The sequence below is a fragment of the Cornus florida genome, unplaced genomic scaffold (assembly GCF_030987335.1).
Source record: "Cornus florida cultivar Cherokee Brave unplaced genomic scaffold, ASM3098733v1 CherokeeBrave_3.0.0_Hap2_Chr11, whole genome shotgun sequence".
Taxonomy (NCBI): Eukaryota; Viridiplantae; Streptophyta; class Magnoliopsida; order Cornales; family Cornaceae; genus Cornus; species Cornus florida.
This window is the reverse complement of record NW_026775581.1, coordinates 126,182,948-126,255,036: the sequence shown is the minus strand read 5'-3', so window position 1 is coordinate 126,255,036 and position 72,089 is coordinate 126,182,948. Positions and strand designations below refer to the sequence as shown.

At 31.9% G+C, this 72,089-nt stretch overlaps 4 protein-coding genes and 1 long non-coding RNA gene across 6 annotated transcripts; 2 read left to right on the top strand and 3 right to left on the bottom strand.

The window, feature by feature from the left end:
- The first annotated feature begins 2,738 nt into the window (after positions 1 to 2,738).
- On the top strand, positions 2,739 to 5,740 carry LOC132284698 (lysM domain receptor-like kinase 4). Its single transcript, XM_059786819.1, has one exon. The coding sequence runs from the start codon at positions 3,721 to 3,723 to the stop codon at positions 5,650 to 5,652; it is 1,932 nt and encodes a 643-aa protein (XP_059642802.1). The 5' UTR covers positions 2,739 to 3,720; the 3' UTR covers positions 5,653 to 5,740.
- A 1,158-nt stretch (positions 5,741 to 6,898) lies between these two features.
- LOC132285362 (serine/threonine receptor-like kinase NFP) lies at positions 6,899 to 8,872 on the bottom strand. Its single transcript, XM_059787544.1, has one exon. It carries the CDS (start codon positions 8,809 to 8,811, stop codon positions 6,949 to 6,951), a length of 1,863 nt encoding a protein of 620 aa, XP_059643527.1. The 5' UTR covers positions 8,812 to 8,872; the 3' UTR covers positions 6,899 to 6,948.
- A 2,329-nt stretch (positions 8,873 to 11,201) lies between these two features.
- LOC132282317 (protein DA1-related 1-like) lies at positions 11,202 to 18,459 on the bottom strand. Of its 2 annotated transcripts, none has more exons than XM_059783941.1 (12): positions 17,791 to 18,459; positions 16,731 to 16,883; positions 16,421 to 16,511; positions 15,466 to 15,646; positions 14,072 to 14,195; positions 13,834 to 13,917; positions 12,856 to 12,975; positions 12,464 to 12,676; positions 12,301 to 12,363; positions 12,078 to 12,196; positions 11,934 to 11,992; positions 11,202 to 11,841 (listed from the first exon to the last, which is right to left on the bottom strand). In XM_059783941.1, the coding sequence occupies exons 2-12, from the start codon at positions 16,845 to 16,847 to the stop codon at positions 11,489 to 11,491; spliced, it is 1,524 nt and encodes a 507-aa protein (XP_059639924.1). In that variant the 5' UTR covers positions 16,848 to 16,883; positions 17,791 to 18,459; the 3' UTR covers positions 11,202 to 11,488. The 2 variants fall into 2 exon arrangements, with proteins under 2 accessions (XP_059639924.1, XP_059639926.1); XM_059783943.1 differs by lacking the exon at positions 17,791 to 18,459 and adding an exon at positions 17,371 to 17,784.
- Positions 18,460 to 26,722: 8,263 nt separating this feature from the next.
- On the bottom strand, positions 26,723 to 34,176 carry LOC132283751 (uncharacterized). Its single transcript, XR_009472125.1, has 3 exons — positions 33,892 to 34,176; positions 30,367 to 32,562; positions 26,723 to 27,021 (listed from the first exon to the last, which is right to left on the bottom strand). It is a non-coding gene; the product is annotated as an uncharacterized LOC132283751 (long non-coding RNA).
- A 19,069-nt stretch (positions 34,177 to 53,245) lies between these two features.
- LOC132286284 (BEL1-like homeodomain protein 4) lies at positions 53,246 to 60,039 on the top strand. The gene is made up of 5 exons (XM_059788593.1): positions 53,246 to 53,660; positions 53,905 to 55,293; positions 56,339 to 56,721; positions 57,540 to 57,600; positions 59,192 to 60,039. The coding sequence occupies exons 2-5, from the start codon at positions 53,977 to 53,979 to the stop codon at positions 59,801 to 59,803; spliced, it is 2,373 nt and encodes a 790-aa protein (XP_059644576.1). The 5' UTR covers positions 53,246 to 53,660; positions 53,905 to 53,976; the 3' UTR covers positions 59,804 to 60,039.
- The last annotated feature ends 12,050 nt before the right edge of the window (positions 60,040 to 72,089 follow it).

The window sequence follows — 72,089 nt, the reverse complement described above, 5'->3', positions numbered from 1 at the left end:
TGTTCTCGGTCACTTTAGCATAACTTCATGAAAGCCACCTTACCCTCACTGGACCACAAGCACCGATGATAATAATAATAATAATAATCATGACAATTTTATGGAAAAGGGAGAATTACAATGTATAGAACAATCCTACTAGAGCCTTGGTGATCTTCTCCGCTATATGTAGCAGGGAGCTCCATGATCTTCTCCGCTATATGTACCAGGGGTGGAGCTCCCTGTGGGCTTACTTAGGCTATAATTCGGGTCAAAAAAATAATAATAATAATAATTAGTATTATTATTTTCATTAGTCATAGTCCAGTCCAGTTCAGTCCAGCCCAAGCTACTCAATCCATAATAAAAACATAAATGATAAATAGGTCAACTCAGAAAACAAGCCTACAAATAAATTAGAATTAGAAGATTGAAGAAGACTTCGGGATGTTTGGCATGATATGGTATTATTTTTGGTGTTTTCATCTTCTCTGTTTGAAAATTTTTTTTTTCTCACTAAATTTTTTGCTTGAATTTTTTCTTTAGCCCCCCTTATTTTTAAATCCTGGCTCCGTCCCTAATATATACTATAGTTGAGACAAAAAAAACAAAAAAATTCTAACAGAAAATTTGCATCCTATAACCTGTTCATTTTCTTGATTGGTGATGATAATTATCTACACATATAATTTTAAAGAAAAATTGTTGGGATGAGATATGGTCCACTAGATGGCTACAGGAAGTGTCTTTGTCAATTTTTTTTAACTTAAGGAAATATCATTGTACAAAAAAAGTCAGTTTGTATATGATTGTCAATATTATAAATTTTAAGAGTGCCACCATTGTACTTTACTTTTAAAAAAAAAAATTTTTTGTCTTTCTAATCCATTATGTTCATTGATGTACAACTCATTGTCTCATTATCTACTCTATTATTTTAATATTTTTGAATATTTTGAATGAGGTCAAAAATCAAAGTGAGATAGTGAAATAGTGAGGGACCACACAAAAGTAACAAAATCAACTTTTATCACTCTATTTGGTTCTCTAACTGAGGAGAATGTGTTGGACACCCCCTCGTCTTTTTTCTTTATTTCTTATAATAATTTTAATTTTAACAACATTTTTGTTATTACAATAGTTAAAAAGTTGATGATACTATGTTTTTTTCTTTTTACAAAATTTATCTCAAATTTGTTCAGAATTATTTTTCTTAAAAAATTATGCATATTGGGGCAATCTGAACTCACCCCGTCTCAGATACGAGGCATTCTGAACTGAAATTGAGACGAAAAAAAATATTTTGTAGACTGATTGAAAAAGGAGCATCAAGTCCTGAACTTGCACCGTTAACATCCCTACTGATGATACTATCGAATTCAATCAAAGGGTGAAGGCAACCAGCCCCATTGATGCTTGGAGGGGCATCTATTCTCATGTAGACAATAAATTAGAATTTTAAAATATACAATAAGCATAAATTTTAATTTCTTAAAAAAATTACAAACAAATCCTTAAAAAAAACAATTCTCCAAATTATTAATATACAATGAATTGAGATTTAAACCAAAAAAAAAAATGAAAAAAGTTGAAAGCAAAAGAGTGATTATAATTCAAAATATGTGTGATTATAATTCAAAATATGTATAACATATTCAAAATTAAAAATAAGATTAAGTGCCAAAAACAAAAACAAAAAAAAAAAAAATTGGGATGGGCTCAAGCCCACCCAGCCCACCTTCGAAAGCAATACTTTGATAGACTCTTTTTTGGACAGAAACTAAAACAGAGCAAGAGATGTTGCGATTGAATATAAACTAGAGCAATGCCTGCGATGATGTTGTAGGAGTAGCAACAAAGATGCGGTGGTGGCAATTTTGACGCCGGCGGCGGTGGTTCGCCTAATGGTGGCAGTGAAGAAGGCGGTGATAGAGAGAGGCGTATATACAGGGAGAGATACATACTAATACCGTATAACATACATTAGTCGATTTATTGTTCAATTTTCTAAAAAGTCCTTGTGCAATATTGAATAACAGGCTTGTTGCATATTTTTTTGCATACAACATAGTGTTTTTTTGCACTTCAACTCTTAAAAATATAATTAAAATTGAATTTGGGTGCTAACATTTTAAACAAGTACAACCCTAATTAAGTTTGAATCCAGAATTTTCAATCCCGACCCTAATTGTAAAAAATAGTTTAAAGTAAAAAAAATTGGATTGGGTTTCCCTATTGGCGATAGGAAAGTGATACACATCTTCAGAGGATGCCGAGCGATGGTGATATTCCTCATGAAGCACGAGCAATTATTCTGCAGAGCTCGTTTTTGAGTGAATCCATAGATCCAAGGAAATTATTCTGCAGAGTTCATTATTTTCTATCCAGAACCATGACCGCTTCATTGAACTGGGAGTTGTCAAATAGTATCTCAGGGTATCCAAGTTCCACCGAGAGCTTTTAGTGTAAGCTTTTTTAGTCCCCCATGTCATCCCCTCTTCGTATTTCATGATACAGCATATTAATTATATGTTTTTAACTCTGAATCAGATATTTCATGCTAACAGTTCCTCAGAAAATTACAGTTGCAATATACCAAGTATAGAATTCCTTTTTTCATGTCACCTAAAATGTGCTATATTTGGTTTCTTATAATCGATTTTGGTGTGCAACTGTTTAGCCTGCAGAAAGAGCAAGTGCATGACTAGGGATTTGAAGATTAATAAGTATTTGTGTGTATCTAATCTTTAGAATATGTGCATTTATTTAGACACAAACTAATCTTCATTATTAGGAAGCATTTTAAAATTTTGATAGAAAATAATAATAGAAATAACAAGTTTAAACAACATCTTGTTGAAATTGATGGCAGAGAAGCTGGTTTGATGTAATGGTAAAATTCACAGGCCTAGGTTAGAATTTGAGAACAGTCATTTTGTACAAATCTACTCTACTTTGTTCTTGGCCCTTCTATTTTGTCAACTGCAAAGTTTAACACTGCTGCTACTTTTAACCAAGGAGGAAAAAACTGTCCTCCAAATTTTTATTTTTTATTTTTTTATGTTTAGCATTTTGTTTAGCATATTATATTAGAAAAGCGTTTTTACTTTCTGACATGGAAAAAAAAAAAAAAAATTGATTTGAAAACAATCATGGGCCATTCTTGTTAATAGCATATGAATAGGGACTTTTCATGTACTTTCATTTGCCCTCTTTTAAAATTGAAAATAGTTTTTTGACAAGGCACTAATTTGTCCCGTCTTTTCTCCATTATTCTCAACAACCAAGTAGGAACATTTCTTGCCGTGTTCAGACCAATTCCAGTACATCAAGTATTGACATCATTTCAAAAAAAAAAAAAATTAGTGACAATGTTGACTTTACATCTTCTAATTCTCAGTTGTCCCTTTCCACCTAATATTTGCCTCCAAAAAATTTTCAACACCTTTGAAGGGACGAAGCTTACATAAAGTAAACTATTCTTTTGCTGAGTTCAACTGCAACTATTATATATGCACATGGAGATGGTCAACAAAAAAGATGAGCTTTTATAATGTACATGTCCAACCAATCCATTCCAACTTGTTCCAGGAAATTTCATTTCACAAAGTCACTAAGCATCTTCTTAGGCTTTTCCTTCAAACTTCCAAATACATCCCCCACCACCATCAATTTAATTCCTCAAATCTCAACCAATCTTTTCTTAAACATACAGAAAGTGGTGCTTTCCATTGAACTAAAATGGAATTTTTGCCCTTCTTGTCTGTTTTTTCTCTCTTTCTGGTCACTCACTCTTCTTTGATCCATGCTCAGCAACCATATGCCAGGAAGGCCACCACAGCTTGTAGCAGAGCAGATAATTCAACCTCGGTTCTTGGGTACACCTGCAACGGCGTAAACCCGACATGCCAAGCTTACCTCACCTTCAGATCTCAACCCCCATATAACACTGTCTCTTCCATCTCTGATCTTTTGGATGCTGACCCATCACAGCTCTCTCAGCTTAATTCAGTCCCTGACAACACAACTTTTGAAACTGATAAAATGGTGCTTGTTCCTGTGAACTGCTCTTGCTCAGGTGAGTACTATCAATCAAATGCATCCTATGTTGTTGATCACGGAAATAGTGATTTTTTGATTGCAAACAACACCTTCCAGGGCCTCTCTACCTGTCAAGCTCTGGCGGCTCAAAACAGAAATAATGTAACTAGAAATTTATATTCTGGTACAATAATTAGTGTTCCTCTTAGGTGTGCTTGTCCCACAAAGAACCAAACTGATATGGGTGTAAGGTATCTATTGAGTTATCTTATCACTTGGAGTCAAACTGTCTCTGTTATAAGTGCAATGTTTGGGGTGGATACTGGGAGGACTCTAGAAGCCAATGGCCTATCTGAACAGGACTTTACCATTTATCCATTTACTACCCTTTTAGTTCCTCTCCAAAATCCACCATCAAGTTCTCAGACCGGAGCACCACCACCACCACCACCATCGCCTCCACCACCACCACCAACTCTCCCTTCATCGAATAACAAATCGAATAAAACCTGGGTATATGTTGTTGCTGGAGTTCTTGGAGGGGCTGCTACTATTTTGGCCACTGGGAGCATTGTTTTCTGCATCTTCTTTGGTAAAAATAAGAAAAAAACTGATCCAGTTATCATCTCGGAGAGTTTTAAGGCACGTGATAAACCAAATGAAAAGAAGTTGGAGGAAGAATCCAAGTATTTCTTGGATAGCATTTCTAGCATAGCTCAATCCCTTAAAGTGTATACTTTTGAAGAACTTCAATCTGCAACAGACAATTTCAGCGACAGTAGTTGGATTGAGGGATCTGTTTATCGTGGTACAATCAATGGGGATTTAGCTGCCATTAAGAAGATGGATGGAGATGTATCAAAGGAAATAAATTTACTAAACAAGATCAATCATTTTAATCTTATCCGCCTCTCAGGTGTTTGTTTCAATGATGGGCACTGGTATCTTGTTTATGAATATGCTATGAATGGACCTTTGAGTGACTGGATCTATCACAACAGTGGTGATCAAAGATTTTTGAATTGGACACAAAGAATACAGATTGCACTGGATGTGGCCACAGGGCTTAATTATCTGCATAGCTACACCTCCCCTCCCTGTGTCCACAAGGATGTAAAGAGCAGCAATGTTCTTCTTGACAGCGATTTGAGGGCTAGGATCGCTAACTTCGGTCTAGCAAGGTCAACAGATGTGGAGGGTCAATTTGTCTTGACAAGGCACATTATTGGGACAAAAGGTTACATGGCTCCGGAGTATTTGGAGAATGGTTTCATCTCCCCAAAGCTTGATGTTTACGCATTTGGGGTTCTCATGCTTGAAATACTTACTGGGAAAGAAGTTGCTGTTTTGTATGAAGGGGTAGTTGTGCGCTTACCAGAGATCTTAACTACTGTGCTTCATGAGGAAGATGGAAAGGAGAATTTGAGTAACTTCATGGATCCATCTTTGCAGGGAAATTATCCTGCAGAGCTTGCAATTTTCATAGCCAGACTGGTTGATGGTTGCATAAAGAAAGATCCATCAGCACGCCCAGGCATGGATGAGATTGTGCAGTCTCTATCCAGAACCTTGACCACTTCATTGAATTGGGAGTTGTCAAATAGTATCTCAGGGTATCCAAGTCTCGCCTAGAGCTTTTAGTGTAAGCTTTTTTAGTCCCCCATGTCATCCTCCTCTCCTCTTTTCATGATTTATTACCTGTATTTGACTCTTACAAATATATTTCCTGTTAACAGTTCTTCAGAAAATAACAGTTGAAATATACCAAGTACAGAATTCCTTCTTTCATCTCTTGTACTATAGTTGGTCTCTTATGATCTTTTTATCTAGTTGACTTTTTGTGTCCATAATTGCTTAGCCAGTGGAAAGAGTACATGCATGACTGGGGTTTTAAGACTAATAAAAATGTAGAAGTTATAAGTGTTTGTATGTACCTAATTTTAGGAATATATGCAATTTATTTACATAGTAATTAATCTTAATTAGTAGGAAGAGTTTTTAAAATTTGGCAAGAATAAAACAGTTTAAACCGAATCTTATTGACATTGATGGTAAGGAAGTTGATTGATTATCTGAATAGGTGTGCAACTTCAGAAAGAAACTTGTTGCTATAAAAGGTGCACACATTAGCACTCCCCTTATAATTTGTTGAACTAACAAGACAATATGGTCTGAAGTTCTTGATTTTTCACCCAGTAGCACTGATATAAATTTCTGTTGTTTGGTTCAACAGCTAATGTTAGGAGCGAATATTTGTGGAAATTAAAATTGGGGTTTGAAGATTCCTCTGTTTTAAATTCTAGAAGTTCTTATAAACTTTAGAATGTTGAACTCTTCTAAAGCAACAATTTGGATTTAATGAAGGAGCTTATTTTATTAAGGAATTAGGTATGCCAAATCGGTTGATTTTCGAAGAAAAATAGTTTAATAAGCTCACTTAGTCAACAATGTTGTTTAATAAACACATACATAAGTAAAAGGAAAAATACCTAAAAGACACTGATGTTATTGAGGTAACCAAACTTCTAAACTATGATCACATCTACAAGCTATTAGTACCCTTTTCTAATGTGTAGGTTCTGTAGCATGGTATTAGTGTTAAGACTGGGGAGTGGCATTTTAAGTTTCTATTTGCAAAATTATTCATTTCATATTCAATATTCTACTAATAAGCATGGACAACTAAGGTATGCATGTACCCGTTTAGACATTGATTACTGTTGCTATTTAGAGAATAGAACTAGTATCATCAGAATGCAGGAAAATGTAATCTAGCTATAAATTCAGTTAGCATAGTTTCTTTCAAGAAAATTTACATGAAACATAAACAACAAAAAATCATTTAAATGAAACATAAATAACAAAAAATCAACTTGGACACATTTACATGAAGCATAAACAACAGGAAATGTATATAGTGGGAATAAATCATCGAGCTATGACTGGACTGATGATATGAAAAGTTTCTTCTGTTTCTGGTGCCGACGTCCAAGACTTTTCATACATCTCTGAAGATGAGTGAGTGAGAATGGAGAGGTTGAAAACGATTTCTGCCATTTTTGGTCTTGCTGAAGACTTCTCTGATGTGCAAGCCCCTGCTAGGGTTGCCAAGGTCAGAGCGCCATCAATGGGGTAAAAGTTCTCCAAGTTTGGATCCATCCACCTCCTTAACCTTTCCTCTTTCTTCTCTTCAACTTCTAAGATCCACGCTATTTCCTTCCATAACATCACAATCTCACCATTCTCTTTTATTTCCATGGCTTTCTTTCCTGAAAGCAATTCCAAGAGAATAATACCAAATGAAAAAACATCAACTTTTGATGTTATAGAGCTTGTTGCAGGAACAGCTGTGGATAAATTTGCAATCTTGGCCTTAAACCTCGCGTTGAGAAGTATGTTACTTGTTCTCACATCCCTGTGAACAATGGTCGGTTGAGTATGTTCATGCATGTATTGCAGGCCATTGGCTACATCAAGTGCAACATTTAACCTCTGAGTCCATGTGAGGAATGCGACAGAGCCTGAACAAGATGGAGAAGATGGAGACTTCGGATGCAACCACTTATCCAATGATCCATTTTCAGCATATTCATAAACCAAGTAACAATTCCCATCCTTGTCTGATGAGACCCCCATTAACCTCACCAGATTCGCGTGATTTACTTTTTGTAATATCTTCAATTCTTCTCTGGCTTCTTTCGTCCTCTTGACAGCGAAGACCTGACCATCAATCATGGCCCTGTAAACTGATCCTCCAATCCTGTACCGTTGACTGAGATTCATAGTTGCCTCCATGATCACCTTTATGTCATACATGATGGGTTTGCCTAGATAGCCTGAAACACCAGGAAGTAGCTTATCCTGAATGATCTTAGGCTCAAAATTTTCAACTTTTGAAGCTGGTTTCACTTGTATGAGATCAGCAGTCTCCAATGAAGAACTATTACGATTCAGAGTCTTCTTCTTCCTAGATAAAAGATGAATATAAGCAAGCAAGCTTGCTAAAAGGAAGATTAAAAGAGCTGCACTTGTTGCTAAAATAATGATGAGGATCAACCGATGTTTGGACTTTTTACTCTCAGCATGAGAAGGGGAAGGTTGAGAAAGAATTGGCAACTGTGACACCGGTATCAAAACTGGAAGATACACAGCAGCAGTGAAGTTCCGGTAGTTATTTTCAGTTAAAATATCAGGCACTGATGAGTTAAATGTAGTACTTACAGGCAAGACATCGTCGTGAGGTTGCCATACATAGGTGATGAGATAATTAATGCCCTTCTCCATTTGAGCCTTTGTTGGACACTTACAGAGCAAAGGGAAGACCACTTCTGCATGAACTGTCAAATTGTTCGGAATCAAACCAGGGTTCAAGTCTTCCACTGCAAGATAGTTGGTGAGGTTCTGAAAAGGTTTGATTGAAACATAGTAAAGGCTATCACCTTCCTCAATCTGATAAGTGACGTTGGCGAAATAGTGTGTTCCATTGCAAGTACAGGTGACAGGTACCAGTAAGAGCTGATCCGGGACAAGCTCTGCTTTGTCGGAGACCAGGTTACTTGCACGAGCAATTGTCGAAGGACTGACACCAAACAGATCAGATATATGTCCCAGATCAGAATACTTAGGTCCCCGGGCACGATATGTGACATATGTTCCACAGGAAACAGTCGAGTCTTTGGAGCATGAGAAGTCTGTGTCTGCACTAGCTTGTGATTGAGCAGTGACATGGGAGGCAAAAATGAAAAGAATCAGGAAAAGGAAGGCCTTCGAGGAGAGAAAAAAGTTCGCCATTTTTGTGAGCTCAGATTATTATGCTCTAGGAATTAAGCTATGTCTTATGAGCTAGATAGAAGAAAAAGTTGATAGAAAAGCTGAAGAGCATTGTTGTTGTGATGCTTTCAATCCAAATAAAATATGTATGGTTTGAATAAGTATCTGAGAGGCCTCTGTCTCTAGCTTTGATTTGTATGATTCTCTTGTTTTCTTCTACCTGCAAAGTGCATCATATGATTTTACTTTTTTATATAATTTATATCCACATTGTTTTATGCAATGATTCTAGCATATTTATACCTTCAAGAATATCAAACTGAGACAAAACTAGCATTACTTTCTCATTCTTTGCACTGTAAACTATTTTTCTGAAAAGATCTTCGCTTAGTATCACATTACTTTAATACAAGAACCCAAGTTAAGACGGCAAGTTGTCCGTCCATTCGAATTTTATACACAAAGTTAGCAAGCTGACTAAGTAACTACTAACTAGTAGCTTGATGGCTACATCCAAGGACTATCTGCAGAGTGAGATGACATATATATATATATGTGTGTGTGTGTGTGTGTGTGTGTGTGATTGCTCATATATTGCAGCATTAGATCATGGTGTTTCTTAATGTTGGACTTGGTAGACGGTTCTCATAAAAAAGAATGTGAGATGTGCTGCTACTGATGCCCGTTGGGAATATTCTCTCACATTTTTTAATAATCCTTTGTGTCAATATTAACAGGGACAGAAAATAAAATATTCCCATTTCGGCATCTTTCTACAAGTCCGTAATGAATAGTACAAATAAAAAGTGGGTTAAGTGGCAAAAAATTCCCTTCTACTGTCGATATAGTCCTGTGTGGTATAAAATCTCTCTATATTATCAATTTGGTGCAAATACCTCAGTTCGCATAAAAAGACTATGATACCCTCTTCTCAATGAATTATGTTTATTTTTCTATTAATCAAAGTAGTGAGATACAATAGAATGGGGATCAATTTTTTTTTTTATGAAAAATAAGAGAGCCATATAATAAAAAGTGGGTTAAGTGCAAAAAATTCCCTTCTACTTTCGATATAGTGCAAAAAGATCCCTGTGTGGTATAAAATCCCTCTCTATTATCAATTTGGTGCAAATACCCCAGTTCGCATAAAAAGACTATGATACCCTCTTCTCAATGAATTATGTGTTTTTTTTTCTATTAATCAAAGTAGTGTGATACAATAGAATGGGGATCAATTTTTTTTTTTTTTTTATGAAAAATAAGAGAGCTATATATATATATATTATACTTTGTTTCATCATAGACCCAAAAAAAAAAAAAAAAAAAAAAAAAAAAAGAACACTAAAGAACATATTTGAAAAAGTAAAAGTAAATGATTTTATATGTATAATTGAAAAATTAGAAATTCCTTACCAAAATTTATTAGGAAGAATAAACAAATAATTTGAAAGCATTGTATAAAATATGAAATTATATCTATATAGTATTCATATAATTTCAGTCCTAAAGAAATAAATATTTATATTTAATATAACTAAAAGCAAAATTGTATAGTATTCATATAATATGTGATCTACAAAAATAAATATTTACATCAGCAAAACTATAAAACATTCACATAATCTTTTGAACTAAAGAAATAAATATTTGCTTTTAATAAGATTCATACTAAAAATAAAAAAATAATAGAAAAAAATAAAAAACAAAGTAAAAGAAAACATATTCTTTGACCTTGGTGATAGGAAAAAAGGGCCAATTAAGATTTTTAAATTTACTTTATGTCAATTTTGACCAAAAAATAGTTAGAGGGACTTATTTGCACAATTTTTTTAATTTTATAAGCTGAAATACACCTTTTGAAAAGAGAGAAATACATCGTTGAGGTGAACCCCATCGTGACATCTTCAACTTTTGGAGATATCCAACTCCTACAATGTGAGTGAGGATGGGCCCCACATTATAGGAGTCGGAGCATCTGTGTAAGTTGAACGCCTTATCATTTTAATATTAATAGCTTGATACAACTACAACATACAATCAGGTAATACATAAAAGGAAGAACTAACTTGGTTATTCGAGCATCACAACACTAGTACAAGCATTCAGCCAAACAGTCACAAAATAAAGATAATCACTAGTGACTATCACAACACTAATCAGATATTCCAAACAAACACTTATTTTCTGCAACTTCATAGTGATTATTTCTTTTCATAACCCCTTATCAGTAATCACTTATTGATGATTATGATGAGTTACATCAATGCCAAATCCAACCCCAATTGAAATGAAAGGGGGAATAAAAAGACAATTAAAAACAGGCTTCCTGAATAACTATTCTCAAGTTCTCCTGTTCCGTCTTTCGAATTATATGCTCATCAAGGATTCAACTGTAGACCAACATAATAGAGTTTCTTCTTAACTAAACACTAAATCAAAAGTGTCATATGCATAAAGAAAATGTATATGTTCATTTTTCTTCAAAAACAAAATTCTTCTATATATTAACAAGTATGAAACATAATTATATAATATTTGGTGCCCGTGTGAGAAATGGATTATATCAGCTCTGCATGGAATGGCAGCATTTATTGCTTATTTAGTCTATTGACCTTTTGATTCTTTAAAACTATGGTGATAGGGCAAAGCTATTTTATCTCTGAGGGGGGGAGGAAGACTGAGTAGAGCACCACACAGTTCAGCAAGGAAAGCTGCCGGTTAGCTGAATGTGGTCAAGAGTCCTCTTGAGGCCATATTTGAGCACGGCCTCATTACCTGCTCTGAATCCATCTCCGTAAGCTGTTGAAGTGTCCGATTCTATTTGGTGTTTGAAAAACTCACCAAGTTTCTTTTCGAAGTCAGACCGTTTACCCTTTTTCGAGGATTGGGAACTAGAGGATGGTAAAGAAGAAGAAGAAGAAGAAGAAGATGACGACGAAGAAGTTGAAGCAACATTACTACCAGAGCCAGCGATAATCTCAGAATCTAACCACAAATGAGCTAACACTTGGCAGATACCTTCTTCAACATCTGGACTCAGATTAGGATAACCTGTAAAGCAACACCAATGGTAATTTCCAGTTAAGCATATTAGAGAAGCAAGTGCTATCAAGGAAATTCTGTGTCACGGGTCAGACAAGCACCTTTGAGCCGCAACCATGCATGCATCATCTCGTGAGCCAGGATTGACCCAGTTAATAACCTGAAATTGGAAAAGTTTTTTGATGTGTAAATTAAAATCGAGCATGAATCACAGTTATAGACTGGAGAACTAGATGAAGCATTACCTAGGGAGACCATACAAAATGAGAATAGCTGTCACTTCACACCGACGGATTAGCCTATAAGGCTCTGTAAACATGTCTATGATCCGGTAGCCTGCCCCAATCCTTGGCTTCTTTAAAATCTGTTATTTTTGGTGAAATAAGAATAGAATTAAATTAATAAACACACACTTAGTAAAACCAAGTCATAGTTTAAAGCTAAGACGTCAGTATAAGAAATTCCTACAGTGCTAATGGTTTGTTCTTCCGACAGGCAAAGTCCTCTAGTCTCAGGCAAGTGGTGATGGCCCTGCCCAAAATAACAAAAAAATAGCTCAATATTAAAACTCCACAGAAATATAGATGCACCTTCTTTTGAAGAATGGTAAATTTTAGTGCATTATCCTCACATTTCTTTCTCCTTCCATGGCCTCATTTAGCGCTTGTCTCTCAACCAAGAGTAATGGAACTTGCTGCTCCACTTTCATATTCAAACCTTCATAAAATTCTTGTATTTCAAGGTAAAGTGGTTGGCATTCATGAGTATCCATTATTGAAGAGTCCAGGCACTCCAGACATAGCTTCCGACCATCATCAAGTTGAAGATATCTAGTGTTCTCCGGCTACAGAAATCGGAATGATGCATTAGCAACAATATCAAGAGGAGGGGGGGGTGGAAATTTAGCCATTTCTAAGCACACCAGAATAGGATTTCTAATGTGCAATGTCAATGGCTTTCATTGTCCTCTTCGGATTTTATTTTTCATTTTTACTCAATGGGAAGTATTTTATTTCAACTAACCTCCATTCTTTCACAGCTACAACACCTAGGCGTCCCATCATGCTCGTGTGAAGGGCAGTATTTTTGCATCCAGAAAGGATGTGCCCTATACTCAATAAGACCGGCTGAATTTGTCGGGATCTGTAGAAAATGAAAGAAGAGCGAGATACCCAAAGGCACCATATAGTAAGTGATATACACATAGAAACAAATAAAGCAGGGCATTCCTCGTTCTTCTAAACAGTCTAGTAATATAGTTGAAGAATAAAAATGTATGAAAGAATTGTTGGTTGCTACCCTGACTCCTCAGAAATAACTAGTAAGATTAGTTCAGCAAATCTTTTGAAAAATGAGATTTTATTTGGGATTCAAGGCACATGTGAATATTAATTTACTGCTTAAAAAGAGATTAGCCGGAATAAGAAGTGTTTGTACCCAGTTGTACACACACAACAGCCATGCGTTTTGATGTCAAAATACAGAAGTCAATTGTATACATGATGATACCTAGAGCCCATCCAAAGTGAAATGAACCCTCAAAAATATACAAGACCTGAAGAACTGCAATAGTGGGATAATACCTCCATTGGGTTGTGAGTTCAAAGTTAATCTGAGATGCTTTACATCCAACTTGTAGTGGCCTAGATGTTTCTTTAGTGTTAGTGTGGTTTTTGATCATCAAACAAAGCATAAACCGTTTGGTTCAAAGAAATGGAAAAACATAGGGGAAGCAAGGCCAACATATACCAATCTTTACCGCCGTGCAAGAAGTTATTAAACAAATATTATAATTAATAGAAGACTTCCTTCTTCTTCTTCTTTTTCCTTTGCAAAAGACAAGCATGGAATATTTAGCCAACATACCCTTTTTTGAATAAATAGAAACTAAGAACCGGTAAATCTAGCACATTTACAAGTTCCAATTTTATATTGGACACTTATGATAAAAGTAGCTTTTGCAAAATAAATCCATATTTCAGACTTGACATAGAAACTTACATAGTTACTGCAAACGTCACATCGTGGGTGATGCTGCGCCTTATAGCAGGATTTGTGGTAAGGACGATTCTCAGACATAGAAAACTGTAACAAAAAGGCAAATTAAAAATTTGTAATTGCATATCAGTCAAGTGATGTTAATAAACCACCAACATCAAAGGGGAAACAGCAGAATATATAAATACTTGGCCAGTCAATTCCAAACAAAAACCATACTAGTTTTGAAGTAGAATTGAACCTCATAATCAGAAATGGGTAGATTACAAGAATGGCAACGGAAACATTCAGGATGCCAAACAGCTTCCATGCAACTCAAATATCGTCCATGACCAATTTCAGTGTTACAACCAGCACAGACCCCCCTACACAAAAAATAATCAGGTCAGGTTATCAGGGTGTGTGAAATGCAAAAGGTAAAAATAAATAAATCGCAAGGTGCATTATATTTCAAAATTGCAACTTTGTGCACAAAAGGACGATATGAATATCTTCGACGTTATCTAAAACTATTTTATGCCTCCAACTTTGTTGCATGCTTTGGTGAAATAACACCAAACCGTTCTTAAGTATTCCCTCTCCCTATTACTTAACTCCACATGTTCAATTGTCCAACTATACCACATCAAACGCAAAAATATTATAATTAATTGCTTTAGAAAACATCAATACGTCAAGGCTATTTTATTTTGCATATCCTGGCTAATCTACCAATCATATGCATCATTTTGTTTATAGTTTTCATTCAATTTGTGAAAGACATCCAAACAAGCAACTGCAAATTACACAATTATGCAAGCCCAGCTTATCAACTGCAATAAATAGATGCCTGAGCCTTTCAGATTATGTGCCTTCAAACTTCCTGTTGATGTTGAAGAATTCACTCAAGGATTAAATACAACAGGTTGACACTAAATTCATCTGTTTTTACTCAAATAACTTAGAATTCTATGGTCGTATAACAAGTTTCCCTTACAGCAGTAACATATTGTTTAACATTCAAAATTGCCTCAAATTCCAATTGATTGCCACTTTGAGAGGTCAGAAATTATGTCATATTGTTTCAAACCTAAAAATTCCCTTGTACTCCATTTGATTGCAGAGAGTCATATGCGGGAAGTGTAACTGCCACTCAAACCTTGAGCAGTTCGAAAATCGAAGTCTTCGACTCCTTCCTATCTATTATCAGCAATCGAGTATAGCATTAAGAGATGAATCTACGTGAAAAATGAAGTTTCTGCTTTGGAATTGATTTCAGTGTTATTTGAGACCAAAGTACAATATGAAATTTCAACCTTCATCCAAATTAAAATTTTCTATCTTTTTCACGTTGAAAAGGTGCAATTAGCAGATACCTTGGTGTTGCAAGCATTTTAATGGAAAATAAACGAACAAATGTGATTATGGATTCAACAATGTGAAGGAAAACATAAAGATTTCTAAGTGCTACAGATTCTTTGCTAGTCTATAACCCCTATGGAATATGAAATCATATATGCCTTGAAATGGTTACTGAAGCAGAAATTTCGACTTGGATTTCTTTGGATTGAAAATATTACAACTGAGAGATAGATAGAGATACAGATAGAGAGAGAGAGTTGATAAAAAAATAAAATAATAATAATAATAATTTACCTGTAGCCAGATGGATAGAAGTATGATGGATAAGGAGGAATCAAATTTGGAATAGAATTTCCATAATCATATTTAGGTGGAGATTCCACAGATTCCATGTTCAAACTTTCTTGAAGAGCCTTGGCAAGCTGTTCATCTTCATCCACATGAGGCTCATCTTCATCCACATGAGGTTCATCATCTAAAATCAATAGGATAAACAAAAGTAATTGAGAATCCACGTGAAGATATATATCCGTTCAAATATCAAGCGTCTAATATCATTCTGCCTGTAGTTCAAATCCAATGCATATTCACAGCAGAGAGAAGTGTAAAACACGTCAAGTTAGAAATATCATGTCAAATAAACTTCAATTCAGAAAAGGTCTTTAGAAGGCTCTATATGTCACCAGTGGTTTCGGACATCATCGTAAGCCAAGAACTAACAGCCACAAACATTAGTTTGCACAAATACATCGAGAAACAATTAAATAACACTGAAATACAGGATACTTTTCATCCCAAAACTTCCCAGGTTTTATTGAAAACAGGTTCAGGAGTATATTTGCAGGGCATACATTCTAAACCTAGTAAACCATCTTGCTTCGAAGAGGTTCTCTAATCATTCCTGTTTGTATTACCACTATTACTAGTATGACAACTTACAACAATTGTAGAAGCAATACTGATGTTTTTGCATACCACGCAAAAACCACAAGCTAATTCAAGAATGAAAATAAGAATTTCATTTCGCGCATTAGGTTCAACCAAGACGCCAATAAGACACCGGAACACGTGGTAAGCAATAATAAACAGATACCATGAATCTTGGATTTCTATTTCCTTTTATACTATGGCTAATTACAACAAAATACCTCTGTATTGAGTCATCTTAGAAAGTCCCAAGTATAGTCCCACATCACAATTGGCATGAATGTTCATGGTCACTGCTTAGTGCCTACAGCATATAACTTACCAATTACTTTTTTCCCTTTCTGATCTTCCTCTGAAAGCGAAAGTGCAATCGCATGATCAATATCTTCATCCTCATATTCTGACCATGCATCCTACATTCAAATCCCCCAACAGCATATAATTAGACTCAAAAGCATTTAGAAGAATCGGTAGGACATGATGATATATAAATATCGCCACTCAGAGGACTATTTTTCCTGCCTCATTAATGAAAATTGTGATTTATCCGAGCAGAAAACTACTGTATGAAAATAGACAAGAGAATAATAAGAAATGCATTACTAAACAGCAGCAGGAGTAGTAGTTGTTACCACTGCAGTAGAAGGCCCATCCCAAATTCTTTCATCTTCATATTTCCCATGATATTGCCCTTCTGAGATTTTATGGCTGGAACTGGAACCTTTGAGAAACTTGGTAAACCAACCCATAATGCAAAACTGTTATCTGCTTCTGGGCTGGCAAGCCTGCACACCAAATCATTCATATGTGGGGATAAACGGAAACGCATAATTCAAATGAACAGAAAAAAGCCATACCACACAGGAAACATTGGACTAATTTAAGTAACTCCTTTAATCTTCAAGTTAGATCTAAATTTCATACCGGCACAGATAACATGACAATTGCATTTACACATGCTTACAAACATCAAACCTTGGTGTGTGTGTGTGTGTGTGTGTAAACACACAATTCTAAGACAATCTCAAATTTGTTTATACAAAGGTACAGAAGGAAATTATTGTCGACAGGGTTATGGGAAGGTGAAAAGACATAACATCTAACAATTCAACAGTTACCAGGGAACACTAAAAAAAAAAAAGAAGTAACATAACAAACATTAAAATCGGGACATATACATCAAATTTCATATGAACATGCTGTGTGCAAGAAGATAAGGGAGAGAGAAGTGAAAAGTGAAAAAGGGGAGGAAAGAGGAAGAGAAATTCATACTATAATCAATAGCCACTCAATTCCAGTTAACTGTTGAAGTAGTTCAGAACATCTCATATTCAATCTCCAAAATTCGAAGACCTCAATTCCAATAAAACAGCTCTCAGTTCAATCCAAACATGTGAAAATCATCCTCCTCCTAAAATCTCAAATCTGAATTACCCACTCCACATATAGAATTGGTAAAGCTATTTCGAATGACCAATATCAACAACCATCACAATTCACACCCCAAAACTATAATAACCCTCCCCCAACCCACCAGATAGAAAGAAAAACCACCATGGTTTCACCAACCCATTACTGAAAACAAATTAATTCTTTTGTGTGGTTTGTCAAATTCCAGATTTGATGTGCAGAGAAGTTTTATGAGTGAAGTGAAGAATCAGATATCATCATCATCATGTGTCAGAGACATACCTCAAAACAGTTAAAGAATCTGCAGAGATAGAGGAATCTGATGAAATCCAGATCAGATAAAGTAGCCAATTCACTTGAAAGCATAGTCACCAGCAAGCATTAGATGACACAAAAGGTAATGCTTTTTCCCCACATACCCTTGATTGCTGACAATCAATTGCATACAAGAATAAAGAATGACCAAATCACTATATGATCCTTTCTTTGACAAAATAAAGTCAGATGAACATTTCACTATTTCAGCAAAAGAAAGAGAAAAGAAGGCAAGAAAAAGAACGAAGAAAAGAGTACTTGAAATATACGCAATCACAGGCAAAAGGAGAATAAAAATGACCAAGATTTTTTTTTTTTAATTTTTTTTTTTTTTTGTAATTATTAGAATAAGATGATCTATCTAGTATCTACCTTCCTTGAAGGATAGAAATTGGGGAAATCAAAATAAAGTTGGGTAGGGAATTTCAACACTCTGCTTTTTGGATGTGGGACCTTTGTCCCATTTTCCACCATTAGTCCACAAAATGTCAAAAACCCATAACTGATAAACTGATAACCCTTCCCAACCCATGGACACAGTGTCTATGAGGTGGGTTATATTGGGTCTTCCTTCTATAGTGTTCTATATTCCTCTTCCCAGGTAAGAACTAGATTTTCTTCTCTCCCCCTCTCTCCCTCCCTCTTCTATTACTAATTTTTAAGGTAAAAATGTCCATACCCAAATCCAATAATCAAACTACTGCTTTACGGTTCAGGATATGTGGCAGGCAACTAAAAGCACATTGACCTTCCCCAAAAAAAAAAAAAACTAAAAGCACATTGTCCTCTAAAATTGTGCCAAGTGGAAGAAGAAAGGGTTCTATACAAGTGAAAGAAGAAAGGGTGTTGTTATACATATGGTAAGAACCATACCTATGTCCTACCAAATGGGCATCAACCCATGTGGTAAGAGCTCTAGGTGAGGTTGACCGTTAAGAGGCACATGTTAGTACACTTTTTAAGGCGTGTGTCATTTCAAGGAATACATTATTTGTTAATATGGTGAAACACAGAGAGAGAGAGATTTTTTAAGCAGAATTCCTAAAATTAGTAAAATTAAAACAGAACAGTTGAAATGTAATTTGGTAAGATTGTATAAAGATGACAAATATTATTAACAGATCTAAAAATAATAACATACAGATTTAGCATGATTTATTTAAAAAATTGGGGCTAGAATTACATATTGCAGATATTTTACAAATAAATAAATGACTTATATTCATGCGTTAGGACAACATAATAAGTACAGAATAAATCAAAATGCCTCTGAATTGAATAATATACAGTATTGATCAGCCCCCACCATGCCTATTATACACTTTGGGACAATAGTGTTGTTTAAAATAACTATTTTCATTATTTAGGGTATATCCTATGCGACAAGCTAACATTAAAATGCAAAACAATAAAAACGAGAATTTTCTATACTCTTTTACACAGTTATAATGAGCATTCTAAAATTTATTTTCTTGTAAAATTTTGAGTTCTATTATCAGTACCCAAGAATTTATTGTGCCTTTATGCGGATATGTTCTCGACCAATTTTCATAATTAAGAAACTGTTACTCAAAAATAAAAAATAAAAATTACTCCGTATAATTTTATTTAAATTACAACTCCTACTTAGGTTATGGAGACGTGAATCAGATCCCGTGAGTAGTTAAATTCCTTTCCCTTTGTGATGCATTAAATGTTATATGAAAAGAGCAAGTTTTACTCAATTACCTAAAAAGGAGATTTTGATCCAACACTTCTAAAGCCACATGAATTGATTACACTCTTGAAATCTATGATGAAGAGGAGCTTCATGGCTCACAACTCTTTTAAGTTAATTTTAAAAGGACAACCCACTTGATTCTAGAGAATCAATTAAATAATAATGTACGGTGTACCTCAAACTCTTACAATTATAAAAATGTGATAATATAATTAAAATTAAAATAATTCAATACGCTTGTCTTCTACTACTCCCTAATTATTAGGCCAATAGAAAAAAAAATAAAAACAAATAGTATCAGAGATCAGATGAGGTTGTTACAGTTGCAAGAATACTATTTTATTTATTTTCTTTCTGAAATTTTCCCGGAAAGAAGGGGCAGAAAATTACCTCCACGTTGTACTTTCATTGGCTGGTAATCGGTAGGTAAGTGTCACCCGTGCGATGGAGATTTTTTTTTCCCGGAAAGAAAAAGAAAAAAGAAAATTGGCTTTCCTGGCAGCCGCCGGCCTTGGCTTTTGTTGCTTTCACATAAATTAGTGACGTGGCCCATGGGCCCACGCCTATTGTCTTCGTGCTTCAATCTCTTTCTCTTTTTTTTTTCCTTTTTTTTTTAACTGTATGTTAAATTTTTATAAAATTTAAATCTTAGAATATACACGGGGATGTGGGTAGAGAGCTATTTGAAAAAAACAAAAAACGGACACTTTACTTATTTAATTTAAACATTAAATGAAGAACAATACTTAAGTACCTGTTAATGAGAATTTACAACATATTAATTGAGATGGATCAATAATAAATGAATTTATTCTATTTTAAATATCAAATCATAAATAGTAATCAAATTATTATTTCTGATTTGGTAAGTGAGTATTTACTTATCATTTTTTATTTTGTAATTAAAGATGACATTTCATTTATTATTGGTCTACTTTAATGGTCAGTATGTTGTAAATCCTCACTAGTAAAGAGCTAAATATTGTACTTAAATGAATTGTTACAACTTCTTTTTTTAAAAGTGCTAGAATTAGTTCTTTATGTATAAAATACTTGCATTCTTAAAAATTTATTTCTCATCATTGATGTGGCACACAAATGACATGTATCCATTTTAAATTTTTTTTTTTCTTATATTTTAAATTCAAAATGAATACGTATCATCCTATTACTTATCACATCATAAATGTCTAACAAATAGAAGTTTTTCCGCACCAATGAAGAAGCGAGCATTATTCATTTATGTGTGTGTGTATATATAACATATATATATATATATATATATATATATATATATATATATATAATATTTACTTTGATGTTTGTCCCTCTCATAACTTGAATACTCAACTTTCTATTTTAAAAAATAAAAAATTACCACCATATTTTGTATAATAGAGTATTAGAATATTTAATATAAATTCATATCAAACATATATTCCATTCTCATCTTATATTCATATTATGTCAACGCGACATTGACATGGTCATATAGAGAAAAATAAAAAAAAATTCATGTAACAAAAGTTTTCACTTATCTTGACTGATACCTTTGTTAATTTAGAAATTTCATATCTTCCCAAAAAAAAAAAAACACTTGAATTGATCTATGCCTTTATAAAAATGCATATATATCGCATTAATTATATATACTAAAGAAAGAACATGTATATCTAGAACGTAAATCAATTTTGGAGAAATAAATAGCTCCCTTCAATTGATCAAAATGTTTATGTGTGTAAAAGGTTAAGAGAAATAAATAAGTTTCCACGCTTTGACTATTGTAGTTTGGCATGTTATTTGTTCTGTCGATATGATCTCGATGTTTCGTTTGATGTCTTAAAAATTTACAATTACAGATCGAGGTATTTATATTTAACTATTTATTTATGCATTACAGACATATAAAAATAATAATGTTTTAAAATTTATATTTATTTGTGATTAATATTTAAGTTTACAAGGAATACCTTCATTTATTTATTTCATCAAAGCAAGAACATAGGAGAGGGATACCTTTTGATGCGGCACACTGGCACAATTATGGCTGGAAATTGCTGGCCGTTCACTCCATTGACGAGTCATATCATATATATATATATATATATATTTCACAAAAAGTCATATCATATGAAAGAGTTGGCATTGCCCTATAATTTAAATTGCGTTACACGTAGAGAAACCTATATTAAAATCCTTAATGCTAGTTGGAAATAAGGGTGATCATGGCAGTTTCTTTTCGTTGACCATATTAAGTATTCCAAATTCCCTAATCATATCATCATTACAAAAAAAAAAAATAAGGCTTATCATGGTTAGGTTGAACCCCATGCAGATTGATATGTTTATTCTATTTATTTATTTATTTAAAATTAGTTTTATTCTAAAATTGTGTGTATCTATATGTACACATTCAATTATATTGATTCATATAAAACTAACTATGACAAGTTCTTTCTATCCATAAAGATTTTATTGTACTAAATTATGAATTTTTCTAAATATTTTACTACCTTATTGTCCAAATGAATTTTTTTATTGGCTTAAAATCTTTAATCAAACACCTTTTGAAATTTTTATAGCAAAATCTGATTTTGCACATCTGTGTGTGTGTGTGTGTGTTTGGGGGGCGGTTTTGGGTCACTTTTTTTTTTTTTTTAATTTCGTTGACCTTATATAATTTCATCACCATAATCACTTCTTTTTTAACAAAATAAATGTGAGAAACAGGGAAGTGCCTTCTCCCTCCTCCTCCTTTCCTCCACTTCTCTGAAAGGGAAGGAATTGATAGGTTAGGAGGAACGACCCCATCTTTTCTTTTCCTCTTTCTTATCAAAATTATGACAAGTTTATACAAATCCTTTATGCTTTTCGTCTCCTCACACAATTGAACAAAATAAAGAAAGGAAAATACAATTGATGTTTGGTGCATGCAGTTTTGTATTGAGGGAATTTGATGGAACAACCAATGTGAAGACCAAGTGGGTCCCATCTCTTTCTCCAAACTGCCAATAGTAGTATATAATGAGAGAATTAATTTTGACTAAATTTAAAATAAATCATTTAACCACCAAATACTAGCTTAATTAATATCTCAAATCTTAATTATGACTTGAAGAGTTAGTCATATATGTTGGTAATATTTAATTTAGTTATTTCCTTTTAATTATATATGCACATTATTTATTCAATCACACATTTTCTGATCATCCAATCAAAACTTGCTTTGATGATACTTAAATGAGTGCTCGCTCAAGTGATGCATTTGTTTTGCCTACCATGTTTGTCTTTTCATTGATGTGGTGTGCTCTTGTCCACATCCCCCCATCCCACCCTACACTAAACTCCAGTGTTGTAGCACCTTTTTTTTTTTTGGTTGCACCACCCACCTTTATTAATTAATTCCAAATATATTACTTTTCTCCAATCAAAGCCAAGCAAACTCTATACAAAAACTCCTCATATGCCTAAGTTAGCCAATCATATCAACAATTTCAATAGCTTCATTATGAGAATCAAATATTTCAATTAAAAAAAAAAAATCAATATCTTCTAACATGATGATGTTGATTTTCAACATTTTTAAATGGTTTGAAATTTTTAGTTATATTTGGAAGAACTGAATACGCGATTTTTAATTAATTTTTTTCAATTTTAAGTCCAAAATTCCAATTAGATACTACTAAACGTAACATGAAATTAATTCATTAAATTATTTGATCAATATATTTTTATCTTGGGAGTGGTTGTGACATGTTTGGTTTGGAAAAATCAATTTTACTAGGTGAAAATTAATGATGAAGCATTGTCTTTCCAACAACTTTCAAAACATTAAACAAACCTATCACTTCTCCCAAATTGGAGATCAAATGATGAATGTGCGTCTTCCATTCTGTCATAGCTTACCAAATATAGATTAATTAAGACTCAAAGACCATGCAACTTATCTCATGGCTCTCCATGCTAGAATATCTCTTGCCAATACAACTGCAAAATGTGTTTATACCGTAGAACACTTAAATATTGGTGTCATTGATAAGAGTTCAAGTTTCAGTTTGTGAAATAGCAAATATTAGCAGCATTATCTAGTGGCCGGTTTAGATGGTAAAGCACCCAGCTCTCGTGTTAGAGTTCTCTTTCCTTAGTTTGGCTGATAAAAATTAAAAATAAAATATCAAATATTATAAAATAAGAATAAATACTTTAAAAAAAAATATATATATATATATATATATCACCGGAAAGCTAATGGTAATGGTGAGAGCACCCCCATGATAAAAGTAATCTTACTCTCAAATTCAAATGAGCACAACATTTAGGTTGTATTGCAATAAATAAATAAATAGCCAAAATGAATACAAAGAAGGGCTGAAAAAAATATATTTATATAGGGATGAATGTGCTATATGACCATATAATTCATAACTGTGTGAGTCACACGATTTATCTAAATAAAAAATAAAAAATTCAGGACTTATTAAGTTGAGATTTAATTCAAGTAACATGCACCGATTATGATAAATTATTATATAAAATTGAAATTATTAGTCTCAAGTCAATCACAACACTTAAATAAATTTGTAAAAAAAAAAAACAAAGTGTAAATTTTATTAATTTTTTTTATATAAATATCAAATGATGATTGGCTCCGACCATTTGATAATTTCTCTCCCAACTAGAAGTTACTAAGGATTGCAAGCAATACAAATATAGCCATCTGAAAAGGACTTTTGTCACGCCAAAATAGTTATAGACAATTTCAATTATTAGCTTCTATCAATTGAAAAATGAAAATATTTCAGATCTTTATTCTTTGACTAGATTCCTATTTCAGTAATATGATATTACAATCCCAAAGTTCTGGCCCATGCTCATCTAGACAGATAACAGTCCAACTCATGACAGGCCTGGCCCTTAATAAGGCAGCTCAATTATTTACTAGGCCTGCCTACAGTGTCCAGAAGCGTTTTGACTTGGACTTGAAATTCGTTCAAGTCCATTCTATTTTTAGATCATGGGCTATAAAATCAGGGCCATTGTGAGGCTTCACTGTGGGAGAGGCTATGCAGCACAAAAAGAACAAAAAAGGTGAATTGTAATTTCTTCAAGAGTTTTTAAGGTCTATTGGGTCCTTGATTGGGCTTGGTTGCTTTTTAGGTATGATCCATGTATATTTTTGTGAAAAGATTGCAATCATATTTTAAGATATAGAAGGCCACAAGTCTAGCAAGCAAAATATTTAGATTATAGAAATTATTGTAAATATAAGAATAAATATATTCATACACAAAAAAAAAAAAAAAAAATAACAAAGAGCGACATTTTAGAATGAGAGAGAAATAAACTTCTTTCTTATTCTCGTTCAAGTGTGTACTCAGCGATACAATATGATCCTATATTTATAGCATGAGAAAGAACGTCTTCTTCTGTAACTTGCCAATTTTCACAAGTGGATAGATAGATACCATACTGCTTTTAGAACCTAATTATACAAGTTTTTTTTTTTTGTTTTGCGTGCCATCACACAATTTGCATTACCACTTGCATACAAATTTAGTAATGTAGTTGTGGGCCCCATTATATATATATATATATATATATATATATATATATATATATAACACTCTCTTGGTTAATTTTGCAAGTGTCTTAAATTTCATTATTGCAAATTTAATCAATCATTGTCCATCATGACCAATCAAAATGGATATATGTTGTAAGAAGTAAACAGTTTTGAAAAAATACATGATCTTTGTTTCTTAGTATTGTCATGTAGTCCTCTATCAGAGAATTAAAATTTAATTCGGATTTATTTGGATTCAACCCGAATAGTAATCAAATTATTTGTTTTTTTTTATTATTATTTTAAATATAAGGACACTTGTTTGTTTAGCCTTGCGCCACATACTTGGTGAGTATAAATTTTATATTCACTGGTGAAGTGAAATGTTGTTAGTAAAATATCAAGTTTTTTTTGGTCACTTAAACAACATGTGGATTATATCTATATCTAAAATATGGTATGTAGAGGTCCCACTTCATGGTTGGTTAGTGTTTAACATCATGATTAGGTAAAAGGTAACCTTTACAAAGATTGTTTCGTACTTAATTTCATGTACAAGCAAGCAATTAGGATATCATTAATCATACTAATTAATTGAGCAGCTTTCTAATTTTATATGGTCCACTAGGCAAGTCTTCCCAGGATATATATAAGTATTTTGATTGTCACTAATTAATTGGCTAGTTTTAATTAGTTGACGAGTCTGATAAGATTACTTGGAAGCTATTAGATTCTTTTTCTGTACCAATTAATTATATATTATTCTAAATCACAATCACTTCCATCCTCTAAATTTGATGCTTTTAAAAGATCTTTTAAGGTTTCTTTTGTCGGATCATACACATTTGATAAATTCATTTAATAATGAATTGGAAGCTTTAAATACGTTTGTTCGAACGACCCAAAAAAAAAATCAATCTTAAATTAATTTGTTATTCAGAAAATAACTTTAAATTTAACTTAAAAAATAGAAAACTGTATAAATCAAAAAAAAAAAATTAATTGAGCTTTTAAAAATCAATTCATTATATAAATTTTTTATTTTCAATTCTCAAAAAATAAACCAAACATTATCTCAAATGATGTGAGATGTCACACTAAACATTCATGAGCTAGCATTAAGTGGAAGCATGGTATGAAAATTACAGGCAAACTATCATAGTTTCAAAATTGGTCAAATTTAATTGATAACATTGTTGTGAAAAGATATAAAATCATATTTTAATATATAGGAGGCCACAAGGCTAGCAAACAAAATATTTTAGATTACAGAATCCTTTACTAATAAATTTATGAAAGCTTTACAATCTTTATAGTCTCACAATGTCAAACATATAAACAATATTTTTATATGTACAGTGTGACATTCACATATAGGTGGTGCATACACATATACCCTATATGAAGTGCTGCAAAGAAAAATATATTACCATCCCTATAAATCCAGTGTACGTCTTCACATAATCACAGTCATGCTACATCCACAATTCAGGTAAATCACACACACTTAATTTGAATGCCTCTCTCTAATTCATTAAATTCAAACCACCAAAATTAGTGAGAATCATATACATTTCCAAATTAACTATACATGTAAAATATTCTAAACTAAAGAATTGAAAAACAGTAACTTCTTCATTTCGGACGCCGTAATAGTCATAAGGTGTCACTTCAAAAGCCTAATTTAGGCACTTGGCCTTCTTGTCCACACAACTCTTTAATCACAACAGCTTGGTCAAAATCACTTGATAATATTCCAAAGTAACTATGTACGTAAAATATTCTAAACTAAAGTTGTTGTTCTTTTTTCTTTTTTCAAAAGGTCAAAAACTAAAGAATTGCTTCATGAGGTGGTCTTTCTATTAGTAGACATGAGGTTTCGCTTCAAATGTCCCATCTCAAAACCTCTAGCAACCTGATGGAAAAAAACAAAAACAAAAAAAACAACAACATTAAATCCATAACTATTAGCATGAAATTGGATGTAAATTATTTAAATTTATGATAAGAACTCAAATACTATACTCTGAAACATAAGCCATTTACATTAATCAATTACCATTTTACATAAAATCAACAAAAAGAAAGTAATGTACACATCAACTGTCAGTGTACTGTGGAGTTTCGAATAAAAGTGAACATGCTGATTTATGCTAAATAATAAACTGGACCAAATGATAATCTATGATTTCAACTAATATGAATGAGAGAATCAACGCCTAGGTCTATAACTATATCACGTTCTTCACAGAGCAAATGGTATGTGGAATGACGCAAAACATTTTATACGCGTATCCTACCTCCATTTTAGACGGCTTTGCTTCAATGTAAGACCATACGACCAACTTATTGCAGAACTTCCATTCTTAATATGTTCAAATTTTAACTATTTTGATACTTGAAACACCTAAAAATGTGATGAAGATTGCCCCTATACATTGTTCAATTGATAAAATTACTGACATACTGCACTTCACAGTTACAAAGCCTTTGGTCAATACTTTCTGATAATTCTAGCTACACTGCCACATCTTTGCATCTAAATAAAAATGAATAGGCATTTGTAAACTTCCCCGAAGAACTGTATGCAAGTTCTAGTAAGTATTCGAAATGTTTCTCTGTGTGCACTCGTGTGCGCATGTGTGCATGTGCGAGAAAGAGAGAGAGACTCTGCCTTCAAGTTCATCAATGCATTCTCTTCTCAATTTGAAGGCACCGTAAGTAATCTAAGAAATAATGCAGTTTTGCTTCAACTGAAAAAATCAAATGGCAATGAAAACCATATTAGATTTGACAAAGGATATTAGAGTACTATAATGGTTTTCCGAAGGCATAGCAACCACGAATACGGGATTCTTCAAGAATAAAGATAAGAGCAATTGGTAAAGATAAGCAATTAGTAAGACCATACAACCAACATATTGCATTCCATTCCAAATTTTAACTATTTTGATACTTGAAACACCTAAAAATGTGATGAAGATCACCTCTATACATTGTTCAATTGATAAATTACTGACATACTGCACTGCACAGTTATAAAGCCTCTGGTCACTACTTTCTGATAATTCTAGCTACACTGCGACATCTTTGCATATAAATAAAAATTAATTGGCATTTGTAAACTTCCCCGAAAAACTGTATGCAAGTCCTAGTAAGTATTCAATATGTTTCTCTGTGTGTGTGTGTGTGTGTGTGTGAGAGAGAGAGAGAGAGAGAGAGAGACTCTGACTTCAAGTGCAAATCTCTTCTCAATTTGAAGGCACCGTAAGTAATCTTAAGAGATAAGGCGGTTTTGCTTAAACTAGTTCCCTGAAGTTGTTCATTCTTGAAAAAATCAAATGGCAATGAAAACCAAATTAGATTTGACAAAGGATACCAGAGTACTATAACGGTTTTCAGAAAGCATTGCAACCATAACCAGTTTTTGGTTGGGTGACTAATTAGCATCAATATAAATCCCACACGCCTCTAATAGGGGTTCAGAAGTTGAACATGAGGAGAAGCCAATATAGTAGCACTCAATTCCTACATCCCATAAGCTGTTACAGAGAGCCAGCTGACTTGATTGAACCACATATCCCAAAGGAAATGACAGGATTCCACAAGTAGAGGATTGCATTATGGAAAATCTGACAAATTCTCTTTCTGATATGCATTAAGCAACTCTCCCCATACAGTTAGATAGCTGCAAAGGACATCTTGGAAGGTTCGCAAAGATTTTCTGAGAAAGAAAGAGAGAGAGGGGAAATTCTATGAGCAGTCACATGCCTAAAACGATGTTATTTCACTTAACCAAATTGTCGAATTATTTAGACAATTGGATGGGCCAAGACTAAGGAGGTTATGACTCGAAGTAACATGACACACAGCAGTGGTGTCATTCCCCACTTTTGTTCCAATTCAAATGCTAGAACAACTATCCATGGCAGCATGACCTAGTAACAGCGGAAGCAACATGACAAAAACCAATTCACAGAAGAAAAAAAAAATATACAGATGAGAAAAGGCTACACACATAGGATACCTGAGCAATTATATAGAATCATCTATAGTCTATTGTCTAGGAATGTAAAACACTTCAGCCTCTAGCCATAATCCAGTAATATTAACATACTTTTCCTTGTCACAGATAAAAATAATAATAATAATAAGAGAGTTAGAGAGGACCCATTATGGCTATTAACAAGCAACCTCAAATCCGTTGGCGGTTATCTCATAAGCATGATTTTAAATCATGGTATCACCCTAAGAGTCATGTTGTAACAATCTTATTCCCTCTGTCCAAATATAATCCATCTTTCCTTTTCTTGGTGTCCACTAATTGATGTCCACTTTAAAAAGTCAATTTACCAAGTGTCATAAAATTTTAGAATAGCCTCTTTCCATAAGAAATTAGCTAATCTAACATGTGGTTAGTTTTGAAAATTTATACTCTAGTGCGACCCAATAAATGTTTGTCTACCTTGAAAACCAAATTTCTAAAATGGACTACTTACTTCATGCAGAGGGAGTACAAGTACCAGTAATATCTAGCAGGGATAGGTTATCCAAGCCATACTTTTTGTTCTTGCTAGCAAATCCCTAAAACTAACTACCAATAAAAAAGACCCTGAAAAACTAACCAATATCCCATGTTTCATGTCTCAACTGAATTAGCTATACTTTAATGTTTTTAATGATTTTTCATGACCTTTATTACAAAAATTGTAATTTGTAATAAATGCTAAGCCACTACTAGTTGATTTGACCTTTTTATCATTGATCTGTTCCCTACAAATCAAGACATAGAAGTGGAAACTGATTATGACTGAATAATGCTATGAAACTGTTGATAGTCTATTGAACTTTAATAAAATAAAAAAATAAAAAACTAGCAGGGAAAGAAGTGGAAAATATAGATGAACTAATAGGAGAAAATGAGCATAAAATTCGTTTAATGAATTGAGTTTCCTAGTTGCCAAATGAGAGAATAGGTGGAAAGAGAGAGAGATTAAAAAACAAAAAGTAAATAAAAAAAGAGGGAGGGGAGGGTAGAAGTGTTTTAGGTGACTATATTCAAGTTTTGTGGCAGGCCATAAGGGTAATAACAGTTGTTATAGCACCATAATGGAAGTACCACTCAATAGGGCTATGAATCTCAATCCTATATTTATGTAGTGATACATAATGTCATTACAAAGCTGTATCAGCCAACTTTTAGAACAGAAGTACAAGACGAGCAGCACAGCAAGTAGACAAGCAGCAAGTAATGCCATACCTGAAGTGAACTTGCAAGAGTAAGAAAGGGCAAGCCTTCACAAAGTGCATCTTTGAGCAATGCCAACAAAGTCTCCTTCAAGGATTTCAGCAAAGCTGGATCACTAGTAGCCAATGGGCCTAAATGAGAGCAAGTGACCTTTAATGCGCCCGAATGATTACCAGATCGGACCAGCTTCAGAAATTCAACTTGTAAGCAGTAAAATGGCCAATATTTGGCATTTCTATTCTTTCTCAAACAACATCCACAGTTGAATGTTTTTCTTTTTCAAAACCATGTAGAACAATAATTTGTCTATAACCAATACAACTAAAGGTAAAATTAAAAATATCAACCAGATAACTGGTGTTCCTTTGATAAACTTGTGCTCAGGGTCAAGAAGGTAGTGTTAAAGTATTGCTTGCTGCTTCCACTGAGAATATCAGGAATGAAATCTAGCTTCTCATATCGCCCTCTCCAACGCTTGTGTTTACTATAGTCTTGGTTGCTTGTTGTCTTAGAAGGCTTTAGACTCGGCAGTAGAATTCATTCTGGATGTACTTAAAAAGGACCGTCTATTGGAAGATTTCGTCTAGGAGAGACTTTTTTTTTTTTTTAAATGGATTCAAGAACTGGCGGCTTTATTGACTTGGAGTACCCAAGTGAAGAAGGAACCATAACTGATTGGGAGGGAAAACTCTGTTTAATTCACTCACACTCTGTGGGAAACGATTGTCGTCTCAGTATTTTTGTTTGTCCACAGAAAGAAAAGAAGATGATGTTGGAGATGGAGGGTCCAATAGACCTCCTAGAAGTTTGCAGCGTAGATCTACATTAGCTGGGATAGAAGACGATTTAGTCAATACTCTCATAGTTGGCTATACTCATATCATATGAGGACAACAATAAAAATGATGAATTTGAACCGCTAAGTTCACAAAAAATATTAGCATGGTATGACAAATAAAGGACTGCATGTTCACCTTCTCTTCTTTCTGTTTTTCATTTCTTCTGCATTCTTGTCGCCATTTTGTTTTTGATCTTCTTCTACATACATGGCCTCTTCTTCTTCATGCTTCTTATCTTCTAGTAGCATTTCAACAGGCTTCTTTTTGTGCTTTTGCTCATCTTGAGGATCAATTTTACATTTCGTATCTTCTTTTGGCTCCTATAACCTCACCAGTAAATTTACATATGGAATACATAATGTATCCCTTGCATTCACAACCCTTCTGATTACATTTATCTCCTAACTCCTCATATGATATGCATATAGTCAATCCCCTATGAGAATATTGACTAAATCGTCTTCTATCCCAACTAATACCTATATCAGTAGATCTACATCATAAACTTTTAGGAGGTCTATCGTACCCTCCATCTTCAACATCATCTTCTTTTCTTTCTGTGGACAAACAAAAATACTGAAACGACAATCGTTTCCCACAGAGTACGAGTGAATGAAACAGAGTTTTCCCTCCCAATCAGTTATGGTTCCTTCTTCACTTAGGTACTCCAAGTCAATACAGCCGTCAGTTCCTGAATCCATTTAAAAAAAAAAAAGAGTCTCCTAGACGAAATCCTCCAATAAACAGTCCTTTTTAAGTACAACGCGTTAGAATGAATTCTACTGCAGAGTCTAAGCCTCCTTTTGTATATCCTTGCCAAGAACTTGTTTTCAATGAATACACCTCAACTGTCATAGGGGGTCCAATTAGAGATGCATTGACAATTTCAAATCCTTTGAACCCTTCCTTTGAAGGTTCAAAAGCTAACACCATTTCAGAAATAATTGGATTAACTGTGTCATCGACACAAGTAATCACCTCCCACTGAAGGTTCACAGAACTGCAAATATAGTATAAACCAATTTGGTTACGTGCTTCGCATAGTAGTAAACCTTTGCAACTGCTCCTTACAATTACACGGTGTGGTAAGGAATCCAAAATATCATTCGCCACCCTGTAACTTGCTCGGTCTAACGAAATGAACTTTGGAGTGAAATATCTGGACATATAGTAATATCCAGAAAATTTACTGAAAAAATAAGTCTGTAAAGTTTGCATTGCATTAGTCCCAAATATTGACGCCAATCCTTGCAAACCAATTTAAACTTGAATATAGACTTGGCAGGAAGATGGCAAAACATAATATCTTTGAAGGGATCTTTCTCTCTAACCCAGTCGACTATTGAACTTCCAATTGTCTTCCATCAACCTATAACAGCAAAACAGTGAAATCAAAATCCAAACATTGTTATTGCTCCCCACCACCCCTTTTCTTCTTTCTCCCTCTCTAGATTCCTTACTACATGTATATATATATTTACATGAATTTATTAACATTCATGTATAAACCCAACCCAAAAAAAAAGAATTTTTTTTTTATCCTCAGAAAAATTGAACACTTTCTTTAAATACAAGAATTTAACAAAATATATACTTTCCTTAATCAACTAATTGAAAAAAAAAAAAAAAAAAAAAAAAACCCGAAAAGAAACTTCACAAAATCATATATAAAGAAAACAAATTGGTAATAATTAACAAAAAGAAAAACTAGACACTTTCTTAAAATAAAACTAGACAAATTGAAGAAAATATACACTATCTTTACCCAAAAAGAACCAATAAAACAGTTGATCTTTACATAATCATATCTTTACATACAAATTTAAAGAATTAACAAATTTCTAAATATGAAGAATACCCTTTTCGTACACGAGAGGAGTGTTAGGGCCAAGGGCAGATCCAGGATTTCTCAATCGGGTGGGCTAAATCAAAATATATCAACCAAAATCAACTGTTGCTTAATTCAATTTTAGTTAATTAACAATGTTTCTTTAGACAATTGACTGATAAAGGCATAGAAAATCCTATTTGGGTAAGTAATAAATAAAAATTACCAATTTATTTCTTAACAATTCACCGCTCAGTGCCCTATCTCTTCTTTTGACCAATTTACTAATCCTATTTGAGAATCTACTAGTGGAAACAGAGTGTGAGGTAGTCCATGGCAAGCCCCTTCCAACACTATGGAATTAGCTCAAAAGCATGCTTTTTGTAAGTATTTTAATTTTCAAGAAGTAACTTAGAGCTTTACCCTATATTAAGTACCTTTGCTTGTCAAAGTTCTTGTTATGATTTTTTTTTAGTTCTGAAAAGATTTCCATCTTCAAAAAGCGTGGCATGTTGATAAAATTGTTTCAGATTCAATCTCTGCAGATTTCTAATCCAATTCAGATTCTTTTTCTTCTTTTTTTCATGCCCAGATTCAAATTTTCTTGTAGACATAATTGACCAAAAAAAATAAAGAAATAAAGAAATAAAAAAATATATTTGTTTTGCTGAAATAAAATGTAGATTACGGTGATTACCTCAAAATGCAATGCAAATTTTGTTACTTTATATTGTAAAAAAAAAAAAAAAAAAAAATTATATAAAAAAGATCATAAAAAATTTCACCAAATAGGATTTAGTTTGCAAAACAAGAATTACAGACCTTGATTAGTTGATTTAGAAAAAAAATTAAAAGAAAACCCATACATACACGTTAGCAGTTGCAGAGAGAGAGAGGGGGGCAAGCTTGAGAGTTGAGAGACAGCGGCTGAAGCTTGCGAACGGCGATCCCGAACTGGAACAGCGGGCGAAGGAAACTGAAAGATATGGGTTTTGATTTTTTGAACAATCTGAAATGATATGCCGATATGCGTTTAGATATAGGCAATAGGTATTGAACTTTTGATTCTTGCAGACAGATAGATAAACTGAAATATATGGGTTTTGAACTTCTGATTCTTGTAGATTTTGTAGTTTGCAGTAGCAGAGAGAGAGGGGGGGGGGGGGGGGGGGGGGGGGAAGTTCAGAGTTGAGAACGAGAAAAGAGATGGAGGCGATTCGGGAGGCTGAAATGATTTGCCCTAAAAATATATATATTTTTTTCTGGTGTACCATCTTCCATGGGCCTATAAAGTTTGAGGCCGTAGGCGACCGCCTTTGTCGCCTTGGGTCAGGGCCGGCCCTGGGCTTATTTGGCTTGGGCCTTTATTTTAGTGTGGTGGCTGACTTGATTGGGCTTGATTGGGTGGGCAAATTTTGGGATGGGCTAAAACTATTAATAATTTTTTTTTTTTATCTGGGCTAAAATTAGAATAGTAAATTTTCTTTTTTTTTTGGGTGGGCTCAAGCTCACCAGAGCCCACCTCGCCTTGCAGCCGTTCCACGTCATCCGCTCACCAGAGAGACTCACCGCTGGTTTTGGGTGAAAATTCGCTAGTTTGAGATAATGTTTAATATTTGGTAGGACCATGTATTTAGCCACGTCATTCGCGATATTAGTCACGAATTTCCTTTGGAGATGCTTAGCATTTTCCATATATTCATTAACTGATTCTGATGACAGGTGTCTCTTTGTTCCTTTGATTATTGATCTATCTCAACTAGATTCTGAAGACCACTGCTAAATCTTTATCTTCACTTGAGGTTTTGATATTTTAAATTAAAATATATTTAAAAAATAGAGATAAAATTGTAATTTTGCACATTTTTAATGGTAAAAGTGATGAAAAAGTGATTTGGGATCTGAATAATATTTAGTTTCAAAAAATATCTCCATCTAAATTTGTTCAAAATTTAGAGAGTGTCATTAAAATTAACCTAAAATATTATAGTAAAGACAAAAATAATTTCTCAAAAGACAATGGGTTACCGACCCACGTCCTTTGGGATTCCTATTTTACTAAGACGAGAGATTGTCCAAAAATGGGACCCATGCTCATCTAGATTTTAGACAGAAGGTATTTGTAGTCTAACCCAAATCAGATGGCATGGACCTTAATCATGCAGCCCAATTATTTACCAGGCCTGCCTATAGTATACAGAGGACTTGTCAGTGTGAAGTAATGCCAAAGCCCAAAGGCATTTTGTGAGAAAAGAGACATTGACCCGATGTAACGGGTAGACACTTACTTATTTATTTAAAAATTTAAATTGTTGAGTAGTGTTATATGTCCACTCATTTATACTCAATCACTTTTTTATCTGGATCTGATGTGGGACAAATGACTCTTGCCTTTCCCACCTAAACTCGCAATACCCTCGTTACGATTGGGTCACCCTGCCTACTAGGGTGAGTCATTCCAACCCTTGGCGTGGTATAGAATCAAGGACTAAGTCTGATTCTGATGCCAACTGTAATAGATGAACGCTTATTTACAAAAATTCAAATTATTAAATAGTGCTGCATACACATTTATTTATACTCAACTACTTTTCTAAATAATCTTTATTACACCGGAAGACTTGAACTTGGTTGGAGTGAAATCTCTTCCTATATATTAAGATTAGACGTGGTGGAGGGATCTGATATGATTTATGCTCCCAGAAATTTGAAAATCACACACACACACACACACAAACGTGGTAGCCAACTGGTGACAACCTAAATAAAACAAAAAAACAAAAAGAGAGTAGTTGCAAGTTGGATGGCGAAACAAAAGACCCAGAGGTCCTTTCCATAACTCAAAAAATAAAATAAAAAAAACAAAGAGAGTTTGTTAGATTCATTCTTCTTGCACTCTAATAAAGACCACTACCCACTTTTAATGCACACCATTCATCATCCCTCATTAAAATTTCCCTCTCCCATGCATTTTTTTTTTTTTTCCCTCAACAGGCTGTCACCTCTTTGTTTTTGAGGCAACCTTTCGAATTATAAACCCCTTTGGACCACAACTCTCACGTGGCCATGGCCACACCTTGCCGGCCCTGCCACGTGGACGCCCGACTGCATGTAGAGGACCACATTATATATACAGATAGATGTAGATATAGATATGCAAATCCTACATATGATGTATCATTAGAGCTAGCCCTCCCATTTTGTTGCACAAGTGCAAGGCCTTTCAATTCAATAATTTCGTGTCCTTATCTTCATGCGGTCACCATTTAAAGGCGTCCACAGCCACCCATATTTGCTTTTTAAAGCCTTTTTTTTTTTTTTTTTTTCTTTCTTTCTTTCTTTCTTTCTTTGGTTGTAATTTTAATTGTATTGTATAAATATTAGAGCTATAGAGATAAAATTAAAAAGGAAATTAAGGTGAAAAATGAGAGAGAAAAAAGTTAGATAAAGAAAGAGGGGGAAAATTATCTCGAAAAGTGTGGAGCTAACCATACCATGAGAATGTTGGTCTCTTTAATGTAAAGTGACTAATTGAGAAGGACATGCCTGTTTTTTTCTGATCAACACAGCAGACAACAGCCCACCATTTTAAATTTGGGGCATGTTTGGCTACTCTTTTATTGGTTTGTCTTAGGTCACCATGACCTTTTTCGTTTTAATTAACTATTTTCAGACATTTAAAATTATATCTCCCAACATTTCCCAAAGGAGTCAATACCGCCATTTCCCAAACAATATTTTGCAATGGCAATTTCACCGTCCTCTGTCTCACCCCCATAATCATTACAACAAACTTTCCTATGCCCTTGCAATTTGGTGGGGATATCCCGGCTATTGTACGTAGTACGTGTGTCCTTCTGGACATAAGGAAATAATGACTTGACCTCATCTCACCTTCCTCCAATTTATCATCCACAATGTTTTTTAAAGTTCCAAATTAAACCCTACGGTAATTAAACACGAGAGTATGTTACACTTGTTATCGGACTTAACCCAACGCCTTAAGGCATGAGTTGTGTCAAGAAGTTGATATCCAAAAAAATTTGGAATGCAGATGATTCAGTTAAAAAATGTTTTACCAAGAATGGGTTCGATTAATATTATCCAAACATAAGTATGTTTGATATCTCAAAAGTTTTGAAATGCATAAGTTATTCGAGATGATTCAGATGAACAATGTATTACTAAGAACTAATTTGAATGTAATTCAAATGTAAATATAGTTTTACCCAATCCATATGAAAGCACAATTTCCCGACCACTCGGTCATCCAAAAAAAAAAGCAGGCTTCTAGTGGTTGTCCCCACCTTTAATATTTAACGTTTGAAGCAGTTGTTTCCCTCACTCCAAAACTTAAACAAGGCCCTGCTGTAAGCATTTAAATAGTGGGCCCATTAGGGACTTTGGATCTGCCGCTTTCATGGAAAGATGGGCATTGCAAGAAAAAGCCTTGCACCATAGCGTTGGGCATTGCAAGAAAAAGCCTTGCACCATAGCATATTTAGAAGTCTCATAATACGCGCGCGCGCGCGCGCGTGTGTGTGTGTGTTTTTGCGTGTGTGTGTGTGTGTGGGTTATATCCTTGAAACAGACTTCAGCTCCTGGTGGGTCTTCTAGGAAGAAAAGACAATAAAATCATCGCTACAAAGCCTTGTTTGGAGACACTACAATATTAATATATCAACCACAAATAGAATAAACCCTCCTCATCTCACTTAGCAAACTAGTAGCGGACATGTCAGTTGTTGCTTGAATAGTCTCACCCTGTCTCGGCCCTGCTCTCAATCAACTGAACCCAAAAAAGAATTGGGAACATCGAATTAATGGCATAAACGCACACACAAACACACAGTGTAGTCATATCTTGTTTCTTTCTTTAAAATGCACAATCTTGAGTCACTCTTTGATTCACATGAATAAATGCTGAATTAATTGGACAAACATTTGACATTATTCTAATGATTTTTCTCATAATGTACGTCTCAACATTCATGTTTTTCAACTTTTCGAGCCAATTGGAGGAGGAATCTGAATTAATTAAAACAATATCTATCTAATGTTTGGTGAGGGTAAAGGCACGAGGCTTAAATAGTTAGTAATATATCAAGCTTTTCGGTTGCTTAAACAACATGGATTATATCTATATCTATATAATATGGTATGTAGAGGTCCCACTCCATTGGTTGGTTAGGGTGTAACATCATGATTAGGTAAAAGGTAACCTTTACAAAGATTGTTTCGTACTTAATTTCATGTACAAACAAGCAATTAGGATATCATTAATCATGTTAATTAATTAAGCAGCTTTCTAATTTTATATGGTCCACTAGGGCAAGTCTTCCCCGGATATATATAAATATTTTGAGTATCAACAAATTAATTAGTTGACATAGTCTGATAAGATTATTTGAAAGTTATTAGAGTATATCCAACATTGTATCTCTCTCTCTCTCTCTCAATATATATATATTTATTTATTTATTTGTATAAATTTGATTTGTCATAATAAATTTACATATAAATTTTGGATTATTTTGTTTTATATCAGTGTCATATCTGGAACCCATATAATTTTTACAATTAATTAGTTAATGGAATGAGTGACCAGTGTATCTTAACTGCCGGAGATAATAAAAAAAAAAATTTACACATAGTGGCGGTGTATATTTTATTAGAGGAAAATAATTCTTGCACCCAATAGTTACAATGATTGTAAGAGTTATTTTTAGCACTTAATTTTATTTAGTATAAATAATTAATTAAAAATTAGTCAATTGGTGTTCAATGTAAGTTTCATTACCCTTTACACAAAAAAGTGTTTTAACTTTTAAGGTATAACCGGAGATGCTCTCAGATTTTTTTTTGGTACTAGTTAATTATATATTATACCCCATAATTAATGTGGACAAAATGGTTCGCAGACATGTCTATTACTCCTGTTATATATAAATCGCAATCACTTCGATTTTCTAAATTTGATGCTTTTGTAAGATATTTTCAGGTTTCTTTTGTCGGATCATATACATTTGATAATTTTTAATTTAATTCAAAAAATAAAAAATTATTATATAAATTGAAGATTTTTATTAAAAAACAGTTGTCAATCAAACAAATTTTTATATAATTTTTTTTATTTATTTTTAATTCTCAAAAGATTGAAACAAGCATTCCAAATGATGCGAGAGATATGATAACTTTCGACTTTGGTCAAATTTAAATTGTTTATATTGTTGTGAAAAGATATATAATCATATTTTAAGATATAGAAGGCCACCAGTCTAGCAAACAAAATACTTTAGATTATAGAATCCTCTACTAATAAATTTATGAAAGCTTTATTATCTTTATAGTCACAATGTAAACATATAAACAATATTTTTATATGTACAGTGTGATACATACATATACGTACATACATATATATATATATATACCCTATATCAAGTACGGCAAGATGGAAAAGTGCTGCAAAGAAAAAGGGCAAGCACATGGAAATGGAAAGGAATAATGTGATTGACTATATTATAAGGACAAACGAAAACAAAGTACCATCCCAATCAATCCAGTGTACGTCTTCACATAATCCACAATTCAGGTAAATCACACACTTAGAAGAGAAAATGCGTTGTGTGTTTAATTTCCTTGTTCACACACACACACGCACTTAGAAGAGAAATTTTCACAATATTTTCCCCAAGTGCTGCAATAATCCTTAAAAAAAATCGCAATATTTTCGTCCAATTTACAACCAATGGGAGGTGAAACAAATATTATTTAGATATTCGTGTTTCAAAAAACAATTTGAATATTATCATTTCATACAACTAATGTCAAAAGTTGCTTTTCTTGATAGAAAAACATTCAATCAATTTCGATTATACAAAAATATCTATTTGAAAGAAAGAAAAATATCAATTTGGGGTTGTTGTGAATTAATAATGAGAGAGAACGTTGACACAATTACGATTAATTTAGAAACTGCATTAGTTGCCATCTCTGATAATTAGTTTTGTATTTGAGCGATTAATGGTGCATGGAAACTAGGAGACAATATCACTATTTTGATTGTGAGAGATATACATACATATATATGTCCTAATGATGGAACAATGCTTTGTGTTGGGAAGGCTTGAAAAAGAAGAGAAAGGAACACTTTCACCTACTCAATACCAATATAATTAATTTTATTTATTTGTTTAAGCTTTTACTTTATAAAGTCGAGTATTAAATCACATAAGATGGGAATGAAAACGAATTCGAGAATGAGAGCGGCAGAATTAAGTCATAAACAGTGAGAATTTGAGCAAGAGCGCGCTGAGCGTGAGAGCACTTGCGCTCGGAACGTGAAAACGACACTTGTTAAGAAGAATTGTGTGACTTAAGTCAAGTATATACCACTTGACTACAAACTTTAGTAATAACGTACAAATTTGAAATAATATTAAATACTCTCTTTGTCTAAAATTAAATGTCTCGAGAATCCAATTTTTTAAGTGGATGAGTTTTATTATTTTTTTTATATTATATTAGTAGTGAATGAATTATCAACTTTATCTATAGTAAGTCCCACGATGTGATAATTTACTTTTTATAAGTTCCATGCAAAAAGGTTATACAAATTGATAATGTTACAAGGAACATACTTTACATTTTAAATAAGACATTTATTTTGGAACAGCTAAAAATAAAAAGGTAACATTTATTCTGGGATCGAAAAAGTATTTTTTATACTTAATGTAGTAATTAGGCAAATACTCACACACATTGCTTTCAACGGAGTCTTTAAATTAGGTGATCTTTGTTAAAAGTCTAAAATTAAAATGAGTTGCAACTCCATCAAACTTTCTCGATCTAATGTAATGTATTATTTGTATCCTGGACAAGGATTCTTTCTAGCGTTGGAGAGGTCCTGCACAAATAACAGTCACTAGATAAATGGGATCCATTAGTAATGACGAAATCTCAACGACGGTTACGTGTGCAGGACCTCTAGAGTACTAGTTCATTGTTGGAGTTTCCCTTCTAATTGATACACTTGGATTACAAAATTAATCCGTATTAAAATGATTTAATGACATCAAAGTACCAACTGTACCATAATATGAGATTACACATGAAGGTCAAAGTTGACAATTCAGTTTGGTGACGTCGATTAAGAAAACGATAAAATTTTGATGGATCCTTGGATATATGATATCCATCACTAGTCCCTATGCATGGCTCAATCTATAGTAAGATTGAATATAATAAGATCGGTGACATTTTTCAAATTAATAAGTAACGGTTTTAGTATTTTATAGCATGAAATTTGATAAATTTTTCTTTTTTTTTTTGGTAAATAATTTGATAGATTTAATAAATCCCATAAATCGTGATACACCGGTGTCGGCCAAAATAGGATGAATTAAGATGAAGTAAATGACACAATTTAATCAAGACTAGCTAATTGATGTGATGCAGAACGCGAGAAACTAATGTATGATGACATCAAGATCATCATGTGATGTGTGTGTGTATATATATATATATATATATTGTACGTATGAAGATTATGAAGTTGACAACATGAGCTTTCCACATCTGAAATTATTAATCAATAAATGTTATTCAATCGTCTTTTCGAAATGTAGCAGAGCTACATGGATATTTCCAAGGTTGACGAAGTCTTTTTCACAAAAATATCTCATTTCTAATCCGAATTATACAAAAACTCATAATCTTCTTTATTACAAAAAAAAAAAAAAAAAAAAAAAAAAAAAAATAATAATAATAATAATAATAATAATAATAATAATATTACAATATAACAACAATTAAGGTGCACTAGACTATTAAGGGCCTTATTTCAATACCATCTCCTTCATCTTTTTTCGAGTGAAAACGTGATTAGTTCAAATTTCTATGAAAAATAAAGTGAATGGGTGTTATTTGATAATTAAAAAAGTAAACACACTCACTAAATTACCTTTAAGAGAGAATTTTATGCACACGTGGGGTTACTGAGAAGAGTTCACCATAAATTTTGATATATGGATAGTAAGAAGGAAAGAAATTGAATGAAAGGGAGAAAAGAAGGGATTATTGAGATATTTATTGAGAAAAGAGTTTTTCTCTTTTTGTTTGGTTAAATAGAAGAGTATAAAAAAAAATTGACAATGTAATTTGATCTGTAAGATAAATTTTTAAGCTATTTTTACCATTAAATTCATCATTACTTTATTTATTGGATTTATTAAACATTTATAAAAAATGATGTAGTAATTTAAAACTTCAATGATAAGTTTACTCGTTTTCTTATCTTTTTTCGGTGTATATTAGAAGAATGAAAATTTGTAAAAGAGAATCCTTTCTATTATCATTTAATTTTTTATATTATATCTATCGAAAAAATTTGTTCATTTCTTTTCATTTTTCTTCCACCCCTCTTCTCTCCTTCTCACCGAATATAACATAAAATAAAAAATTTAAGATTCAGATCTCCGTCGAAATAAAATGGGTGTGTTCCTTGCAAAAATAATGTATATTTATATGTATATAAAATGCCAAAACGGAAGTCCACGGCTACCTTCTTGATGTTTGGGTATTGGATTTAACTTTTCTTGACCCGTTTTTGGGGAAAAGATGCTTGGTACTAAAAATCAAAATGGACACATAATGCGTCCAAAGTGCATTTTAACTGTACGCAACTATTTTTGTGTTCGATTCGATTCTTTGCATACTTGTAGAATATTTATTGGAAATTTGACTTCGTATGAGAGTAAGAGAAAGTCTCCTTGTTTCATTATTCATATGAATTGTTTGGTCCCAAGGAATAAAATAAAATGAGATGTTCATTCTAACCTCTAATTCCTTTTTCCTAGGCTAAGAATAAACATCGATTCTTCCGCTTCAAGAGTTATGGAATGAGTATTCCTCTTCAAGAGTTAAGGAATGAACAAAATATAATATGTCAAAATCACTATCACCAAATATGTATAGCATTATATATAAAATAATGTGATAAAACATATATATTATATCTTGAATACATCTATATCTCCACATATTCATGGTTCAATTTATGGTTATGAGACTTGACGTTCTTTCAACCTTTTACTTTAAAAATCAAAAAATATCCAAAGGTTGTACACCTTAGTATTATAAATAATATTTAGGAATATTATATTATGCCAAAATTATTAAATAATGAATGATATTTTAAATAGGGTAAAGTGCATTAAATCCCCTTGAATTATTGGTCATTTGCAAGAAACCCCCCTGAATTACAAAAAATCACCTGAACTATGATTTTGTTACAATTTATTCCCTTGAACTATTGGTCATTTGCAAGAAACCTCCCTGAACTACAAAAAATCCCCTTGAACTATGATTTTGTTGCAATTTACCCCCCTGAACTATGATTTTGTTGCAATTTACCCCCATAACATCAGCTTCCGGCACTGAAAATTTTGAAAGACCAGTTTACCCTTGTAACACACTGCGTCGTTTTAACTTATACACTTCTTACCTCTTTTTTTTTTTTCTGCCAAAAGATGTTTTTCACCCAACACAACCCAAAACAAATAACTAAAGAGAGAGAGAAGAGACCAAAGAAATCCGAGGTTGGCGGGATGGCTCGGTCTCGGACGATGGCGGCTTGTGCGCGGAGGACTCGGCTGTGATGAGAGCTTGGTTGACTCGGCCATGACCTGTGGAGGCGGCGGCGAGCTCAAGGGGGCTCGGCGGTGAACTGTAGACGGTTGTGTGCTCGAAACACGGATGGCGGTGCGCTAGGCTATGAAGATGGCGGAATGGGCCGGCGAGATTGGAATGGACGGTGGAATGGACTAGCGAGCAAGGTGAGCTAAACGGCGGGCAAGGCGGTGACGGCGATGGGCTGACGCAATGGTGCAGAGAAGTGCGATATATATGGCCGACGGATCTGGCGGGTGGTGCAACGGCTATGATGGAGCTATGACAGGAGACCCACCGATCCCAGCAACAAATTCCTCGGCTTCATCGTCCCTTTCAGTCAATCAATTCCCACGGATGGGGTAAAGTGCAAAAAAATATATAGTTCAGGGGGGTTTCTTGCACATACCCCAATAGTTAAGGGGGGTTTTTTGCAACTTTTATAGTTCAGGGGGGTTTCTTGCACATACAACAATAGTTCAGGGGTTTTTTTTGCAACTTTTATAGTTCAAGGGGTTTTCTTGCACATACCACAATAGTTCAGGGGGTTTTTTGCAATTTTTATAGTTCAGAGGGATTTCTTGCACATACCACAATAATTTAAGGGGTTTAATGCACTTTACCCTTTTAAATATGATATATTAGTATTAAATTCGATAATACTTTAATTCTTTCTCATTTGCATTTGAATTTGGCATGGATGCATGACCACTGAATAAACACGAGGCCATCTTAAAGACATGCAAAGCTTTATGTTTTACAAGTCTCAATTGAATTTTTAAATTTTTTGCTAAATTTTATTTATTTATTTTTGGTGTCTGACTGAATTCTTTAAAAACAAATAAAACATGTACCAAACACGTTTCTGGCAAACTTTATTCTTGGATGGAACGGAACAATCATAGATTCCGACTTCATTTCTTCAAGACTCATAAATACTTGGATGGGTTCAGGTTTGGTTTCTTTAGGACTCAAATTTTGTTCTAATTTAAGATGCAGACAAATTCGAATTCCAATTTCAATTCTTTTTTTGGTAGTGTCTATAAATGCCAATACCCAGCAAATTTATCACACAGACTACACAGTCATACAATAATTAAAATTTGATATCCATTTAAAATCACAAATTTGTAATTTCAGAATATACTACTGAAAATAATTAAGTCTTCCTTCTTGTCACTTTTCAATTTTGAAAGAGTTGGTTTTGGGATTAATTTCAAAGCAGAACTTGCAGCAAATGTATATACAGTTGGAATATATATATATATATATATATATATATATATATATATAAAGTATTTTGTAGTGAGAGGAATGTTTTTGAATCACAATCGGAAGGAAGATATATCATTAATATGTAAATTAGAATATGAACATTCTGTATCTGTATGGATAACAAATTGTCAACAGGACAATATAACATGATGTGCAAAACAACATATAATATATATATATATATATACACACACCCTCATAGATATAATATTAAAGTGATTGGAAAAGATTAATCAATTCCTGCTCTACAAAATAAGATATCTTTTTCAAGGAATAAAGACATCCATCGATTTCAGTTGTTGTGAATTAAAAACGACAAAGATTGAAAATTACAATAAATCTAGAAACCATATTGTTCTATTTTGATCAGCAGTACTTTTCAATATCAGTTATTAAAGGATCATAGATATTTTTATTTTTTTTATTTTTTTTCAGTCAGCAGGAAGGATCATAGACATTACTAATGTGTTGATTGTGAGGGGGTTCATCGTAATCAAGTAGTTTTTTTATTGAATAAATGCTTGAAAAGGAAGTTCAAATTTTTTTTAAAAAAACGCATGCTAATTACCTACTTAATACCACTTCAATTATCATCAGCAATATTGTCACCACTGTCGACGTTTTTCGAAAATCTTGAAACAACACTGAATTCCCATGAGATGTTAAAGTTATAAACATTCTTCAAAGGGCTTTCTAAATTGACTTACATCAGTTTTGAAATGTGATTACATGCCCTTATTCATTAATTATTAACAACTTCATTAATTTGTTCATATATATCAAACACTTTATGATTCATACCAAGAAAAGGAGCAGCGCGCATATCCTATTTTGCAGATCATGTATATATTCCCGGTTTAACGATATTAATATTAATGTATATATACTCAAATCATATTAAATATTTAAAAAAACATAAATAGAATATTGGGAAAATAATGTGTCAATATATATATAGTATGCTTAAACTTCGATCATCAACTAAGGTTTAAGGTAGCATAATATCACAAACTATATAGTTTTGTATATGTCGTCCTCAAAATCCATATTTTAATATATAACCGACAAAACCTAATTAGTAATAGTGATATTGAATTTGAATTAATTCAGAAAAATATTGGGGCAGATATGATGGCAAAAGAAGAATTAAGATGAAGTTGATGATGAAAATAGTATTATCAGCATGAAGAAATTGATGTGATGCAGATCGAAGGTGAAAGAAAGCGATGAAATACATCACTACAATGTGTATATATTATGTGTTTGAATATAGCCATCTATCACTCTTCGTACGTGGTCCAACACATGTATGTGTCTGTAATATATATATATATATATATATATATATATATAAGTAGATCAAGCTATTTTTATTCGCATTACATGATTTTTTTTTGTCTGTGTCATGAAGATTAATATCAACACGACAACAACTTTGTCCAAATATATAAAAAACAAATATACGTACAATTGACTCTCTTATAATTGAAACACATGTAGTATGTGCTATCATTCTACATGCATTTCGTTTTCATAGAGAAATTAATACTATAATTTGAATGTGGGACAGAGTTCCGCACATCAGAAAAGAAGTACTGTAATTAATGTTTGAATGGGCAAAAACACTTTTTTTTAACACGGTGTATATGATTTTACTGCAAACATAAAAATGTAGGTAGCTAGGTTTACAGACCTAGGATTTGTTTGGGTTCATAATAAGTTGAACAGATGAATGTGATGAGTCTCTAGAGTAACCCCTATTTATATATAGCCACCTACCTATATAAGAGGTGGCCTTCATTTCTGGTGCACTCTCTCTTGCAACACTAACGTCAAGGCAGTGGGGGACCTTACATGTCCCGACCAATCATGCATGCATTTCACTATGCTAATTTTACGATTGATATGCACGCTCTAATATTCATCGCGCCTCCAACTATATTTTTAATTAATTAAAGGGTGACGAGTAAAAAACACTACTATAATTTATATAGAGAGTATATAACCCTTCATATGTTTTAAAAAATTCTTAACATTTAATTTTGAAGATTTGAATATTGAAAAAATTAAAGTATCATTTTATAACTGAATAGGTATTAGGACTCAAGTCTTTTCTAACCAAACCAACTATTTTAAAAAGCGGCCAAGCATAATTGAAATTGTGTATCATTTTCTAAGTATAAAAATAGTGAAATAGGGAGCACGTGTGGCCTACTTTGGCACGGGAGGGGGCAGATAAGATATTGCAATATGTGTGTGTGTGTGTGTTATGAATGATGGAAGTGGTCCTTGGACGCATGTGAGGGGAGAGAGGTGAGATTCACGTGACATCATCCGAAAGGCAACAGATGAAAGAAGGTTGGGGCGTCAACAATCAATCCGGTTTGCAGTTGGAAAGTTAAATCCTTAGCCTCTCAAATGTCTCAATTGAGTACCAAATCAGTTTTCACCTTTCCTCTCCCTTATTTTTTCCCCTCTTTTTCCCAGTAAATACGAGTATGTTTTTGGACCATTTTCTTTCATTAGGTATGCTTTCACGGACGTTCAAATTAAGCATTCCCATGTGTTATATATATATATAATATTATTGTAATCTAAAAGATGTAGGATTTTGTTATTCCACAAGTTAATTATATTTTGATTTGATTTGATTTGGAACCATTTTATTTTTATCTTTCACATGTTAGCCATTTAAAACCATCAATCAATTTTCTTTACGCCCATTATTATCACTTGTTTTTCGTTTAGCAAGTTATTTCTTTCAAAAAAGAGAGCAAAATTTAAAAATAGAACATAATGTGTCTCTTTTATTTTTTATTTAAAAAAAAAAAAAAAAACGCACACACATCTACAATATTACTTATAGCATAGCTCTAACTCTCATACTCTCTTTTTAGTGAAGAGGTTAGGACTAATGTACATTTATCGTACATAGGTCCTTTTTCCTTAACTAAAGATTTTAAATAGTAGTATTAAATTCTATACCTTGGTACATGTAGGGTGTGTATTTCGTAGAACTTTATTTTTATTAATAGATGTTATACAATAAAATTTGAATCCTGCCATTGAATTTGGAAAAAGAATGAAGGAATGTCGCAATTTCACCCCCCACATGTAATATGGTGAAATGCACCTATGGTTGCCCATCACAATTATTGGGAAGTTGGGAAAAATATTTCCCATCATAACAATACAATTCGTACTTGGAAAAAAAAATAAAAAATACAAGTCAGCGTTCACACACACACACACACAAATATATATATTTTTCCCAGCAAGTAAGGAGATTATTGTCACACTTTCAATTTAGTATATATTGGGTGTAGTGTGATAGTCCAGTAGTAGATTGTTGGTGGTTATGGCCAAATGAATTCGAATCCACATCCCATATTTGTCAGTTGTTTTAAATTTAAAAAAAAAAAACATATATCGAAGAGATCGATGATGTTCCAATTTCTTGTGAAATGTAAAATTTTCTCCTGTGGAAAAGTTGTCAACGACTCAAACATAGATAATATAGCTTAAGCAATTAATCATCGTTTGGAGTATATATATATATATAGTTGAACACATGGAGGCAGACTAACAATGTCTTGTGTGAATTGTGATAGAAGAAAATAAGTTAAAGGAACATTTTAATATAAAATCATTTACTACGCCTACTGTTTTATTTGAAGTAGATAAATATAGTATTTTCTAATATTAAACAAGAAATAAGGACAAGAAATTCATGTAATTGAAATAGTATGCTAAAACAGATGAAAAAAAGTGACTGTAAGAGATTAGATGATCAATAACTAACAAGAGAGAGAACAATTAGGTGGATGTCTTAGTAATATGATAAAAGAAAATCGGTTTAAATGGTATGGCCATTTACCACATTGACAAATAGATACAAACACAATTTTTTTTTAAAAAAGAAAATTAATTTATATAGAAAGTAAGTAATAAAGATTCCAGCCAAAATTAGTTTAGGAACGATAAGATAATAAAGAACTTTTAAAAAATCAAATGCATGTCAGTAGGAGAACTTCACTTGTAATAAAGAGAATTAAAGGGAAAAAAAAAAAAAAAAAAAAAGACAAGTATGATAATGATGATGGTGATAAAATAGGAATTTTTTTTTTTTCAAGGTCAAATAGGAATTTTACTCTCGCTTAGAAATTGATATGATCCACATATATACTTAATTGTTTATCAAACAAGCTAATTTTTGAACTTCAACTCTTAATTTTCTTTTTTTTAAAGAGCACCCTGTACATTTTTCTTCATCTATGCACAAGCTTATCCTTTAACTAAAAAAAAAAAACCTCTTAATTTTGTATAAAATAAATAATAATAAAAATATTACATCACATGGGCTGTATATATATTTTGCCTCTAGAGTATAGAGTAACAAAGCACAAGGAAGTAGGGTTTTTTTTTTGGGAAGTTAAGCAATTTTTATAATTTTGAAAAAATGAACACAATGTTAATCACTTGTTTAACTACTCACAATGTTATTAAAAATGATTATTTGGTGTTTGACTATCTGTTAAATATAAACCTAGGAATGCTTGGGAAGAAAATTATTGGAAAAAATCCATGCCAAACCGTAAATCAGTTATGAGTGTCTTTCAGACTTAAACCTCCCACGAACCTAACTTCTTGTTTAGGGCTAAACCTACCGCACGTGCAAGCCATGTTTTTGCTTTTAGACTTCTCTTAGTATTTGGGTTTTTTCTTTTTTGTCTGTTAAAACGCAGAAAAGTGTTTCGAAATGTCCAAAATGACCTACTCAACTACTCAATTTAGTTGTGTATCTAAAGTTATAATCATCAAGTGCATTCTTGAGAAAAGAACGAAACCGAGTGTGGTGGTTGTTAGATCAATGAGATGACCTTATACTGAACTTTATCTTTTATATTCTTTTGTTTGCGTTGGTTTCCTAGGAAAATAACAATTAGAGCAGACATCTCCAAGTGGCATTTTTTTCATGTTAAACAAAAGATTAAAATGGATAATAGTATATATATTAAAGCCTCATGAGATATGTATGTTTTTAAAAAGCCCTCAATTTTTAGTAGATTATCTCTCTCAACTTTTATTTTTGGATATAATCACCTTAAAATATTAAGAAAGGCTGCAAATCACACTTTGACAGTTGAGAGATTTTTTTACAATTTACCTAATTTTTTTATTTCTTCAAGGTAAAATGATAAATTAAATGCATCTTAACGACACTCAATAAATTGTACCTCCTAAAAATTTGGAAGGTTAGTTGCATTATTAGGGGAGAATTTGTAAATCTCTAAAAGTTGAGGGAGGTTTTTTGCAATTTACCTTTCCTTTAATCATAATTATTGGAATTTACCATATCATTGGTTGATAAAATTTAAAAGGGATGCTAAAACACCTGAGGTTTACTTTTTGAGCAAATAATACCCCCTCTTTTACTTTCGGTATATAACTCCTTCAAGAATTTGAAAATGTTGTAAATAATGACTTTTGGACTGTTACCGTTAAAAACACTATTAAAAAAACATGTGCCTGACACATGATTGATTAAATTTTATAAATACTAAAATTACCCTTTATTGATTCCCAAAATGCCATTCCCTTATGTATATAAATCTAAAAAATAAAGGATATAATAGTAATTTTACATTAACTGAATTTTTATTTATTTTTAATTGTAGGAAAGGCATTTTAGTATTTTTATCACCCCATTAACGGTCAATTGACGGGAGGTACTTATTTGCCCCTACAATAAACGTTAGGGGGTTTTCAAAACCTATAGGGAGTTATACGCATACTACAGGGGTGTTAAATGCTCCAATAAAAAATGATAAGCCTTTTTCATACACCAAGTTATTTAATTTACTCCATCATTTTTACTACCAAATGTTGTAATCTAGTGATATGGATTCTAATTTTTTAAGTAAAAAATTTAGGGTTAAAGTCTTATTAGGGGTAAAAAGTAAACCTGTGAGTCTTTAATTTACAATATATATATATATATATATATATGTACAACACTATGCATGTTATGTTTGGTGAGGGGACGAAAATTTTGAACAAATTATGGATTAAGTATCCCAAACGACTATTCTCTTTTTATTTGGTTGAATTTCAAAGGCTAAGTGATCTTTAGAAAGGAAATTAATATTGCATTACGTAGTTTAACACTATATTTAATATTGCATTACGCACCTTACCACTATATTCTTTCTAACTTCATAGGGAGATATAGTTTAATGGTTAGAACCTCGTTGAGATCACTCCTAGAATTTTTACTGTAACTTCTCGATACTTGTGCATGTAAAACAAGAAAGTTACATATGTCTGGTGGTAAATTATGAGTTGTCAACAACCATCATTGTCAACAAAATGTAAAATGAGAGCCTTTAATTTATAGTACCTATTTCCTTCCATTGGTGAAAACAAGGAACACGGAGAAACAAGATCCCCTTAGTCATTTCCCTTACCCTTTTTTTTTTTTTCCACCAAAAAATGAAGCAAAGACATACACCCACTACATATATTATGTCTCTACCGAACCTCGTACATTCAAGCTTCCATTTTGGAAAATGAGAGTTTATATTATCGCTCATATTGTGTAGATATTGTCTATTTTCTAATCGGTGTTCATAGTTTCACTTCTCCCCCTTGCGATGTGAAATGTCACAATCACTCCTTATTGGGACATTGGCCAAACCTTTATGAGCTGGTGCATACTCTTTTGTTTTTAGCTTGGGATTGGCTTTTCTAAATTGGGATTAGTTTTGAGCTCGGGATTGGCTTCTCTAGGTTAGGATTAGTTTTGAGCTCGGGATTTGCTTTTTTAGGTTGGGATTGGTTTTGATACCATTTGTCAATCTGAAATGTCACAATCACCCCTATTAGGACACTGACCGAACCTTCATGGGCTGGTGCATGCTCACTCATTTTCAGCTCGGGATTGGCTTCTTTAAGTAGCGATTAGTTTTGAGCTCGGGATTGGCACCCTAACCTTTATAGATATTGTTTGCTTTGCAGATTGTCCTTTCGGTACTCACAATTTTTCTCAAAACGCGTCTACATAGTTGTGGAGTATCCACACATATAAGTTTCACTTCTCCCAAGCGATGTGGGATGTCACAATCACCTTTCTTGGGCCCAATAACCTCGTTAGCTAGCATGACAATAACTACACGGTATGGACGGGTCGTGACATATTGAGTATGAAAATTAGTTTTTTTTTGTTTTTATTTTGTTTTTATTTTCTGAAGGGGGCTATTTTTGTCATTTGACACTGTCTTTTCTTTATTTTTTATGATAACCTCTTTAAATAAATTCATATTTTTCATTTTATTTTTATAAGTGGGCAGACTTTCCTTTCCTGTTAGAAGATGTTTTCCTTACTTATCTCTTATTAGATCTATTTGTTATCTTGTTATTTATAGGTAATTTTATGTAAATTTAAAATTATATTTTACTTACTTATATATATAAATAAATAAAGTGCATCAATATAGTATAATTTTTTCTTTGAATAACATAAGAAAATGGCATTAACGATATTTCTATAAAAAATAATTTTGAAAGAAAACTAAGATAAGTGGAATGATGAAATTAATAAAAGTAGGACTTACTTGTCCTAATAAAGTTCTTAAGGACTTATTGGTCCTTCCAATTTAGAAGTTAGTACTAAGTTTTGAGTAAGGTATAGTACAATTTAGAAGTTAGACTAATAAGTATTCAGATACGAGTATGAAAGACAATTGTATGAGAATTATATAATTAAAATTTTGTACTAAAATTTATTTATAATAGATCATATGAATTAGCCAAAGTTTTATATTTTCTCTCTCTTTTTTTAATTATTATTTTTTTTATACCAAATTGCACTATAAAACTTGATAGTCTCGTATAATTTCATTTTATAGTATTTTGAACTGATTTTTATCACAGTAAGATCTACTTTAATATTGGAACGTAATGATATAATTTATGTATTATTTTCACTATTCAAAGTATGCCAATTCAAAGGAGATTTCATAAAAAAAATGTTACAAGGAACACCTCATAGGGTACTAATAGGAAGTAATTTTCCCTATATTTTTTTTTTTACCTCTTCGATAATTTATATAAAATAAGTAAAAACCTATGATGAGAATCCTCTCACTGTGATTGCCATGGGCGCGAGTTTACCATGGGATCGCCCACACCAAATACTTACTCATAAAATAATAATAAGAAGAAATGTTAAGTTTCTTACATCCCAGTGTTCCGCATAGCAAACACCAACAGAGGATAACATCCTTTTATAAATTAATAATGAGTGAAAAAGGAGGTGTTGAAGAATATCAACCTCTTCTCTCCTGTCCTCTCTCTTAAGAGTAGAGAGAAAAAGAGAGGGATATTATATATATATATCTCAGCTCTAAGCCTCCATATATATATATATATATATATATATAGTTGCTTGTTTGTTCAATCTATCTTTCCAGAAGGCGATTGCAGAGGACACTAGTCACTGCAAAGAAAGAGCAACGAAGAGGGAAAGGAAAAGGAGAGAAAGAGAAAGCTAGAGAGAGAGAAACGACAGACTTAGAGAGGACAGACAGAGAGAGAAAGTTAGAGAGAAAAGAATTCAAGAGCCTTTCAATTCCTCAGAGGAGAAAACGATGTCTGAGAGCTTTGCACCCTTTTACACCCTGCAACTCTAACAGGTAGTATATCATACATACATGAATAAAGCTGAATTTTTTAAAAATTTAAATTATTATTATTATTTTTTTGGAAAGCACAAAAAAGCACCCATTTGATGCCTTCTCTTTTTTTTATCTCCATTAATTTCAATTCTACTATGATTAATCTTATTATGTTGTATTATTTTTATGAACAACCCAAAATTCTACAATGGGTATTCTTCATTTTTGTTGTTTATGACCAATCCATGCTTAAATTGAGCAGCTATAAGAGAGATCAAGATCAAGATCAAAATCAATATATAGTGATGATGATGAAGAAGAAAGCAGTAGTGATATGGGAATAGCAACACCATCACTATCTCATCCAAGAGCTCTCCATTCAATTCAAATCTCAGACAATCCCAATTCTCAAAATTCTATGTCCCAAGATTACCACCAAGGCCTCTTCAGTTTCTCAAATGGGTTCGAGAGATCCCAACGAGAACAACAACAACAGCAGCAGCAACAGCAACAACACCACCAACACATCGGACAACAGATCCGGAGGGACAAACTCCGAGTCCAAGGTTTCGAGCCACCACCGCCATTGGTGGCTATCGAAGAAGAAGAACCGGTGGGGCTTCCGGTGTACGAGACAACAGGTATGTTATCAGAAATGTTCAATTTTCCATCTGGACCTGCCACAGCCACCGAATTGTTAGAGCATCAGATATCGCCGAATTACCGGAGCCCAAGACCGCCGTCTGCGGCCACTGAGTGGTATGGGAACAGGCAAGGATTGGTGGTGGGTGATTTGGGACCATTGAGTCATGATTCAAAGAATCAGAACGTTGTTAATAATCACCACCACCACCACCACCAGATTTCAAGCATTAATGCGGATTCAGCAGCTGCCATGCAGCTTTTTCTCATGAACCCACAACCTAGATCACCTTCGCCATCTCCTAATTCTCATCCTCCTCCAACATCTTCTACACTTCACATGTTGCTTCCCAACCCATCATCAACCTCCACTCTTCAAGGGTTTCACAACTCAGTTGGGACATCACAATTCACTTGGGTTCCTGACAGTGGTCACGAAGGCGGCAGCGGCGCCACCGCGGCACAGCTCAACAACAACCCTAGTGATCAATTTGGAGGTGTAGTGGAAGGCCAAGGCCTTTCGTTGTCTTTATCATCGTCGTTGCAGCACTTGGAGGCGGCAAAAGCCGAGGAATTGAGGATGGGAGATGGTGGGATGTTGTTCTTTAATCAAGGGGGAGGCTCAAGTTCAGGCCAGTATCCTTTCAAGAATTTGAGTGGGCATCAGCAGGCATTGCATTTGCAAGGTGGGGTTGATCAGAACCACCAGGTTCATGTTGGGTTTGGGTCTTCTTCATTGGGGATGGTCAATGTGTTGAGGAATTCCAAGTATGTGAGGGCTGCACAAGAATTATTGGAAGAGTTTTGCAGTGTTGGGAGAGGTCAGTTCAAGAAGAGCAAGTTTGGGAGAAATAATTCAAATCTTAACTCTAATCCTAGTGGTGGTGGTGGTTCTGGTGGCGGCGGTGGCGGTTCTTCGTCTTCCTCAAAGGATCTCCCTTCTCTGTCAGCTGCTGATAGAATTGAGCACCAGAGAAGGAAGGTTAAACTATTATCCATGCTTGATGAGGCATGTAATCTCTCCCTCTCTTCACTCACTCTCTTACTAACCAATCATTTTCTTTTGTTTAGTCCATTAATTAATTTTGAAATCAACTTGGGTAATAGAAAATTAGGCAAGTTTTATGATTTTTTATTTATTTAAATATTTAATACACTAGTCTAGACTCTAGTATAAAGAAAAGCCGGCTAGTGAATTGAGAAGGTTGAGCTTCATACATGCAATTTTTATATATTTATAGGTTATGTCACTGATTCAATAGGTGGGGGTGTTTGGGTGCATTGGATTTTCGTTTGGTGAAAACACGAGATGACTACTACTATTATTAGGGGTAAGAACTAAGAAAAAGACTGACTTGTGAGTGGAAAGATGGCTATTAAACCACTGTATAATACACACACACACACACACACACATAGATATATGTAGTTTTCAGGAATGCTGGTTCTCCAAGACTAACTGACAGAGAGAACCAATCAAAATTTATGTTTCAGTTGACCTGTGGGGTGGATTGAATTTTTTCTATTTTATTGATTTTTTTTTTTTTTTTTTTTTTGGTTTGTATACCTCTAGATTAATTGGGAAAAGATAGTAAGGAAGAAAAATCAGGATATTACTAATTTGTTCCCCATTGACCATCAATTTTACTGCACGAGGCATTTGATTCAGGCATTTATAGACCTACTATATAGGTTTTACTTAAAAAAGAGACCTCATCTTTGAAACTAGTTTCGGGCTATTGAGATTATAAATAAGGAATGTTCCGTTCTCTTCTCATCTTCTCCTCCTTCGATTTATAAGCTAATTCATATTACATGAAATATTAACAATTATCAATTGGTTTAGTAGTTGTTATATATTGGAGAAAGCTACAGCATAACCTCCCCATTCTCCTCTTATATTGGCAATATATAGTTAATTATTATCATAATTAAAAAAGAAAATAGTTAATTAATATAATAAAGTCTTTGTCTAATTTGAAATTTTGGACCTCAATATAGCCCTACATAATTCTGAACTGTTTTGGTGTTTGAAACTAAATTCATCTTTGCAGGTGGATCGAAGATACAACCATTACTGCGAACAAATGCAAATGGTAGTGAATTCATTTGATCTGGTGATGGGTTTTGGAGCAGCAGTGCCATATACTGCCCTTGCCCAAAAGGCGATGTCGCGCCATTTTCGGTGTCTAAAAGATGCAATAGCAGCAGAATTGAAGCACAGTTGTGAACTCTTGGGAGAGAAAGATGCCGGTACCTCCGGAGTGACCAAAGGAGAGACTCCAAGGCTTAAACTGCTTGAGCAAAGTCTGAGACAGCAAAGAGCCTTCCACCAAATGGGTATGATGGAACAAGAAGCTTGGAGACCCCAAAGAGGCTTGCCTGAACGTTCAGTCAACATTTTGAGAGCTTGGCTTTTTGAGCATTTCCTTCACCCGTACGTCACATAACCTTTCTCTCTAAATATTACCATAATCAAATCAAAACAATTATTACAAAATTATAGACAACAAAATGACACTTCATTACATAATTACAAATTGTTTTTAACGTGAGAGGGGACTAATATCACTGTTATGTCAGTTCTCACTTACATAAAACAGACAAATCATTTTTCAATTACAAATTCAACATTTTTCATATATATATATATATATATATATATATATATATATATATATTGTTTACTTTGTTTCCATTCACTTTTCAATTGGTGTTTCTAAAGCAGTACTAATGCAATGGAGTGTCTTTTGGTATTGTCTGGTCTGAAAAAAGAAGAAGCTGAATTTGATCATTACTTTTTCTCCTGACTCATAACAGCCCATTAGACTCTCGTCTGACCTAGTGTATTACTACATAAAAAGAGTCACCATTAAACTATGATTTCACACATATGTATGTGTATATATAATTTTGAAATTATATATATATATATATATATATATATATATATATATGATAAAGTGAATATAATGTGTGTGTCTATTTATATATATAGTAGAATCTAGTGGGTGGGTGTTATGAGAGAGAGATGAGAGGAGGTGATCAGTGAGTAGTACTACATGTTCTGGTGCTACGTACTGATGATGATCGTGATCATCTCTATCTCCTGATGGATGTTAGCATAGATTGTGACGCCCATGCAGTGAAACAAGGAAAGGTTGAATCTCATCTACGGATACATAAAGCTTGTTGTCTGTTTATATGGTTTGGGTAAGGACTCTGATGTCATTTTCTGGTCTCTCTCTTTCTCAGGTATCCAAGCGATGCAGATAAGCATCTGTTGGCGAGACAGACTGGTCTTTCCAGAAACCAGGTTCTTCTTCTAATCCAAACCACCACCCATCTCTTACATCATGCACGCGCGCATACGTACATATATCTCTCACACACACACAGATATATAATACAAATTAAACACACTCCACTATATATATGTGTGTCTCTCACCACCCACACTGTGTAGTTACTGTCCGCTTTGCACATTTATTACGTTTTCAAAACACGTTTACATAAAAAATATCCACAAATACAACTAGTGCTAACAACCTCTCCCTCTTTGGCCTAACTCTCGTGGGAGGGTTCTTCCACATTCTCCATTATTGTTAGGGTTTGATGAGAGAGAGAAAGGGGGAGGGGTTTATCTATTTCTGGGTGGTGATTAACGTTTTGGATTAAAAGAGAGAGAAAAAGAAAAAGAAAAAAAAAATTGTGATGATGAGAGAAACAAAAAGAGGAACAGTTAGGGGTGACTGTGAGTAAAGTTCAGATGGACTTGCATGGTTTAGGGTTATATTTATGATTGCTTTACCTTTTTCTGTTAAGGAAGGGCCAAGACCTTTTTACCTTATTTCTGTTAATTAATTTTGTTTTTTAATTTGTATGTTTGGATTCTTCTCTACCAAGACATAAATTCGGAAACAGCGAAAAAAAATTTCAGACAAGTAAGGGCAGAGGCAAGTACAGGAGATGAGACATGAGAGTTTGCAGCTTTGATTCTTACACACACACTCTCTCTCTCCCTCTCTCTCTCTCTCTCACACACACACACACACAAAACACACACACAGAGGACAGACATATATACACACACATAAATACAGACACATCCAACCACTCAGTGAGGACCATTAAAGACAGTAAATAAAATATATATCCGTACTTTAAATAGTAGATTTCCTGTGCTTCTTTTATCTTTTTCTCTTTTTCTCCGAGAGTACTGCCATCTTTAGTTAATGTTTTTTCCTGTTGACGAATTATACTGTTCCATTAATTAGGTCATCAAATGCACGTAATTAAAACCATGTTCTTTTTAGTTTTGTCTCTATTCTTAATTTTATCAAAATATATAATAACAAGCAATAAGAGAAATCATGTCATAATTATCATTATGATTAATAATATGTCTGCATGAAAAGCCAAAATTTATATTCATGGACTAGAAGGGCCAAAGTAAGGAAAGATCCATCTCTATCAGCTTGATAACACAAACATATATATAATACCCATAACAATAGGAGTCACTGATGTATGTGCTCATTAATGGAAATACCTCTGTCAAGAAAAGGACTGTTAACACCAAACATCAATTTTATGAAACCCTTTTTCACTAGGGACAATACTGTCATTTAACCAGACTGGACTCCTCAATTGTGGTAACTTGGTGTTACTGTACAAGAGAGTCTCGGTCAAAGCACGCCAATTTGTTGCATGGAAAATATCATCATTAATTCAATGTATCCCATTCAGTCACATTTATCTCTCTACATATCATTCTATCTCACACATTAATTGTTGGTCCCCTTTTGCCTTTAGTTATGGTCAGGTCTCATCATTTTGACTAACTTTATTATATATATATATATATTGAGTGTCTAACATTAGGGTTTTTGTATTGTGTGTTTCAGGTCTCAAACTGGTTCATTAATGCCAGAGTTCGGTTGTGGAAACCCATGGTGGAAGAGATGTACCAACAAGAAAGCAAAGAAGAAGACAGTGAGGAGAGAGAGTGGAACCAAAACAGTGGCCTTTCACGAACACCAACGCCTAATATTGCTACCACCACACCCACACCCACACACCCACACCCACACACACCAGCTGGTGCTAATACTGCTTCTTCTGCTACTACACCAACAATTACACCAACAGCAGGCAAAAGATCCGAAATCAATGCACTCGAAAACGACACTTCAATGGCTGCAATCAATAGACAGTGCTTCTCGGAAAACCAAGCGAAACAGGCCAAAACTACTACCGCCACCGTGTCCACCACCGCCACTGCCACCACCATGCCGCCACCACACCTAATCCAATCTTTTCCGGCTATTCACGAACCGGACACGTGTCGCCATGCCGACATAGTGGGGGCTGATTACGGGACCACTACCACCACTGCTGCTGCTGACATTGGATCAACATTGATCAGGTTCGGGACCACCACCGGAGATGTGTCGCTCACGCTCGGGCTTCGCCATGCCGGAAATGTGCCGGATAAGAGTTCCTTTAGGGGCTGTTAAATTAATTATACAAGTGTTTGGAAAAAAACACAAATATGTTCCTTTTTTTTTTTTGGTTCCATTTTTATTGAAGACAAAATACATAACGAGAATAGTAGAATTACGTTAGCTAGTAGTATGAGGTGATGATCTATTGTAATTGTATAGTAAATTTTTTTTTGCTTATTTGTACGTACTTACTTAAGGTTTTGTACTTTATTATTTCTTAGATAGTCTACCTAGAATGACATTAATTACTCCTGTGATCAGTTTCTGCTACAATAAGCAAATTGACGCTGTCCGATGCTATGAAAAGCTAGATAGAGTTATTGGTTCAATTATGTAGCTTTATTTAGTTTGCCTATATATATATATATATCCTAAAACTCCAAAAATCTAAATTTGATATTGATCAAATCTCTTTCTTCTAGCAGAATTACACCGCTTGAATCAGTTTTCATCTTCAGGAAAAAAAAAAAAAAACATGATCTGATTAAGAAGCCCTGCACATGATCTCCTTATGTAACAATTACATGAAAAGCACAGAAATATATATATATAATTACAAGCTAAACAAACCTTCAACCTACAATGTGACAACGAGACTTGAGAACTTGGCAAGAAAAAGACTAGTCACACCCTTGCATTAGTTTTCATCTTCCCGGAACAAAAAATAAAAAAAAGTATGGTGACCTTCTTAACATGCTTGCAACGACACCTTTATTTGCAAACCACAGTAGTTAAGAAGCCAAGCACAGGATCTAATTAAATAACAATTACAGGAAAAACACAAAAATACATGCATATATGTGTGTGTGTGTGTGTATATATAATATAGTTACAAGCTAAACCTTCAAACTACAAGTGACAATGAGACTGGGCACTTTTGTAAGTGTTATAAAATGTTGGAGAAGTGAGCAAATGACAATCGATCACCTTTTTCTTCTTTCTTTTCCCTATCTCTCAACCAAAAAAATATATATATATTGGGTGAAAATTTTGAAATCATCATCCCAATTAGCACAGTTGTAATTGATTTGCAAATTAACTTATTTAAATGGCATCAAACTAGCTAGTACATATTACTCATCCCCAACCAAGTATTAGTGATATGCAATGGTCTAGATACATAGATATATGTATGTATATAATATATATATATATATATATATATATATATGTATGTATGCATGTGTGAATCATGTGTGTATGAAGTATATATCTTCTATTGCTAATTCATTGCAGGTAGGTTAGTTATGTTACCTTACCTGATAACTGACCCATGACAGTTCCTTAAAATCCAAAACAACTATATATATATATATATATATATATATATATATATATATATATATGCAAATTAAGCAACAATTACCTTTTACCTACTACGTTGCTTGCTTTTTGATTGAGAAATAAAATATATACACACACACACACACACACACATAACCAACCTATAACAGAATGCCCTTTAATTCCTGCTGGTTGGCTTACTTTTACAAGTGGTTCTGTTCTGCTGCTACAATCATCCCCTGGCTTTTTGAATATGACATCATGAATCACCCAAATTAACTCTTATTAGGCTTTGAAACAACCAACCCCCACCCCCCCCCCCCCCCCCCCCCACACACACACACACAGAGATATGCATACATAGCTATGAAGCTAGCTCAGCGTTTTCCTCTTTTAGTTTCCTTCATACGAACCAATGCAGCTTTCAACAGTGTTCATTCTGCTTGATCGTGATTCGTGATGTTGATGGTGTAGGTTGCTTAAAAATTAAAATACATAGACATATATATATAATATGCGTGTAGTATTATTTTAATCTATAAAATTGAATTTACCCTTTAAATATATATATATATTTGATCAACATAAGTAGGAAAAAAAAGATTTGGTTACGTCACCACTTCAGCAAAAATAAATATAAAGTCAGTATTGTTTTTTTATTAAGGATTTATATGAAGAAAAAAAAAAATACTACTGTGGGTTCATTATATAAAAATATCGAGTTTTACACACAATACAAACAGTTGACTAAATACCTGATATCTAATTCAAATGCATAGATGCATGTATTTAATGGGTATATATGCACCTATGCTTGATAGTTTTTTTTTCCTTCTTCTTTTTAGCACGTATATCAGCCTTATAACTATTTAAGTCAAAAATGCTTATGTAGTTGATCGTTTCATACCATTAATACAATGTTAATATATATATATGGGCGAATTGCAAAAAAATAAAAAAAAAACTTCTCGACTTTTACTTGTTTGCAAAAAATACTTCTTATGAATATTTTTAACAATTAATCCCCTTCAACTATCATAAGAGGGTCATTTTAACTAACCTATGTTAGAGTAATTGTATGAGAAAATTTTTAGGACAAAATTACCCTTAGAATCAAAATAAACAATACATTAGTATAATAAAGTACCCATCACACACTTTAAAAAAAAAAAAAAAAACCACTAACTGCATAAAACACTAAAACAAGGCCTCTAATTTTGAAACAAGGCCTTTAATTTTTTCTTTCAAAATGTTCTTGCATTTGGAATATATATAATAATATGGTAGTTATTTATCAAATGTCAACTTAAATTGATTTTGGTGGGAAAAAAAAAAATTGTACCATGATTTTTTTTATAAAATAAGACAAATAAAGATATATATATATATATATATATATATATATATATATATATATATATATATATATATATATATATCAGATTCAAAAATATTAGTACCATGATTTTTTATAAAATTTAAAAATAGAAATTTATAAAATTCTAAAAAATTATGGATATAGCATACCAAAAAAAAAATCCAGTGAGAGCGTCCACCACAGTATCAAAACAAAACCACCCTCCCCCACCGCCTCCAAGACATATTTCACACTTGTTTTTTATAGTAAAAAATATTTCACTTAAATAACAAATATTTGTTTGGACTATCTTTAATTATTTATTTATTATGTAGAAAAAGTGTTTAATATTTGATTTATTTAAACATCATAAATCTTATTCCCAATACTTTTCTATCAAATTGTGATATGTTACACACACACACACATATATATATGAAAAAGCCACTTCCTCCTAATTATGGATGATTTTGCCGCATAGTTTGATAAATTTTTACTTTTAAATTTTATAAAAAATCACGATATTTTGGGATCTATCGTATATATATCTCTTTCTTTATCTTATTTTATAAAAAATCATGGTATAAAGTTTTTTTTTTTTTTCCACCAAAATCAATTTAAGTTGACATTTGATAAACAACTACTATATTACTATATATATTCCAAATGCAATAACATTTGGAAAGAAAAAATGAAAGGGCTCGTTTCAATCAGAGGTCTAGTTTTAGTGTTTTATGCAGTTAAAAAAATAAATAAATAAAAAATTGAGTGGTGGGTACTTTAGTTTTAAGGGTAATTTCGTTCAAAAATTTTATCACACAATCACTTAAACGGATGTTTCATGTTAAGAGTAATTTTGTCATAAAATTTTTCTCACAAAATCACTCAGAGATTAGTTAAAAGGACCCCCTCATGATATTTGAGGGGTGTTAATTATTAAAAATATTCATAAGGGGTGGTTTTTACAAACGGGTAAAAGTTTGAGGGATTTTTTTTCCGATTCACCCTCTATATATTAACATTGTATTAAATTATTAATGGTATGAAACGATCAATATATATATATATATATATATATATATATATATATATACACTATTATTAAATGTGTAAAGTGTTTCAGTGTTTCAGTATTTCAGTATTTATTTATTTATATATATATAAAAATATTTATTAATGGATATAAAAATAGTTTTTTTAAAAGAAGTTTCTATAAAATTTTAAAAATTACCTAATAAAATCAATCACATTCTATATAAAATTCTTATTTTTTGTTATTTTTTATGGATAATTATAGTTTCTATAAAACTCTAAATATTACCTAATAAAATCAATCACATTCTATATAAAACTCTTATTTATCCTATTTATCCAAGAAGCCTATAAATAGAGGCATGGAGGAAGGAGGAAGGGGTACAGAAATTGAGAATTCTAGAAATCTAGAATTCCAGAGTAAAATACAGAAGTTCTGCCAAAGAGTTTCAGTATTTATTTATTTATATAAAAAATATTTATTAATTGAGTTGAATTTCAGAGTAAAATACAAAAGTTCTGTCAAGAGTTTTCAGTATTTATTTATTTATATAAAAAAATATTTATTAATTGATATAAAAAGAATTTTTATCTATATTATTATTAGATGTGTAAAAAGTTTCATTATTTATTTATATAAAAAAAATATTTATTAAATGATATGAAAAGAATTTTTACTAAAACAAAAAAAAAAAAATCTATAAAACAATAAAATCTATATAATAAAATTTAAATTAACCTATTTATCTATTTATTATTATCCATTTTTAATAAAAGAAAATCTAATTAGACAAGATTTATTAATATAAAAAATATTTATTAATTGATATATAAAATAAAATAATTTTTATAAAATTCTACCACAAATTAGCTTTTATTATGAGTATCTTAATAAAATTAAAACTTATTAGACAAGTATATATTTAAAGAAAATAAAATAATTTCAATAAAACTCTATTACAAATTACCTATTTTATTATCAATAAAACTCTATCAACAAAGATATATTTAAAGAGTTTGTATAAAACTCAAACACAAATTACCAATTTATCATGAGTTTTTTAATAAAATGAAACCTAATTAGACAAGTATTATTAATATAAAAAATTATTTATTAACTGATACAAAAGGAGATTTTTAAAGAGTTTTTAAAACACAAATTACCTATTTAACTATTTATTTTGAGTTTTTTTTTACTAAAAGTAAATCTAATTAGACAAGAATTATAAAAATAAAAAATATTTATTAATTGATATAAAAGAGTTTTTAAAAGAGTTTATATTAAACTCTAACACAATTACCTATTTATTTATTTATTACAAGTTTTTTAATAAAAGAAAATCTAATTTACTTAATAAAACCAATCACATTATATGTAAAACTCTTATTTTTAGTTTTTTTTTATGGATAATTATAGTTTTTATAAAAATCTCAAAATTACCTAATAAAATCAATCATATTCTATATAAAACTCTTATTTTTAGTTATTTTTTATAAATAATTATCACAATATAACTGGCCCGGCTCAGTTATAATTATGTCATTATCAGAAAAGGACACATGTCATTATCCTATTCATCCAAAAAGCTTATAAATAGAGGCATGGAGGAAGGAGGAAGGGGCACAGAAATTGAGAATTTTAGTATTTATTTATTTATATAAAAAAATATTTATTAATTGATATAAAAAGAGTTGAATTACAGAGTAAAATACAAAAACTCTGTCAAAGAGTTTGAATATTTCAATATTTATTTATTTATATAAAAAAATATTTATTAATTGATATAAAAAAAAAGTTTTTAGCTATACTATTATTAGATATGTAAAAAGTTTCAGTATTTATTTATTTATGTAAAAAAAATATTTATTAAATAATTTGATAAAACACTAAAATTTACAAAATAAAATTTAAATTAACCTATTTATTTATTTATTATTATCAATTTTTCAATAAAATAAATCTAATTCGACAAGAATTATTAATATAAAAAATATTTATTAATTGATATATAAAAGAAAATAATTTTTATATAACTCTAGTATGAGTTTCTTAATAAAACTAAATCAAATTAGGCAACTATATATTTAAAGAAAATAAAATCATTTCTATAAAATTCTATTACAAATTACCAATTTTATTTTCCATAAACCTCGATCAACAGAGTTTCTATAAAACTCTAAGACAAATTACCGGTTTATCTATTTATTACGAATTTTTTAATAAAAAAAACCTAATTAAATAACTATTATTAGTATAAAAAATTATTTATTAACTGATACAAAAAGAGATTTTCAAAGAGTTTTTAAAAAACTCTAACACAAATTACCTATTTATCTATTTATTATTAGTTTTTTAATGAAACTAAATGTAATTAGACAATAATTATTAAAATAAAAAATATTTATTAATTGATATAAAAAGAGTTTATATTAAACTCTAACATAAATTACCTATTTATTTATTATAAGTTTTTTAATAAAAGAAAATCTTAGTAGACAAGAATTACTAAAATAAAAAATATTTTTAATTGATATAAAAAATAAAATAATTTTTCTAAAATTCTACCACAAATTACCTTTTATTGTGAGTTTCTTTTTTTAATAAAAGCTAATCTAATTAGATAGGAATTATTAAAATATAAAAATATTTATTAATTCATGCAAAAAGAGTTTAAAAATATTTTATATAATACTCTAACACGTATTACAAATTATAATTTTTTAATAAAACAAAATCTAATTTTCAGAGTAAAATACAGAAATTCTACCAAAGTGTTTCAGTAATTATTTAATTATATAAAAAATATTTATTAATTAATATAAAAAAAGATTTTATCTATACTATTATTAAATGTGCAAAGAGTTTCAGTATTTAAGTATCTATTTATAAAAAAAATAAATTTATTAATTGATATGAAAAGTATTGAAAAAAAAAAAAAAAAAAACTCTATCAAACTCCAAAATCTATCTAATAAAATTTAAATTAACCTATTTATCTATTTATTATTATGAATTTTTTAATAAAAGAAAATTGAATTAGACAAGAATTATTAATATAAAAAATACTTATTAACTGATATATAAAATAAAATAATTTTTCTAAAACTCTACCCCAAATTAACTTTTATTATGAGTTTCTTAATAAAATTAAATTTAATTAGACAATGATATATTTAAAGAAAATAAAATATTAAATGTGCAAAGAGTTTCAGTATTTATTTATTTATATAAAAAAATATTTATTAATTGATATGAAAAGAGTTTTTATAAATAAAAAAAAAATAAATGAGAAAAAAAAAACTTAATAAAACTCTAAAATCTACCTAATAAAATTCAAATTAACCTATTTATCTATTTATTATTATGAATTTTTTAATGAAAGTAAATCTAAAGTTTCAATATTTATTTATTTATCTAAAAAATATTTATTAAATGTAGAAAGAGTTTTTATAAAACTATATCACAAATTACTTATTTATCTATTTATTATGAGTTTTTTTAATAAAAGAAAATCTAATTAGACAAGCATTATTAAGATAAAAAAATATTTATTAATTAATATAAAAAGAGGTTTGAAAAGAGTTTATATAAAACTCTAACACAAATTATTTATTTATCTATTTATTATGAGTTTTTTAATAAAAAGAAATCTAATTGGACAAGAATTATTAATATAAAAAAATATTTATTAATTGATATAAAATGTGTTTTTTAAAGAATTTCTATTAAACTGTAACACAAATTACCTATTTATTTATTTATTATAAATAGATTTCCAGAAAATATAATAATTTTTATAAAACTCTACCACAAATTATCTATTTTATTTGCTTTAAAACTCTATCACATATAACTTGTTTTTATCTATTTATTGTGAGTTTTTTTATGAAGGAAATCTAATTAGACAATGATATATTTAAAGAAAATAAAATATTTTTTTAAAAGAGTTTATATAAAATTCTAATAAAAATTACCTATTTATGTATTTATTATGAATTTTTTAATAAAATATAATATAACTAGACAGGAATTATTAATATAAAAAATATTTGATAATTGGTATAAAAAATAAAATAATTTTTCTAAAACTCTACCACAAATTATATTTTATTATGAGTTTTTTAATAAAAAAAAATCTAATTAGACAAGGATATATATATTTAAAGAAAATAAATAATTTATATAAAATTGTACCACAAATTACCTATTTTATTTGTAATGAAACTCTATCACATTAAATAAGAATATATTTAAATAGTTTTTATAAAACTCTAACACACATTATCAAAACTTTATTACAAATTAAGTATTTTATTTTCTTTAAAACTCTATCACATATAAACTGTATTTATCTATTTATTATGAGTTTTCTAATAAAATAAAATCTAATTAAATAAGGATATATTTTAAAAAAAATAAAACAATTTCTATAACTCTATTACATTAGACAAGGATATATTTAAAGAAAATATATAATAATATAATAATAAATATAAATAAAATATAAAAGTTAAAGAATTTGAACATTTCAGTATTCATTTTTTAATATAAAAAATATTTATTAAGTAATACAAAAAGAAAACTCGATCACATATAAGTATATAACCCTTGTATTTATCTATTTTTTATGAGTTTTTTAATAAATGAAAAACTAATTTTACAAAGATATATGTAAATAAAATAAAATAATTTCTATAAAATTCAACCACAAATTACATATTTAAAGAAAATAAAATATAACCTAGGGTCTTCCAAAAACCACAAACTCCATATAATAAATTTTTATATCAATTTCAATCTAATGTATAATTAGTATAATTGAATTTCTATTTTAAAATTTAATTAAAAATTAATATAATTGAATTTCTATGGTAAATTAAAAATTATACTAAATTTCAAATTATCTAATAAAATTGAAATTACAAGTTACCAAATAAAATTCAAATTACCTAAAAAAATTTGTTACCTTGCAAAACTCAAATATTTCACTATTAAAATAAAAAAATATTATTTAATAAAAAATAAAATATACATATTTCAGTATTAATATAAAAACATAATTTTTTTATTAATTTACGAAACTTAAACTCTATCACCAATTTCAAAATATTTCAGTATTTATTTATTAATATAAAATAAATTTTTATTAATCAATACGAAGATAAAAATTTTATAAGTTACAAAATATTTATCACGTGCATGGCACGTGCCTTATTCTAGTATATATATATATATATATGAGCAATGAGCCTTCATATTAAAGATTTAATTGGCCACGTTAATTTCAGATTTAATTGGCTGTCATTCATGGTTTGATACCATTAATTCAACACCCGAGATGGGTATATATATATATATATATATATATGCGCCGATGGTTTTGGGACCTGGCAGAGCTTAGCATGACCCAATTAAGGCCCCACTTTGGCATTTGCGCCCACCCCATTGAAGGCCCACATTTGAATAAAACAAAATACTCCGTTGTATATTACAACATATACAAAAAATTATAATTTTGTAACCATATAAATACTTGTGAATACTTTTTTGTTTTTATTTTTCCGTGCAAAAATGTTAGAAATTAACGGCAAGAGAGGAGAGAGAACGATGCAAGGTTCCAATATGGGCTTCTAGAGCTGGGGAGCAACTTAAATCATTGGGCACACCACACTTGCCTTATATTATTTATGTGCAGTCTTGAAATGTCCGGGTTGTTTACAGTAATTATAAACTCCCTAGAGTCCTGTGTCGAAATTGAATACTTACCCGTCTGAGAACGTTTATCCTGGAGTTGCAATTGTGGACAAGCATAATCCAGGTACAGGTATTTATAAATGTAATATAACTAGGAAAATTATTACCAAAGCAAAAAGATAATTAAGCCGATTAACTAATGTGAAAATTAAATAACCACGGATTATATGATGTAAGACTGAGGCAACTGCATTTATTGGTGGTTTTTTTTTCCAAGAATTATTATTATTTTGATTCAAGTAGCATTATAAGTAATTCTATATTTATTAATATATCAAAGCTAATTGTAACAACTTCGGCCAAGGGTTAAAACTGATTCAATTAGGGCTTGAGCTCGATCCCAACCCCAAACCCACGACCTAATTCGATTCATACAATAGCAAGTAAATTTGTGTTTTGATTTCCGTTCAACAATCACCTTGAAAATACCTCCGTTTTGTAATGGTTAAAATGAATCAAATTACTCACACGTGTAACAAGATCATATATATAAATAATTCGTAAAATACTGCACGAAAGATCAGAATGAAACTAGAAAACCGCCTCCATAAATTCACGGAATTTTGAGAAGAGGTTATTTTAAAAAAGAGCGGGAGAGACAAAGTCAATTTGGCTTTCACACTTTTAACGAGGTAAAAGGTAGCATTAAATGAGGTTCAAAATACCCCGTTGAATGGTGTAATATAAATGTTACTTTTTGTGGTAGGTGGCTTTTTCTGAGCATAGGTAACATCTGGTCTAGCATTGTATTCAATCCCTATTCATAAATAGAGGTCATGTATATGCCTTTTTTTTTTTTTTGGTTAAAATAATGTATAGGCTTTTCTTACTGCAGAATGGTTTCTTTGTCTTGCTTGGGCACATAAAATTATACAAAATCAATGTCAAGAAAGAGACGGAAATTCAATTTATTTTTATTTTATTTTTAAAATTGGGTTGTGATAAATCTTTGTCAAAACACTGTCCTCCAAGTGTGCATTAGTTGACAACAACGTATGTGGACCCCAGGCCTTATTGGGTGTGCAACAAGGACTTTGTACCAACCTGTGCATGGGTCCCAATAAGGGAAGACAGAGATGGGACATATGATGATGCGTTTTAGGGATTTGGGTCCATCAATCTTAAGTTGTTAAAAATCCAAGCAACGATTAAGATGTATGGAAAATGAATGCAGTTAGTGAGATGGTAAATTGAAGCAAAAACCCTTAAAAACCCCTGGTAATACCAGTAAATGCCCTTACCCTTATGTAAGAGTAAAAAACACTCCTTTATATATATATATAGTGCATATAACTCCTTAATTTTGTTTCTACTTTCTCTTTATTTTTGATAAATTTTACTTATCTTTTCAGAGTTTTATCAATATTTCACATAAATCAAATCCCCTTTATGTTTTATAATCTTACTTATCTTCATCGAAGTTGTAATTTATGTAACAGACTCTGCCTACTATTAGGACACTTCACAGAGACAAAATTTAAGAGAGATATGTGAGATAATAAAAATGGATAAAAGGCCAATTTTGTATTTTTAATGTCTAAAATGATATTTTTAACCACATACAATTCAAGGACAGAATGATAAAATGAAGCACTATGGTTAACAAATTAGACAATCGTCATTAACAGAGAAGATAAATGAGATTATAAAACATAGAAAAAATTTATGTGAAATATTAACAAATTTAAAAATATACATATATAAGTAAAATTTACCATTTTATTTTTTATATAGACACTTTTATGTAGTGGAATACTACTATTTAGTACGTAGTATTTCTTATATTGAAAACTTGTTAAATTAGATTTATTTACTGGTCAAAGACATTGAACAGGTCGGTAAACAAACCATTAAAAATTGAGTGGAAACATATGCATTGCATAAAAAATCAATGGTGTATTTTTTTTTTTTTTTTTTTTGTTCATATTTTACATTGTATAAGCGTGTATCCTAAAAGGTATTTTGAAAATTAAGGGTCAACTCTTGATCACGTGAGTTGCACGTGTTCACATTTTCTGTGAAATTATAATGGGTGGGGGTAGTTTATGTGCTAGAGTAGAAGGTAATATATATACACACACACACAGTGTAATATGCAATACATGAAATGATTGAGGGGCAACTCCCGGCTTTGCTAGCACTTTGTATTTTTACTTGATTGATACAGCCACGATGTTTCCATCTATGGCTTTGAGGACCACTTGCACAACCAAATTGCAACATACAATTTTAAAATTTTAAACCACTTTGGATACGGAGTTAAAAATGGGTTGTATAACCGAAGGGGCCATAGGGACAACTCATGTTTCAAAACCTCACCACGTGATACAATTTTTAATATGCTCATTTCACAACTATCATATCTATAGTGTACTGATAAAATTTATCTTTTTAATCAAAGATTTTACAGCCCATACCCTAAAATTTTAACTTTTAATCATTATATATATATATATTCTTTTTCTCCCATGCACAACTGTAATGCAGAGCTGTAGACAAGATGCTACTGAGCATTCTTGGGACTTTCAAGAGCCAATCTGCATTCTGAACCCATTCCTCTCTTATATGTATGGGACTCAAAATTCTGTATTCTGTATTTGCAATCCTATGGGACCTCACAGAAAGGAATGCGCTATGATTTAATGGCGCGAAAGTTTTGTAATTGAATAATTGCGGCAGACAAACAAATCTGCACCAGGCCACCATTTTGGCTTCTAACCGTCTGATCATACATATGCCACCGCATGACCATGGATAATCTGACAATGGTTTCATAGCGTGTATAAGAATGGAACCCTTTGGGATCATGACAGTGCGACAAACGTAGTTTTCAATTTCAAAAAATGAAAATTACCCGTTCCTTTCTTTTCC

Excerpts from the sequence above, each read along its gene's own strand:
- LOC132284698 (XM_059786819.1), top strand. The coding sequence starts at position 3,721 with ATGGAATTTTTGCCCTTCTTGTCTGTTTTTTCTCTCTTTCTGGTCACT.
- LOC132282317 (XM_059783941.1), bottom strand. The coding sequence starts at position 16,847 with ATGGGTTGGTTTACCAAGTTTCTCAAAGGTTCCAGTTCCAGCCATAAA. Across the intron at positions 12,364-12,463 it reads CCATGGAAGGAGAAAGAAAT|GGCCATCACCACTTGCCTGA; the intron begins GTGAGGATAATG and ends TATTTTGGGCAG. Across the intron at positions 12,197-12,300 it reads AAGAACAAACCATTAGCACT|ATTTTAAAGAAGCCAAGGAT; the intron begins GTAGGAATTTCT and ends CAAAAATAACAG.
- LOC132285362 (XM_059787544.1), bottom strand. The coding sequence starts at position 8,811 with ATGGCGAACTTTTTTCTCTCCTCGAAGGCCTTCCTTTTCCTGATTCTT.
- LOC132286284 (XM_059788593.1), top strand. The coding sequence starts at position 53,977 with ATGGGAATAGCAACACCATCACTATCTCATCCAAGAGCTCTCCATTCA. Across the intron at positions 55,294-56,338 it reads TATTATCCATGCTTGATGAG|GTGGATCGAAGATACAACCA; the intron begins GCATGTAATCTC and ends TCATCTTTGCAG. Across the intron at positions 57,601-59,191 it reads CTGGTCTTTCCAGAAACCAG|GTCTCAAACTGGTTCATTAA; the intron begins GTTCTTCTTCTA and ends TGTGTGTTTCAG.